General features: G+C 43.6%; 3 protein-coding genes across 6 annotated transcripts in view; 1 reads left to right on the top strand and 2 right to left on the bottom strand.

Moving 5' to 3' along the window:
• Window positions 1-12569, bottom strand: part of WEE2 (WEE2 oocyte meiosis inhibiting kinase) — a 17708-nt gene extending 5139 nt beyond the window's left edge. For 2 of the 3 annotated variants that reach the window (XM_068190835.1, XM_068190837.1), the window contains exons 1-11: window positions 12471-12569; window positions 11677-12046; window positions 8911-9110; window positions 8324-8372; window positions 6581-6753; window positions 5812-5933; window positions 4395-4541; window positions 3533-3634; window positions 3133-3218; window positions 2049-2219; window positions 1821-1963 (exon numbers count right to left, since the gene is read on the bottom strand). In XM_068190835.1, the coding sequence (XP_068046936.1) occupies window positions 1821-1963; window positions 2049-2219; window positions 3133-3218; window positions 3533-3634; window positions 4395-4541; window positions 5812-5933; window positions 6581-6753; window positions 8324-8372; window positions 8911-9110; window positions 11677-12046; window positions 12471-12544 (1637 nt within the window). In that variant the 5' untranslated portion in view covers window positions 12545-12569. Of the gene's footprint in view, window positions 889-1820; window positions 1964-2048; window positions 2220-3132; window positions 3219-3532; window positions 3635-4394; window positions 4542-5811; window positions 5934-6580; window positions 6754-8323; window positions 8373-8910; window positions 9111-11676; window positions 12047-12470 lie in introns of all 3 variants that reach the window. The other variant, XM_068190838.1, reaches the window with a different exon arrangement.
• A 3256-nt stretch (window positions 12570-15825) lies between these two features.
• On the top strand, window positions 15826-27070 carry DENND11 (DENN domain containing 11). 2 transcript variants are annotated; one of them, XR_010999317.1, is made up of 9 exons: window positions 15826-16228; window positions 21507-21606; window positions 22671-22829; window positions 23512-23665; window positions 23906-24044; window positions 24508-24639; window positions 24829-24979; window positions 25178-25242; window positions 26346-26408. XR_010999317.1 is itself a non-coding variant. In XM_068190834.1 (9 exons), exons 1-9 carry the CDS (start codon window positions 15988-15990, stop codon window positions 26539-26541), a joined length of 1341 nt encoding a protein of 446 aa, XP_068046935.1. In that variant the 5' UTR covers window positions 15826-15987; the 3' UTR covers window positions 26542-27070. The 2 variants fall into 2 exon arrangements, 1 of the variants encoding a protein (XP_068046935.1); XM_068190834.1 differs by having other exon boundaries at window positions 25174-25242; window positions 26346-27070.
• Window positions 27071-32658: 5588 nt separating this feature from the next.
• AGK (acylglycerol kinase) lies at window positions 32659-68339 on the bottom strand. Its single transcript, XM_068190829.1, has 15 exons — window positions 68128-68339; window positions 60434-60473; window positions 56511-56590; window positions 55212-55287; window positions 53768-53860; window positions 52818-52850; window positions 50771-50865; window positions 48685-48754; window positions 47831-47910; window positions 45719-45776; window positions 43280-43424; window positions 42099-42196; window positions 39537-39607; window positions 35224-35308; window positions 32659-33333 (listed from the first exon to the last, which is right to left on the bottom strand). The coding sequence occupies exons 1-15, from the start codon at window positions 68226-68228 to the stop codon at window positions 33196-33198; spliced, it is 1263 nt and encodes a 420-aa protein (XP_068046930.1). The 5' UTR covers window positions 68229-68339; the 3' UTR covers window positions 32659-33195.
• Window positions 68340-70530: the final 2191 nt, after the last annotated feature.

The raw sequence follows: 70530 nt of genomic DNA, 5'->3' as shown, positions 1-70530 counted from the left end.
AAATGGGTACAGACAGAGCCAGCACCAACACACTGCAGTTCTCTCCCCCACATCAACAAGGAGTCCTCCCCGACTGACAGAAAACGAGTCGGGCATCAGGGACTAACTAGTCTGTTAGAGCACACCCAGTTACAAAATTTTGTTGCTGAAATGTGAAAGAATGTTTTTCTTCAACTCCCACTCCTTAACTCGAAGTATTTCGTATTACTCTGTGTCCCCCCATCAGTGAAACACCACTCCAGCTGCATCCCGAGCCCCCCAGGACAGCTGTGTAACCAGCCTGGCTCCTGATGCGTAGCTAAAACTGGCTGCCATACCTACTTGCTCCTAGAAGGGGCCAGCTGTAGATGCTGTCTGCCTGTACAGGCATTATCATCCCTCTAAAGATACAGTCAGCCCAAGTGTTAAGACCACAAAATCACCAATAACAAGGCCTAACCCAAGAAAGAGGGAAGTGAGAGAGAAAATGTCATTCTTTTGTCATGGCAGAGTTACACTGAGTCTATAGCAAGGCCAATTACACAAGAAAAACAGGTAAAAGGCTGAGAACAACCTTAAATCCCATTATCCAACACTTGAAAGCCATTCTTTTCTCAGCCAACATCTCATCATAACTAACAGGGGAACAACAAAAAAAAATTACAATGACAGGGAGAGAATAAGGGGCATTGGTCTGTGCAGACCCTCTGCTTTCATAGGGCCATTCAGCAGTCTTTGGACAACACAGAAATTCAGAAACCCAGAGTAAAGCTAAACGAGCGACAGCTCTTCCCTCCCACCAGACGCTTGCTCTTCTGCTTAGAAGAGGTTTCAGACTCTTGTAACTTGGCACTTCCTAAGGCTTGGTCCTTCATGAGGGTCTGGGCAAGGCGAGCTGCTTTAAGTTCCCTGCAGGGGGGAGACGGAAGGAAGAGGAAAGGAAGAAAACCACGTCATGCATGAATCGCCATCAGCTACAGCAGCAAACAATGAACAGTCTTGCACAAGAGGGCTACTGTAATACTCCAGCACTGCTGGAAGGGGGCAACCTCTCAGCCCAGAGGGTAACAAGAAGATTACTGTTGCTGTCTCTAGAGTTTCTGTTTAAAATGGTAGGAGCTCTGAAGATTTACCAGAAGAAAACTATGTATTGGGTCAGCAACACACTGGCACCAGTATGGGGAACACCTGGCCCAGTTTTTCTCCCATTGTTTCAGACAGTTGTGAATGCTGAAACTTAGATCAATGTCATCTCATACATATATAATACCTAAACAAAGGCAGATACTTCTTTTCCATTGCCTTTCTTCCCTTTCTGGTACTTGCTGTTCTTCTAGAGCATTCACTCTTCTGTCTACACAGAAAACCTGCTCCTCAGCTGAATACGGCACTTAGAGAGGCTGTGGGCAGTTCTTAGATCCCAGCAACCCAAGCACTACTGCCAACAGCAGTGAGAGGCAACAAGGGGAAAAAAAGATATCTGCCACCACCTGATAGTTCTCTTCCTTCTATGCTTAGCACCATCTCAGTGCATTATCAATTCCTCATCTGCCCACGGGCTGCAGGTTGTATCAGCATTTTGTATCACCAGTGGCTGCAGGAAGTCCATGAGTTTGCTGTTGTAACTTAGCCAGCTGTTCAGCCAGAGCTGAAGCACAGCTGCTGCCTGGGCACTGCCAGTCCCTGTTTTACATCCCCATCATCCCCCCACCTCCAGGCACAGGAACTGGCTGGGGATTTCTGCACATGCATTCTCCCAGCACTACCACCCTTCATTCAAAACTTGTGACCAGCATGGTCCTGCCCACACCTTCTCCCCTCCATGCCCAAGCCAGCCCTACCTTTCCAGCATGGCAGTCTTGCATTTCTCCATATTTAGCTGCTCCTGGAGCTGCACAGCTTTTCCACACGAAGGACGAAGAACAGGGTGTTTGGTGAGAGCCGTGGCAGAAGGTCTTTGCACTGGGTCAGGATGGATCATGAGCTAGAAGGCAAAGGAGTTCAGAGCTTAGCATTCCTGTCACATGCCAGCTGCAAAAGCCACCATCCTGTCAAGACTCCTTCCTCACCTTAAGGAGCTCAAGGAAACGGTGGGGAAGCTTCTGGGGGATGGGCGGGAGGTTGCCTTTGCGGATGTGGTGCCACAGGGCCCCGTTGTGAGGCAGCGGTGCTGTCCCAGCTGCCAGAGCTACTGTGAGTGCCAGGGCAAAGATATCTGCCTTGGGCAAGTAGCAGTATTGCTGCAGAGAGAAGGGAAAGGTGTTAGAAAGGAACATCTTGCTACACTAAGCAAAGGTGAGTTGGGGTATGAGCTCAAAAAGAAACAGCCAAGCAAGTGTGTGCAAACGGCACTGCCTTCACCACCCCAGTGAGCTGTTTTCTCCTCTTGAGGATGAAAACATTGGCAGCAGGCAGTACCACTAGCCAACAGCACGTTGGCTCTCAGCCAGCCATGAGGAGCTTGCAGGCCACGTTGGGATCACTGCAGTAACTCCAGAGGATGGCCTAACACCTGTGTACCTCCAGCCTCCATTGCAGGGCAGTAAGCTAGCCATGCCCAGCTCAAACTGAAGAGTGCATCTGATACATTGGCCCAACAGTTCCTAAATTCACTTGCAGCACAGATACTGTCCCTTAAATACCTGAATAACACATCCAAGCTGATTCTTCAATTCTGATTCCCTTTCCATTTGTTGGCCAGAGTTACAAAACTGCAGTCAGTTTAAGAGGTGTGTTGTGCCTCCCACCTCTCTCCACTATTTGTTCAGTGTTTGTTTTACAAGGCATCTGTCTGGGTAAATATATTCCTCAATAATCACACCCAGTAGTTTCATCTCAGCTGGATATGCAAATCAAATGTCTTAAAACTGATAAAGGTTTTGTCTCACTGATCCCTCAAGGGGAATAGTTGCAATGATCCCATGATAGCTACTTAGGAAGTAGTTACATATTAAGTAAGCATTTACATGTTAAGACCCACACCACTATTGTTCATGATAAAGTGCTAATTTCACAGATTTCACAGCCAGACCAGACAGAAGAAAGAGGAGATAAGGTGAGGAACAAGTTAGACTAATGACTGCTCTACAGTCGATCTCTCCCCACTTGCTCTCCCACCCTGTTCTCCCCGCTGCCCTGCTCTAGCAGTTTTACCTCTTGCAAAACCTCATTGGCCAAAAAGCGTCTGTCTCCTTCCTCCACCTGAGGGTTTGTTATTGATGTCACATGTCCAAGGTCACCTGAGACACAGAACAAGCAACTGAAATGTAATGAAGTAAACTGAAGTCATTCTCCAATGAAAGCCTGCATTCTATAGGCACCAACAAGGAAATACTGAGCAAGAGAGCAACTAACTCAGGAATCTGCACTTGTAAACAAGCACATGAATTTTCTGTGACTTGTCTTCTTAGAGGAATTAATTCTGGTAATTGGAGCATTCATGACTACCCTATCAGTTTTGTGTGCAAGTCTCTTCATCCATAGAGCACAGCAGCCTCCGGCAGTAATGGACAGCCCTAATCTTAGGCCATCTGTAAAGTAGGCTCAAACCTACCAATCTTATACACCACACCAGGAGAGAATTCATCTTCACTGTCACTCTCCTCCTGCCCAGCAGGGCCTGAAACTGCCAGCTTGTGACAGATGAAGATATTACCTGCAAGACAGAGAAGTTTAGCAAAAGGATGATACCAGTAGTCAGGCTGCAGCAGCCTAACAACTTTGTCAAAATCCCACCTGTCCAAGTAGTTGAGCTTTGCAGCCAGAGAAATGATGCACATGCTTCCCACCCTGTAGTCAGCTTTCTGCCCAGCTCACATTCAGCCACACAGCTGGCATAAGACAGTTGTATCTTGTGCATAAAATATCCTAGTGAAATCAGCTTTCCCCTCCCTCTGCCCTCTAAGGGAGAAGCATAATTTCAGCAGGAAAAAGGAGTGCCCCTCGAAGAATATTAATTATATGACAGAGGGGAAGCATTGCCCTGGAGGTGACAGTCCTGAGCTGCAGAGAGGAAACCTTGTTACTATTTTTGCAGGAACTCAATCCCATCAAGGTGGGTAAACACAAAAAAGCCAAGTGTTGTGCAACAAGACAGCAGTAAATGAGGAAGTCCCCATCTTCCCTGGCAGCCCTACTTGCTCCTTCAGTATCAAGGTGATTCCCATGAGCTAGGATTACAGAGGTCATGAGACAGGAGTAAAATGCTGCCAACTATCAGAGAAGGCTCAATTTTAGAGCAGCAGTAGTGGCAGAAATCAAAATAAAAATAAAAAAACACCATACACAAGACAAGGGCAATGTCCTCTTTTCTTTGAAGCACTACAGTCAGTCCACTCAGAAGGATTTATTACAGGTCCTACCCCTGAGGGTTCACTAGGAAAACCCTCCACAAAGGAGGAGGGCACTATACTTACTAGGTTTGATATCCAGGTGCACAAGGCCAGAGTTGTGGATGTATTTTAGTCCCATGGAGACTTGCAGTAATATTTCCTTCAGCTCTCCTTCTGGGAAATACTGCCCAAGCTTTGCATTTTCCAGCAGCACATCTTGGAGACTCCCACCTAGGGGAACACAGTCAGTCTGAGACCTGAGAGAGGTTTTATGGAACAGCATGTTTGAAACAACTTAGCTGCCCAGAACACTTGGAGGCTTACTAGAGACCAACCCCAACCACAGCAGCTCTGTGTGCTCTAGTGAGCAAACTTGGACATCACCATTTGGCTTCAGCCTTCCCACTGCCCTGGAATGCCCAGCCTGATGCTCAACAAGGAAAACCAACTGCAGTTCTACCTCCAGCCTACAGCTCTATATCCTGCCAAGAGAGCTGACCTGTTAATGATGCTGGTGCTGCTGCTAGTGAACAACAGAAAAATTGGCTTCTGCTGTGCTTAGATGCAGAAAACAGGTATAAGAACGGTGGAACAAGGAAATTGAGTTCCCACTAGCAGATTTTTAACTGAAAAGCATTAACATTCAACACAGTTTTGTGGGTCTGCATCGAGACTTTGGATATTTCAGACCTAGAAGACATCATAGCCTCTGTCTCCATCAGCTTATTTTTCACCACCTCTCTTTTAGCCTCAGATGTTCAGTCACCAGAAAACAAGCAATACATCGATGCTGCAGCAAAGAGCACCACATTTTGTGGTTGCCTCCACCAGGTTTGGAAGCAGTACTCCAAACAGCTGTCACCACTCTTCATTGAGCCCCAAGACTACAGGTGCAGGCAAAAGATGAACATTACATATTTGCCTTCAGCAACTCTAGTAGCTAAAGGTATATTTTCTAATTTCTCTCAAGCCGTGGTATTACCAAGGGCAAACTCCAGTAGGAGTTTACCACCCTGCCTGCAGCACCCCATTTATACTTTGCCTCATCACTTGCTCCATTCCTCTGCAGCTGTAAACCCCTTTCTCCCAGTCAGGATGCAAGATGCCTTCATCCCAACCAGTCACTACCCACCTCCATTAAGAGGAGGTTTTGCCAAGATACATGGCCCTTAAATCAGCAGCTCTTGAGTCACTCCTATCAGGTGCCATCTGGACAGTCCCAGCACAACCCTAAGCACCAGAATTGGAATGCTTTTCCAGGCCAGCCAAAACAGAGAAACAGTTTTCAAATCCCAGAAATACGAGGGTATTCACTGCTTCTAAAACATTAGCACCACTATGAGCTTCATCTAAATATTATGTGCCCTTACTGGATTCTCCACAGAAATGCAGCCCCAGGGCAGTTTGCTTTCTTGTAAGCCAAAACACCCACATTTAAGTACAAAAGAAGGTAATTTTGCCCATGCTGGGATCGCAGCCTTGAACACTGTCCAGCTCTTACCATTGCAGTGTTCATTCTGGATAATCATGTGATCGTCCTCTGCCCAGGCCGAGTAGTAGCGCACGACGTGGGGGTGGTGGCCCAGGACAGCGTGAGCATAAACCTCTCGCAGTGCCAGCTGCCTAGGGAAGCACACATGGAAAAAGCTGAGGTGACAGGCTGCCAGAGGCTGCTTAGCACAGGAAAGGAGCCTTGCTTTGCAGCCTGAAAGTCCCGAGCCCCTCTGTTCCCCCTTTCTCTCAGGTTTTGACAGAAAAACTGGCTCCCACAGATGTTAGGGAAAAACCTGCCCTTGCTCAAATGCTCTGAGCAGCTGTTAAAGAAAATAATTGCTGAGCAAGTTTTTTGTTAAAGAGGCAAAGGCAGCAGCTTCAAAGACTTTGCTTTAGCATACAGGACACCACAAGCTGGTCAATACAGATAGGAGTAGTGCTGGCCATACAGCAAGGCAGGGACAGCAGTATGTCTGTCAAATAAGCTTCCTGACAGTTATTGTAAAGAAACTGTCTGGATGGACTCAAGGTGTTCAGGTATTCCATCCTCTCACTTTCCAGTGCATGTGACTGCTTCTTTCCCTAGACATTTATATCCAGTGTTGTATAGTTACATCTTCCCCCACGCTCCCAGCTGTTACTTGGAAGTGCAGCAGTAGCCAATTTTTGCTCATGCCATCCATCAGATACTTTTAGATCCATGCTCCCTCCTTCCCATCACACCTCTCAAGAACATGCCCATCATTTCAACTGCAGTTTCCAGCAAGCACACTCACTCATCTGAGGATCCTGCCAGAGGCCTTTTGGAGCGTTTGATGGCATAAACACATCCATCAAGGCGTTTGATGCACTTGTAGACAGAGCCAAATTCCCCCACACCAATTTTTTCTAGCTCCAGGAACTCCTTCTTGTAGCGGGAAACCATATTGCTGGCTTTTAGAGTATATCTCTGCAAAGTCACAAAAACAGCAAAGACAAATAGGAGTTGAAAGACTTAATAGCTGTCATTGCTCTAGAGGTGTGTAACACTTGCTGTCACCGAGTACCTACATTGTTCCCTCTCCCATTCTGGGTGTTCATCCAGGTATATGTGCAGGTATGTGGCCAGTTCTTGAAACAGCAATTTCAGTTCTTAAAATTACCTTTCACTTGTGTTTTTTCTGACCACTTTAAGGCCCCCTTCTCTGGTTTGGCTAAGTTGCAAGGCTGTTTGGTTGGTTTTATATAATCAGGACTTGTTAGCCATAGAGGTAGAAATTGTAATTAAGGAGAAATTTAGTCTAGCTGGCTGTATATGCCTAAGCCTCCTTGGGTTACTGCCATCACATCCCTTCTCCTAACAACCCAGACCAGTTCAAAGACCCCCAGCTGACAGAGTCACTCAGGGATGAACAGCAAGCCACAAAGTACTGGCCTAAAGACAGGACTTGAGAAGACCTTAGATGTATTGCCTGTTTGCAGCTCAGGAGAGGAGCTTGGTGTGTTGGCTTCATGTGACCCCAGCTGTGTGTGTTTACCCTGGCAGCTGAGGTTGCCTGCAGCCAAGGCCATTCTGTATCAGCTCTGGCTCTGCACGTTTGAAGCACCAGCTGTTGGCTAATGCACATTAGCTGGTCTCAGTGTATTTGTTTGTATTCCCACTGATATCTCACCCAGAGACACTTTTCCACAAAGGGTTGAAAGCTGGCAGAACTGTTGGAACATAATTATTGTTACAATAATGGCCACTAGGGATCTAGGAACTGCTGGTACTGCTGGGAGAGTGATGCCTACTGGCAGGGAAAATAAGTAAAGATAAGCAGTGGAGCATGAAGGGAACAACAGGAGTGGACTAAGTGATTTTTCTCCATCCCTTACAGGGACAGCAGCTCATGTTGCACAGTGGTTTTCACAAACCACTGCTGTGATTGCTGTAGTTTATGGTACAGAGGAGAAGGTAGGAGTTGGTCCTCACAGCCAGGAAAATGTGGCTCACATGAAACAGCAGCCCTTCCCAATAGGTTGCATTTCATAAGGCAGCTCTATTTTACACTATTTAAAGAAGCTTGGCAGTAAAAATACCTCCTAGTTCACCATTTTACACCTATATTACATACTCAGTCTCACTAGCACTCAAGCAGAATAATAGTTCAGTAATTCACAAGTTACTTGAGGCTTTCTTCTAGGTAAAACAATAATTGTGGCAGCCCTGGATGTTGCCTGGAAGCAGATTTGCTCTGCAGGTGTAGTTTTTCCATGGAGACCATTTGCCTGCAATCCCAGTCTCCTCGGCTAGAGGGTAGCGTTATCCTTCCATAAGCCCGGCTATTGCAGTTACAGAGAACAATTCCACCTTTTCCGAGTTGGTCATATCAAACAAATGTTAACAAAACATTCAGCTTAGACCTTTTCTGTCCTAGGTATTCATCCTCTGGCACGGGGCCATGGTTTATACTCAATAACAGAACACATTCCATCAAACACCAAGCTTTTACAAACATCTTATTGACTCTGTGGGAGGGAAACATACAGACACTCACCTTTGTAGGTTGCTCCTGTTTAATTTGGCTTCCTGGATGAGGATCATTCCTAGAACAGAAGATTAGGAAAATCTGGTGTATCATTTCAGTGCAGCAATCCAACTGGGTTTGAAATGAAAACATCTTTCAAATGAACTGCCAAACCTTCCTTTACAGCCTAATAATGTATTTTATAGAGTTGATAAGAAAGTTTTTAGTTGAGGTCTTAAAGACTGCAGTCCCATGTTAGGAATTCTTTGTTTCCATTTAGGAGGCCTCCACAAAGCAATTTTAGTACTGCCCACAGGACAGGGTGGCATTGTCCAGAGGCATCATTCTCCTGGCCTCCTTGTTACTGGTGAAGCTGCAGCCATAGCACTAAAGAGAGCTGTCGATCCCCCGCTCACCTTTCTGAGCAGAGGCAACGATTGATTTTTATTCCATTTCTGTTACCTTTATATATCTGCTAACATTTACTGTACACCAATGAATACTACAGAAGGAGATGACTCATTGTTAGCAAATAAGTCCAGATACTGAACATCTCCATTCCTTATCTCCTTCCAACAGTCTGATTTCAGTCTGCTGCTTAAGAGTAGCTCACTTACAGCTCTCCTCCAGCCTTCCGTTTGCCATTAGGATGAAAGAGCATTTGTCGATAGGACTCTGGTGTAAAGGGATTGATGTTGACAAGAGAAGCTTGGGAAGAGTCATCAGAGTCAGTACGAGGAGTGAGTCTCAGATGTCGGAGGCCTTTGGCTGGGACCTTTGTTGCAGATGAAGGAATAGCTGTCTTCGATAACAAGCTCTGTATTGAGAGAAGAAAAAATTAGTGGCAAATAAATCACGACTTTTTTGTTGCTATTTCAGAATAAAATTCTTGTTCTCCTGTAAATCAAGGAGAACTCAGCTCCCTTCCTTGGCATAGCTGAATCATTAAATCCCTGTGTCCCTAGTTTAGTCCCCACAGTTTTCATTTTCCACAAAGCATTCCATTCTTTGTTAAGCCCTTTCATAGTCTATTCCCTGCTCACTGGGCTGAGGCCTGCAGTGCCATTTTGGCAATCACAGTCCTCAAGAGGAGCCAGCTGCTCCCCTTTCCCTCCTACAGAGAGGTAGAAATTGCATCATATGTTGCATTAACATGGAAGGCCGAGTTCTGCCAGGCATGGACAATTGCATCAGTTCAGTCAGGACAGGTTTGTCAGAAGATGAGCTAGAACACCAGCCAGATTTCCCAGCACTAAGCAGCATTAGAATAGGGGAAATTGCTAGAAATATTTTTATATGGCTACTAGCAAAGCAAAATGAACTCATTTCTCCTCATGAATAAGAACCAGAGTTTCATAAACTTAAGTTCAGAAAGAACCTCTGGATCTTCTATAGGTCACCTTGCCACAGAAGACAGGACACTGTGTTTCACTCACTAGTCCAGAAACTTGGGCCATGGAAAGCACAGACACCAGTTTTGAGCTGAAGACAAATCTACTCACTCTGATTTGAGTAGTTACTCCCTCAGTAACCATCAGCTTTTAAAAAATACGTTTGGTTTTGACTTTTTTCAGTGGTTTCACTATTATGATCCTGGAGCCACATCTCCACTCACATCTGGTGCTCTGTCTGCAGTTTTAGACAGGGCTCTGCTCTCTCATCCTTTATACCACTTTCAAATGCTCTAAGGTCAGTGCTCCCTAATCTAAAAGTAGATTTAGGCCCTTTGGAGCCCATCTTTTGCAGCATGCTTGAAAAACAAGACATTTATCCCAGGAGAGAAAGGAAAAGAAATTGTTGATTTCATGCAACTGCTGCTTATGGGCTACAACATGACAAACTACAAGCAGCATGTTTTGAATCATCCAGCCAACATGTTATCTACACAATGCACACCCTGAAAGCAGCTTTCACTACCTGCAGCCCATCTGGGCTGGAAAAGATTTTTATACACCTCTCTTGTGGTTTAACCCCAGCCAGCAACTAAGCCCTCTGCTTGTGAACCCTTTGCTCACAACTACAATGCCTTACTCAGTGGGATGGGGAGCAGAAATAGGGAAAAACAGGTAAAGCCTGTAGGTTGAGAAAAGAACAATTTAATAATTAAAATAAAATATAATTATTATTGCTATGAAAAGAGAAATAAAACCCAAGACAGACAAGTGATTCACAATTGCTCACCACCTGCTGACTGATGCCTAGCCCATCCCTGGGCCCTAATCAGCCCCTCCTGGCTAATTTCCTTCTGTTTATATGTTGAGCATGACATCCTATGGAGTGAACTTTCCTCTGGTTTGTTCCTGGCAGCTGTCCTGGCTATGAAGCCACACAGCTGCTGGTGCTTCTGCTCACTGGCAGAACATGGGAAACTGAAAAGTCCTTGACTCTGGGTAAACACTACTCAGCACCAGCCATGTTTTAGCAACACTGTCCTTAAGCCCCAAATCACAGTGCAGTACCAGTTACTAGGACAAAATTAACTTCATCCAAAGCAAGGACAACTTCTCACCTATGGTGAGATTTAGGGAGATTCCTTCTAAAGGGTCACTGCAGGAAATTTTTGGAGTGATGCCCTTTAGACTGCTTTCCCCTAGAGAGTGGCAGGCCATTCCTCAATAAATATTGCCACACAGTCAATCATATAAGGCCAGAGGATCATGCTTCTCACCACATAATCAGGTTTTTGGAGGAGGACAGAAGTCAAATCCTAGTTCAGAAGCATTAAAGCATTGATCTTCTGTGTACCACTTAAGCAAAGGAGCAAACAATCTATCAGTAGAGCAGGAACACTCGGAGAAGACCAACAGCTACGCTCCACTGCAGGTCTGGACTGCTTGGAGCCATGCACACACCAGAAATTATCTAGGAACAGAGAAGCTGGTGCCATGTCTCCACCTGTGCTTACTTGAGACAGAAGGCAGTTGAATTATACTCTCTCCAAGAAGTTACTCATAAAACAGGGGCTGGGATCCTTCTCCCAAGAAACTGGCTCAGTAGCTAAGTTGTATTTTAGGCCAGTGACACAGGAGAAGAGAGGCTAACTTCCCTCCACAAGCATACATTGGTTTACTGCCCCTTCCATAGGGGATTTGCTACCCTGAGAACAAAGCCCTCCTTTCCTCAGATTCACTGAGCAGCTGTTCCACACAAAAAGAAACACTGTGGCACCAGACAACAAGATGGTTGGAGCTGATCAGTCTTGCCAGGCAAGGTACACATCTCAGCCACAACACCAATTGCAATTTTCAAAACAAAACCCATTAGCATCCAAAAGTGTGCTGAACAGAGCAGCAAGTGCAGCTGCCTACCTCCAAGCTCCCCCCAAACAAGCTTGAAGGGAGATGCATTTTTCTCTTACAGAGGTGCTACAGACCTGCCATTACCTTAGGAGTGTGTGGGGTGTCACAAAGCTGCAGCTTTTTCCAGGTGATGTGCAGTGGTGTCTCAGGTTTACTCCAGCTCCTGCTCACAGATGGGGAAGACTTCAGGGTGGGACTCATCCAAGCTTTTGTTCTGCTCAGGAAAATCTCACTAAGCTTTCTCTGAGGGGTTGCTGGCAGAGGACTGCTCTCTTGCCATTTCTGGAACTCTGAGCTTCTTGGGGGGCTTAAGCTCAGGGAATCCTCCTCATTTACACTTCTTTCTTCACTCTCTTCACCACAGCTGGAAAAGTCCAGTCGCTGAATGAATTCGTTGTTGTTGTCCCAGTCATCCATGTTAGCACATGAAACAACAGGTAGAGCTGATACTGGCCTGTTTTGCTTGAGGGACAGAAAGATAGCATTATTTACAGATAAACTATCTTCTTCCTTGCTTCATCAAGGGCATCAGTTCTGCTGACCACACTCTGCAATCCCACATACACAGAAACCTTGGTCGTTCATCAGTGGAATTAGACAACATTGATTAATGAAGAGCACCCCAGAATTACCAGGTACAAAGCCATTCAGCTACTGCTCATGTAAAAACAGATTTTTGATTTTTGTCTTAATGGCATAAGTCACATACAACTCAGAAGCCACTGCCTTTGCCAATAAGCTTCCCAAAGAACTCCTCCATCCCTTACTCTCATCACACAAGGAAAGACATACAAAGAATAACACACAGAGCCTCCACTCACACTCTTCTACATTAAATTTGTCAACCAGAGGGGGGATAAAAATTCCATGCTACATACAGCTGCAAAAGCAGAGGGTGCCCCAAGGAGTCACCAGATACCCCACAGACAGCCTCTCTCCTGCCCTGGACCATTTATAACCACCCCACACCTGAGCCAAAGCTAATGGGAAACATCTGGAGCTTGGCAGCACCTGTCCAGAGTTGCCTGGTGGATGAGGAATTCTCTCTGGATGTGGATTTGCAGTGCCAACAACCAGCTCTGCAGAGAGCCAGGGCTCCCTCTCAGTCTGAGTCATCTCCCTGCTCCTGCACGCTCATCCCTTCTCCAGCTTCCCGGGGCCTGTAAGGGGGTGATTTTTGCTGACAGCCTGTCTGCTCCATAATCCCATCAGAGGTCCAGCCTTTGTGGGCTTTACCTTTTACCTGCATACCCCTGTGATGATGGGGTCCTGCGTTTCCTTCTTTAAGACTGAATTTCACTTCCATTTAGATATGTGTTAGTTTGGGCAATTGTTGCGGCCTGCATGGAGAGGTCATTAGCCTAAATTATAATGTACAGATTTATGAATGTATCATTTATAAGACTTCAGGAGAGAGTCAGGAGCCATACACAGGTCTCGGTACAGCTTCCCATTTGAGGTTTCAAAGGAGAGGAGGGAGGAGCTGTGCTGGGGAAGGCAGCCTCAGAGGTGGGGTCGCTCTGTTGCTCCCTGGGAGCAGGTCAATGGCTCCCCTCACTGCACCTATTTGTAAAAATCAGGACAAGAATCTTCTAAACCTTTGGCAACCTGTGTTTCAAAGTGGGACTAGAGCAAGTTTTAACTAATTGGGAACAAGGCTGCAGCAGCCTTTTCTCTTAGCCTGGAGGAGAGCTGCCAGAAGGACGTGCAGAGATTGGAAGTGGCTGCAGCCCATAGGAGAGGGGTGTTTGGCACAAGCAGCACCTGCTCTCCTTGGCACACATCGAGGGTAATTCCCACCGGAACACAAAGGGCCACACTGGTCTGAGGTCTCTGTCCTCTCCTAACCCATTCCTTAAATGAAAAGTGTGGCTTTATGGGTCTCTGAAATTGCTTGTTAAGACTGTGATGAACAATTCATTTGATACAGAAGTGAATTGTATCCAATTCACCAAAACAGCCCCAGGAGGACATGCCAGGAGCCCAGTACGGGTTGCATTTGGCCCAGAGGTTGCAGTATTTCTTGCAGGCACAAAGCTGTTGCTGCCATGCAGCCTCTCTTAACCTGAAATGCAGCTGCTGCATCTCCCTGTGCAAGGTCCAAAAGCCTGGCAGTGCCAGCACTGGCTGCTTTCTGCCGTGACAAGCTGTGTCTGCAGCATCTGGCCAGCCGAGATCCAGGACCACTTTAGTACTGCTGTGATCTGACTGCATTCATCAGATGTTCAGCACCTGGAGCATTAGATTGAAATATATTAATTCTGAAGAAATAATGCTTTTAGTCCCCATGACTACATGTTTTTAATAACCCAGAAAGGAAATTCCTTCAAACTGGTTTTCAATCCCACCTTAAACAAATTTTAAACTTCTTTCCTCCTCAAGATTTAGAGGCAGTATCCATTTTTTCTAAGGAGGGATGTGATATGTAAAGGAGAAAACTTGGACCTGCTGTGTAAAGAGGGCCCAGCTTGTTCATCTTGCATTTTAAAAATAAAAGTTACCACACTTTCATTTACATTTTTCCTGATTGTTCAAAGACCTGATGACAAATTCCTGAGCCTTCAGCTGGAGGGAAAAGGTGTTCACTTTCTTTTGAAGTAGAGTTTTTATTTCAAAAAGGGTAATATTATCTTCAAGCCGAAATCACTTCAATTTTGGTGAAATAATAAAGCAGTAGAAAATGTGGTCTTTGTTTTTTGCATGTATCCAAAAAAGAGTGTGCCCTCAGCAGGCCCAGGTTGCTGGCCAAAGCCATATCAATTGCTCTGGTACCACCAGGTCCCTTGTCCAACAGGTTTTTTCAGCAAAGCTGGGAGCTCAGAGCATGATGATGTTTCACACATCTCAGAGCCAGCACTGGCAGCCCCTGCTCTCTGTCACTGCTTGCTCTTCCCACTGCATCCCCTCCCTCATGCTGGGGCAACGCTGGTGTGCGTGCACTGCCGAGGGGACTAGGAACAGCTCTGCACCACAAATAGCTCGTGTGGGTCATGGAAGAATTCTTATTTGGGATTTGTTTCCTGCCTAGATTGCTGGGGGACAGACACTTGACATTTGTAGCAGCACTAGTGTGGAGATGAAGATAGAAACTAGCTGTCACTTCAGCGTCACCAATATGCAAAAATATATTCATCCAAATGAAGATTGGCACTGTCTATACAGTTAAAGCAAAGCATGTGGCCAAGTATTTGCAGAATCTGGCTTTTCTTTACACAGTAACAAAATATTGTGCAGGGTTTGTTTCTTTTTTTCTTTACCAGTCACCTTCTATGAAAAACTCCATCTGCTAAAAACCACCTACTCTGGTCTATAGCTCTGCAAAGTAAACTTGTGCATGGGCTTTGCGAAACAAAATGCCCACTCAGTGTTGGAGCTGTCTGAAATGAAGCTCACAGCAAATGGATGCTAATGTTACCAAAATAAAAGAGAAAAACCCCAACCCCCACTGCTGAGGAAACTGGATGATGGGTTTCTTAATGGGGTATTGAACACTCAGAACTGCTCAACAGGAAAAAAGTAAGACAATTAAGGCTTTTATGACAGTATCTTCCTTTTAATTGTGGCCTGCTTAATTGGGTAATGCAATTAATCAGAAAGACCTAGGGAACCAAGTTAATCCTAATGACACTTAATGACATTGGTAGTGGCATAAGGAGGACGGTAATTACAAAAAGTTGGCTGACTGTAGATGCCTTGGTCATGCTTGTGTCCCCATCTTTCAGTCTGCTTGTTCTGCCCAACACTGTTTCACATCCTTCTGTAGCACATATGTACATATATATATACATACACACACACACATATATATATGTACACATACCAGTACCAGTACAGTACCAGTACAGATACCAGATCGGTATCCCTGACTCCTTCAGATTTGTGGTTCGCAGCTTCCACCACAGCCATTTGAGGGGGTGCGAGCCTGCCCCCGTTGCTGTGCCCAATTCCCGTGGCTTTCCCAGCAGGATGGCTTTAAGGGGACTGGGGGAAGCAGCTGCTCGGCATTGCTGTCACAGCCGGGGGGGACGGAAGGCGGGCAGCTGGCTCTGCCCAGCGCCAGGAGGTGAAGCACGGGCAGGCGGACTGTCCCCAGCCCTCCGTGCCCCTCCAGGAGCCGGCACCGGAGAGCTCCGAGCCGGGATCTCCGCCGGCTGCCCCGGGCGGCTCCGGCCCCAGCCCCGCCCCGCCGGTGACACCTCCGTGCTCCCGCCCCTCGCTTCCCGCCCCCCGCCGGTGCGGCGCGGGGGGTGCGGCTCCGCTCGGCTCCGCTCGGCTCGGCTCCGCTCGGCTCATCTCGGCTCGGCTCATCGCTGCCCCGCTCGGCCCGGTTCATCTCTGCTCGGCCCGGCTCGGCTCATCTCTGCTCGGCTCGGCTCCGCTCGGCCCGGCCCGGCCATGGTGGAGCGCTCGGACGAGGCGCCGCTGCTGTTCTGGGCCGAGGGCCCCGCCGTGTCGGCGCCGCCGCCCGCGGCCGAGCCGGGCAGCAGCGGCAGCGGCGGGCGGCGGCTCGGCGGCGGCTGGAGCGCGGCTCCGTGGGACGGCGAGGGGCCGGCGGAGGTGGCGGGGCTGCCGCGGGCCGAGGCGGAGGAGGACCAGATCGTGGCCGTCTTCGTGGTCACCTTCGACCCCCGCACGGGTGAGCGGCGCCGGGAGCGGGCGGGCCGGGGCGCAGGGGCCGGGCCTGGGGCTCCCGGTGCCGCTGGAGTAAGATGGATGCGGCCGGGACTGGGCTTCCCCTGGGGACCGCTCCCCCCGCATCCCGCCTCCCAGGGACCGCTCCTCCCGCCGCGCTGGGGCAGCGCGGCCGGAGCCAGAGCTGAGCGGCCGGCGGGAGCCGGGCTGCCCTCTGCCCCCACGGGGGACCGCGGCTCCACCGCACGGCTGCCGGTGTCGGGACCGGGGGCCGTGGGCATTTGCCGAAAGCGGAGCACAAGGGGGATTGCTTTTGGTCTCCATCCTGCCGAGAAGAAGTTCTGGCGGGAGGAAGGCGCCGCGTCTGGTGCCGCTCCGAGGAGAGGGATGGGTCTATCTCCACGGCACGGGGAGTTTGTGGGCGGCGCTGGGGCATCCCCTGTGCCCCGCACAGATTTAGGCCGAGCCTCTGCCCAGCGCTGCCTGGAGGGCACCAACCTGTTAGCAGCATCTTGAGAGCATCCTTCTGTCTCCGTGGAGTGGCGCAGACCTGCCTGCAGCTATCGGTGATGGATGGCGTTTGTGGCAGGCGTAAATCCGGCAGGCTCGCAGGGCATGATCACCAGCAGCAGCGGCAGCTCAGCTGCGTATTTCTTGGTGACCAGTGTATTTAGAGGCTGGCCTCTGATGGGATCTCTGGGACTCAGTGCTTTGAAGGAGTGCTGCGATCCAGGAGGGCAGAGGAGAGGGGCAAGGGAATATATTTTCCACTTCTCACTGCCATGTCCATCTCTGTCAGTGCTGTTGGACTCTGCTGTTGTATCACTACTGATAGAGGTTATTAATTTCAAACCTGTAAATCAGCATTTCAGAAAATGTCTTAACTTTGTTTTCCTAGTCCCGCTGCTCCGACCGACCGTATCCACCAAACAGGATGTCAGGACACAGATAGGAAGTTAGCACCTGCTTTGCACCTGTGAACACAGGTACTGCTGTGCAGAGGGGTCTGATGTCCTGAGACACGTTGTTGGGTCTTTTGGCTGCTAGGCACCAACCTGGGGTTCAAAGGCAAGAGAGATATTCAGGAGTCCATTTGCATCCAGATGTGAGACTGAGCTCCTCTTTCTTCTCTAGACAGGCACTGCCTTAGCAAATCCATGGCAGAAGTACAAGAGACAGGAAAGAGGTCTGTAAAGCACAGTGAGGTTGGTTCTTCAGTGGGAGGGGAAAGTACCTGACATCCTGCTCACAAGAGGGCCTTGGTAGTGAAGACTGAATGCCAGTCTTGAACTGAAAATCCTAAGGAAGTAGAGAACAGGACATAGCTGCTGGTGTGATGTGGTGTCAGCAATGCCCACTGTCAGACATCATGGCCGCTGTGTCCCAAAACACCCAAGGATTTTGAGAAGTTACCCTTTCATACTGCACCAGAGAGAAGTGTCTTCAGTCTAGAGGTCATTCGTTCATAAAAATCTGAAATAAGATTGGATGTCATCTTTCCAGCAGGAGATGGAAAATGGAGGTGTTTCTCCTAAGTATCCAAAACATGAAAGAGTCTGGGTGACTGCAGCAACAGCAGGTTGTCTTTCGATCTGACAGCATATGCCTTCTATGAAATGGTGAGATTTTCTTGAGAGTTGGCAGAAAGCTGAGCTTTCTCAGGAGTTTTTCTGAACCAGCTGTTGCTTTGAATGAAGTCCAGGGAAAGTTGGGCAACAGCTCTTCTCACATCTGATGTGCAGTTAATGCTGGGTGTCATCAGCCTTGGAGTCGTCTGTCAAGTCCAGGAGGATTCAGCCTCCTGCTGCTACCCAGCATGGATGATAGGACTGTGAGCAATACACAAGCAAATGTCAGCTTTACAGCTGGGAAGCAAAGTGCCCTGTGGAGGGTGTGGACTTGGAAAAACATAATGAAGTTACAGTGGTGTGAATTTGCTAAGGTCAAAGAGAGAGAGTACAGGAATTACTGGTCAACCACATCAGATAGTGTGAAGGACTTCTTTAATGTTTGTAAGGGTATCTGGTCCTTGTGTATGACTTAAAGGAAATCATCCAGTTAGTGTCTGAGCTGCTTGATCCTGCCCAGGAAAAGCATGGCAGACCTCCTTTGGCAGCTTGCTGAGGCATAGGAACAGCTGAATTTCTGGTGGTGGCTGTGCAGGTGGTTATGCCAGGTAGTGTCTGCCCAACTACAGGCAAGTAGGTGGGCAAGAGAGGTTTTGCTGTAGAAGCATGAAGTGACCATGCTAATAAAGAACATAACAATTTCCCTCCAAAATTTAGAAGGGCTTGAAGCAGAAGAGCTTAGTGCACACAGTTGCATGTGATGAGTTTCCAAAGGTAGGTTATGGGGTTGCCAGGTCACTGTTACAGTTCCAGTGTCCCTGTGACTGTCAACACTTGGTGCTGTCCTCACGTGCAGCATGGTGAACCTTGTGGCACTTGAGAAGGAGCTCTCTTCACTGCTGTTGTGGGGCAGCTGATGGCAGTCACCTTTGTGGATGTCCCACACAGTCTGTTAGCTTAAAGGTCTGTGAGTAATGGAGAAAGACAAGGAAGGAAGAGAGGGCAGTAATGTGTTTTGCACCAGGGAACATGCAAATATTCTGTTTTTCTGTCCCACGATTATTCTGTGCAGGAAACGGAGCAAGTGTGACGTTTAGGTTACACTTTATGCTTCTCCTGTCCTGGCACAACATGGTAGCATTCATTGCACAGTAGGGGACCCTAAAGGCCTCAGGAAACATCTAATAGTGAGGAGTGACAGGTGATGACCCCCAAATGCTGGTGCCAGTATCTTCTTTGTGAAGATGTGAAAATCCAGTGGAAAGAAATACAAGGGGAAAAGGAATAACTTTGCAATCTAGAAAATGAGTGCTGGCTCAGACCTGACCTGAAGGTGGGAGATAGTTTCCAGGAGATCAGATCTGCACTAGAAAATCACTAGTCTGCTCTCTAATGCTGGGTGACTCTCACTTGGAAAGTTTCCTGTGTGCATGGGAGCTGCTTTCTCCATGGGGAAGGGCAGTGCTTCCTGTTTTTCTACAACATTGTTCCCTCCTCCCTCTTCTGGTTTCTCGGGCAGACTGGCAGTCATATTACATCTGGGTGAAGTCTCTCCTTTGTTTGCTGTCCTGTTTCGCCAGACTGACTTTCCTACTTTTTAATCTCCGCGTTTGTTCTCCGACTGCCACGTCACCCGTGTGTTCATAGGGCAAGGTGGCATGAGGAACAGCCAGGAGCACAGGTGCAGGTTGCTCCTGAGAGATCCCAGAAGAAAAAAATAGCTATGTGATAAGTGAGCTGGTTTTGAGGTCACAAGCAGGGTAAAGATCTGTTTTGAGGCATCCTTTCCTTATTGCTGCTACGGAACAGGCACTGTTTGAGCAATGTCCACTTTAACACCTCTGCAGTGGATGTGACACCTGACAGTGTTTGTGACTAAACTGAGCAAAGCCCATCTTCCTTTGCCCTTGATGGCACTCTCACCTATCGGTCTGTGAATCTACAGGTTATGACCAATAAGGGATGCTCTGTGGGGCAAGGCTTAAAAGCACATCTGGCTTTAACCACAATTTCCTGGTTATGAGGTGACAGTCTCAAGAGCTGACTTCCTCACGCTTTCAAGGAAGGTTCTTGCGCCTTTAAAAAGCAAACCAAACAGGCTCACGCAAGCCCCAAACAACAAAAGCCACCATCTATATATAATCTGCGAGCCCTCCAGGGGAGCGCGCGGGCTGCTGTGGTCTCACTGGCTCTCTCTGCCAGCCTTTCCCACGCCTCAGAGGCCGAGGCGCTGCACAGCAGAGCTCTGTGCTTCCGCGTGGGACTGCCCAGGGCTGTGCTCGGGGTCACGAGGCTGCTGGGCTCCCCGGCCAGCCCGGCTCTGCGGGAGAGGTCTGCCTGGGCATTGCAAGCGGGCAGTTGGATGTACAGCTTCTCCTGTTGCCATGCCTCACGCTGTTGGGTTTTTTGAAGTCCTTGCCAGGTGGGGCTGGGGGAGGTCTACTGAATACAGCATCTATGTGAGAAGAAAAATAGCCTATTTAAATGTCACTAGCTAAGCCCTATTCCTGTGCAGGCATGTACTTGTGCAGTATGAGTAATGAGACAAAAGACAGGCTTCAGAAATGAGGCCTCAGATTAAAATATCTCCAAGAGTCGAGGCTGAGTGTAAGGCTCCTCCAAATGTACACCGTCCATGCAAGCACAGCTGGAATGCCCACCCCAAAGGCAGGGAAAGGAGTGAATCAGTAGGAAGCACCTTTGTGCTGTACCTGCCATTACATCATCATGAAGAATTTTGGTTTGTTTGCCTTGTTTTTAAAAACTAAGCTACATGATGTCAAATGCTGTGGGCAGACTGACAGAGAACAGAAACTCAGTGGGTGAATTTGGAGCACATCTCAGTGCCGTGGGAATGTCCAGGTGAGCAGGTTGGGCTCTGAAGTGCTGGCATGGGAAAGTGTGAGAAGTGACCCCTTTTTTGGTCCATGTTAACTTGTTGGACTTCATTTGCTTTAGGGACATCTTGTGACTTCTCTGATATCATCTGTTCCAGGATCAGGCTCCTCAGGTGGCCTTTTCCCCTGAACAACTGCGTGCTTTCTGGCTGGGTTGGCAGGTGACAGATGTTTGCTGATCTTGATCTAGCTTGTAATTTATGTACTTTTTTGTTGGTTATTCTAGCATGCACAAACACATTGCAGTACTTGGATCACCTCAGCCTCCATATAAAGCTTCAGCTAACTCCTCCTATCCTAAAGAAAATAGGGGAGATTTCAGGGAAGAAGTGATGACTTGGATGATGGTTCAGGGGTTTCTGTTTGACCAGGCCTGCCAAGCACAGGCAAAGAACAATATTGGTGGTGGCGTGAGCTATCCCAGAAACTCATCTTAAAGAGCAACAGCCTGTCCTTTGGTTCTTTCTTATGGGATGGATGCTTGTGTAGACCAAAGCTTATCCACCATCAGGTAAAATTGTAGCTGCTCGGTAATCAAGCTTATCAAGGATAAATTAACAAAATAGCACTAGCTTCAGAAGTGGCCCCAAATGTCCTGCAGTGTCTGTGTGTTGTACTACAACAAGTAACACTTGCAAGAAACGTGTAGTTATATGCCATGTACTGTCTGTGACAATTTAGGAGTTCAGGAGCTGTTTTAGGGCACTGTTACAGCTGTCCCAGGGTTAGAAAAGCAACAGCTTGCTGTTGATGATGTATGCATTTTAGAAACGGGTACTGTATTCAAGCTTACCCAATTGAATTTGCTTCTCTGCAGGCAACATGGTGGAATGGTGTTTACCCCAGGATATAGATTTGGAAGGTGTGGAATTCAAATCCATGGCAAGCGGGTCCCACAAAATCCAGTCAGATTTCATGTGAGTACATCTGAGCTATATTACTTCTTCCTTTTTTAGTTGTGCATCTATACCACCAGCTCTTAATTCAGGACATGCAAGAAAAATACCTTCTAGGAAGCTATGGTCCCGCAGAAGCCTGCTTGCTAAACTGTTTCTACGTGTGCCAAAGATACTTTTCAGACACTTTCAGTATGGTATTAAGTACCAGCTAGCTGCAGGGATCCACTGTGTGACTGCTTTGTCTGTGGAGGCCAACTGGGGCAGGCCAGCTTCTCGCTGGTGTGCAAATTTCACAGTGTGTACTGGGCAAATGATCTGCACTGCCACCATTGAGACTGCGAGCAGAGGTCTAGGGTGAAGGACAAGGATTGGCAGAACTGAAATGGGAAGGATTTTGCAGGAACAGGACTTAGAAAAATGTTCGTAACTCTGCCAGGGCTTTTGGTTCCTTTAAATGTTGTTATAAACAGGTCTTGCTCATTTTCTTTTTTGCTAGCTCCTTCAGTGGAAACACATAAGAGAGGAATTTTCTGCATTCTGCTAACCCGATGTTGCAATGCAGCAATGTTTTGCAATGAACTGCAGTGTCACAATTCCTTTTGGTCAGGAGTAACAGTTACTTTCTTAAAGGCATGTGAACTGAACTCTTGCAGTCTGATGATCAGAGTGTGCTTCAATGTGCTGGCACCCAAAATATGACCAGGTAGCTGTACTGTACTCAGAACTGCATTCACTGCAGGCTTCTTCCTTGAAGGAAGGACTCTGCTCTGACTGAATCATCCATTCTGTTGGTCTTCCTTCTAAGTTATTTATTTGCATTCCTTACTGGCCTGTGATGTGGCTGGTAGGGGCTGTAGTGGGAACTCCTGGGAACTCTTGCCTTAAATATTTTGTCTTGCTACTGAGAAGTCTGGGGCACCCAAGGCCTGTCCTCAGCCCTTCAGTTAGCAGGGTGGGATTTCAGGGAGTTCCTTACAGAAGAAAATATGTTCCCAAATCAGTAGTTTTAGCCCTCAGTTACCTTTCTTTCTTCTTCTTTCCTCTTTTTAAAGTTAACCCTTCTGTCAAACCTTTGTCTCCAGTTATTTCCGGAAAGGGCTCTGTTTTGGCCTGGCCTGCTTTGCCAACATGCCTGTGGAGAGTGAGTTAGAGCGTGGTGCCCGCATGAAGTCCGTGGGCATCCTCTCCCCTTCCTACACGCTGCTGTATAGGTACATGCACTTCCTGGAGAACCAGGTCAGGTAAGTTCCCTTGGGAATGAGCCTGGCCATTCCCCACCTGGGAAAGGTAATGTTCTTTCTATGGAGAGCAGTTTCAGGCAAGTGAGAATTCAGTAACAATGCTCTGCTGGGATTTCCTTGACTGGCTATTTCTCCAGAAAGTATAACAGGTTCACAGTGTAAAGGAGACAAGGAACTGAATAGCAGCAGTCTGTTCCTTCCTAAGAGGCCAGTCAAATGCTACCCAAACCCTGGTTATTGTAGGCAGACATAAGTGTCACAGCGAGAGTTGAGAGAACAAGAAGTTCCCCTTTTTGCCTTCTGAAAACCATTTTATTAGGGCCTTACAGAAGGCTTCTAATTGTGTAATGGTGATCCTGGCTAGCTGTGTGCTTCAGTTGTGTTGAGTGGATCTAGCAGCAAAAATGCTGATGGCAGAAAACTGCTCCTACCTGAGTGTATTTAAAACAGGACCAATGCTCTGTACACCCCAGCTCGCCACCTGTGTCAATCCTGTGTGTGTTCTCTGGCTGCACTGAGAGCTGGTAGTCCTGATGTTTCTTTTGCCCTCCTGGATGAGTCTATGCAACTGAGGCACCCAGGATCCCTTTTAGCTGGGAGAGCAGATGTTTGCTGGGGGCAAGGCACTAAACGAATATTCTGGAGATACTACAGATCTCCTCTTTCTTCCTTTCTTTTCCAGACACCAGCTGGAAATGCCAGGGCACTACTCCCATCTAGAGGCATTCTATGACGACAAGAAAGGAGTTCTCCCTGATAGCAAGGGCGCCGCCAGCTCTCAGCAACCTGTCCACTGGCTGCCTTCCATCCACAGATACATGTACCCAGAGATGAAGGTGAGGCAGGTGCCTGAGGCCTGCAGGAATGGGCAGAGGTCTGCTGCTCCTTGCTGGTGCCTCCTACTCTTTTATGTAAGCAGTCACTCCCACGCTTTGTAGGCTGCTTTAGATAAGATTTTGTTACTTGGACTGTTGCAAGCTGTGTGCTGGTCTTGCTCCCACATTTAGACTTAGCATCTGTGCATGTGTCCCTGTTTCACCTCTGAGCTGTTTTCTTCCCTTTCGCTCCACCTGCAGATCACACACCCTGCTGGCTGTATGTCTCAGTTCATCAAATTCTTCGGTGAGCAGATCCTCGTCCTCTGGAAGTTTGCCCTGCTGCGCAAGCGCATACTGATATTTTCACCACCCCCAGTTGGAGTTGTCTGCTATAGAGGTATGTTTCCAGGGACACTGCAGAGCTCTGATCTAGCAGGCTGAAGCATTGCAGAAATGCCTGCGAATACTGAGGCGACAGACGTCATGCACATCTTCAAAATCCATTGTGACCATGCCTCGTGAAGATACCGCTCAGTCTGCATTTACACGTTTCCTACCAAATGCTTTTCTTCAGGCCTTGTAAGGACACATCTGGCACTGTCAAACTAATTTCTTGTCAGCACAGGGCAATAAGAGCATTGACTGATTTGTGGATTCTAGAATGTGGTATTCCTATGGGAGAAGTGATTATTTCCTGTGCAAAACAGGATGTCATCACTTGAGAAGTTCTGGTGTTCAAGGGCATTTCATAGCTCTGACCATTGTTTTCATAGAGGCCTGTGGGAGAACTGGCAATTGGGGTTCAGAGTGCCCTTGAGGGAAACCAAAAACATCTCAGGATGTACTTCTCTTGTCCACAGTATATTGCTGCTGTTGCCTTGCAAATGTTTCTCTGCCTGGTCTTGGAGGAACTGTCCCAGAGTCCAAACCATTCTTCTATGTGAATGTGGCAGACATAGAAATGCTGGAGACAGAAGTATCATACGTGGCCTGTAAGTATGATGGATTAGGCGTGATGTTTTTAGCTTCAGGCTGCAAAATGTCTTGAGACACCAGACTGAGGAATAGAACTGATGAGAAATAGGTTGTGCATGGAATGACTAACTATGCAAGCAGGAGAGAAGAGTTGGGCTGCTGGGAAAGCAACACGCTGCTCTGAAAATCTGCTCTGGTTTTGGCAGGTACAACAGAAAAGATCTTTGAGCAGAAACGGGATCTCTATGATGTCTATGTGGACAACCAGAATGTGAAGACGCATCACGAACATCTGCAACCACTCCTGAAAATTAACAATGCTGACAAGGAGAAGTATCGACGGCTCAATGACCAAAGGTAATCACAGACATCTGGGTGCTCCTGATAGGAGATGTGGAATAAAGAGGACACTGCTCCTTTCTACTTTTCCTCCTTGTAGTATTTTCAAAATATCCCACTGGTTCAGCTCATCTCTTGAAGATTCTAGTCGTCCTGTAAAGATTTGAGGTTCACAGTAGATATGTGCAATTAACCTGTCTCCCTTCTCTCAGGCAGATGTTAATGTATTCTCAAGAAGTGGGTGAGGATTGCAGCTCCTGTGAAGAGGACCTTTTCATCTTGTGAGTGGCTACCTCTAATACTTAGTTGGACACGGCTAGTTTTAGGGAGCCTCTTGCACCGATTTTGTGTTGCATTGTTTGGCACATTATGAAACAGCATGTTTGACATAATTCCATAGTTAGCTTTCTTCCTCTAGGGTTCCAAAAACAGACTGGCTCTTCCTCTTCAGATCATCTTCCTTTCATTTTGAGAAGCCAAAATATAGTATCCACTAGGGTCGCTAATGTGTCAGGAGGGAGACGTGAATTTTAAAAACACAATCAGAGATGTAAGAATGCCCTCGCAAATATAAGCACTATAGGATTTTTCTTGCCAGAAAGTCTTCTTCTTTGGCTCTGAAAAGGACAATGTTCATGGGAAGCAGGCACAGCATCCATGATGGGGGTTGGTACAGTGTGGAGATCTGACCTGTATGTGAAGGATTGGCTCACTGATATGGCTGACTTCATACCTGGCAAACAGAGGAACCAGAACTGGGTGTAGAGTGGGAGGTACAGAATTAGATAAAAACCACATGTCTACTACCTCTGCAGCCCTTCACTGCCTGTTGCTATTCACACTGCAGCAGGTGAGAAGTAATAGGATGAAACTGTGTGAAGGGCTGTCGGGGCAGAGCTCTGATTGTTGAGCTTCACAGGTGTAGCCAGAGCTCTTTCTGAATAGCTTTGCGTGTTTCTAGGAAAGCAGCAGGTAAGAAGGAGCTCTCACTGGTGTGTTCTACACCAGTAATGGAGAATTTATTTACCCACTGGCTTATCAGATGGGTGACAACACTGTTTCCTCCTTTACATTACGGGAGCTGTAGGTGTGATGTACCTGCTTGGTGACCACAGAACACACTTTAGCTGATAACATGGCTTCTTCTGAGGGAAACACCACCCACAGACGGGAGCACCACTGTCAATTAAAAGTTATTGCTTTATCTTGGTGTATTCTGGGTCACCCCTAGAGAGAATGGAAAAGTACTACAGTGCCACCTAACAAGGTGGGATCTCTGGCTAAAGGGGGTTAAATGCAGTTCTGGGGCTCTGCTGCCTGTTTGCTAAATACACTGTCTTTCTGGAGGTCCAATGCAATTGCTTTTGCTGACTTTACCCTGTAGGTTTTTCATGGAGCAGAACAACCGCATATTCCAGACGCTGATGGAGGTGTCAGCCAGCCAGGACAAGACACTGACAGCTGACCATGCACGAGGCATGGGCCTGGATCCCCAAGGGGATCGAAGTTTCCTTATGGACCTCCTGGAAGTGTATGGCATTGATGTTATGCTAGTCATTGACAACCCCTGCTGCACTTAAACCAAGGGCAAGAGAGATGGGGAGCAAAGATCACTTTTTAAAGACTACCGGACATTGCTTAGGAGGATCACTGGAACTCACCACAGCCACAGTTATTTAATAACTTTATATGGAGAGTATTTATAATTTTAAAACAAAATGTGATTTTATTTTCTCACACTCAACTTCCCAGTGAGTACCTGCCTCTAAGGTTCCTTTTGGGTTTGTCTCCCTTTCCCTTCCATTTGTGGTTTTTTTTGTTTTGTCTAGCTAGGACCAGTGCACCTTTGCACCAAACCTCACTGTTGCCAGTGATAGCTAGGTTTTGGCCTAGCCTGGATACCTGAGCCCTGAAGACTTCAGGAAAGCACTTTGTTTGATGACAACCAATGTGAAATGCTATAGCTGAGCTTTCAGACTTGGCTGGAAAATCCTCCTATCTACTACCCCTTCCACTTGGGGACTGAAGAGGGCTTCAGCACAAGTTGTTAATGGCCCAATCTCGTAAATAGCTCCCACCAAATTTATTGGTGGGGACAGTTAAACCAATGGTAAGAACCAGGACTCCTTTAAACACTCCTCACCCAACTTTAAGGGGAATTGGAGTCAAGCCACCCTTCCTTGTAAACGGCAGAAGCAAGTTTGGGATTGGGGATGCTACAGGATCCTTTGCTTACAGGACTTTGCTTACTGGAGCAGCACGGTTTCAATTCCAGCATCTGAGGTGGTCTAAAATAGTAAAGACTGCACATACCTATCTCATAGCTGGAGAAGAGCACCCTCTCTCCTCAATCCATCCCACCACCACCTTTGGCTTTTAGTTGCATCACACCTGCTGCTTTGGTTTAAAATCTTCAAACCAGCAAGATGGTCTCCCATTTAACAGGGACCAACACCACTGAGCCACTTTGCAGTCACTTTGTTGTCCAGCCTCAGCTTGGACCATGCTGGGCTGGATGGGGTAGAATAAGTATGCTTTAACTAATGTCACTAACCCTTCCTTTGTAGCTGATGGGACTTGTTGCTCCTTTGCTTTAACACTGTCTGCTAATCCTCCTTTTGTTGAGCCTTCAGCACTGCCTGCTGCTATCCCTGGCTTTCCGTGTGAGACAAGAGAACAGACCCTTCAGGTGGAACAACTGAAGTTTGCAGGAGATTCCCTTGGAGTTTGGTATTCTTAACTGGCACAGTTGCTAGAAGCAGTGTTTAAAAGCAAATTTGTCTTTTTTCCTGGGTAGAGCTGTAGAACCAGATGAAACAGATGTTTTCTTATGCTGTGGAAAGAATAGGATTCAGTTCCCTGAAGGACTAGTCATTACCTCCAGGAAGGCTATCCCAGTAAAGAGTAATCCCTTTGCCATATAAAAGCCAAGAATCATACTGTGGGTTCTATGTGTGACATAAAGCTTTGCCCCAAATCCTTCAACCAGCAGCAGTATCAGCTTTAAGCTGACTGTTCTTCCTGAACTGTGGCTATAGCTGATTAGTTGCTGCTTCTATCATTACAGATTTCAACACCCTTGGAGGCTTTTTGTGCATTGCAGGAATGCAAACTGTAGCTGATGTATCCATTTGTCCTAGCATTTTATAGGATGAGACAGAACCTGAACCACTGAGCTCTCACCCACTCTAAAGCAGGCAAGCACCTTTTTGAAACAGGTGAAGCAAATGTTCTCCAAGCATATCCTCTGTGGATTGTCTCCCTCTGGAAAGGAGGAGGTAATTGTTCCTACAATTTGCCTGTCTCTGAGCAGTCACTCCCCTGACTGCTTTTTCAAGGCTTTGGGATGTTTTTGTACAGAAGAAAATATGCTGTTGTTCATACTGTCAATTGCTCACAACAACTGTAACATCATCATCCTCAGAAGGCTGGGGAAAAATGTAGAAAGAGGTAAAAACAGCTGAGTATCATTGAATGGAAAGACCAATCTCTTTTCCTTAAGAAATGGCTTTGCTTTAAAATTCAAATCTTCAGTAGAAAAATGGCCCACAACCTCCACACTTTTTTTCTCTAACATCCACTTCAGTTTTAACATGCTGCCTATAGTGATATCCCTGAGGAATCAGGGCAGCTGAGCTGCCCTTGTATTGCTGTCACTTCTTCAGACATCACAAGAAAAAAAAAAAACAAACCTAGAACTGAAGCTAGTCTCTAGCAATTTCTCCTCTCACTTTATTGAAGGTTTGCTACATAGTTTAGTGGTGGTCAGTTGGCAAGGACTTTCTGTTTTCTATTTTCTTTAGTACTTTTGCTAAACTAAACAGAAACAAACCTTTGGTTTAATGTTGAAATTTTACAGTCAGTGCAGTCAGAGGCTTTCTAACACCCTGCATTAGAGCACTGTTGTTTAAAGCTGTTAGAACATGAGGTCTAGTAGACAGCACTGACATAGCCCCCTAAGCAGAAGCTTCTGAAATTCCTATTTGACATTTATTAAACCTCTGCTTTCCAGAAATCAGGTCCTCAGTTGTTAGCAGTAGTATGGGTGCAGAAGCATCAAAGCAAGCAGATTACTGTAGTAGCATCCACGTGCTACATCCAGTTGGATGGTTGCAGCCTATCTTGTTCTTCCTTGTAATTTTGCTTCCCTATCAAGGCTCTCGTGGCAGGCAACTGCTACAAAAGTCAGGAAGTTGTCCAACAGAAAACAGAACAAGAAGACTTTTCTCTCCTAACCCTTCCTTATTTGATTAGCTGCAGAAGTGCTTCCACCTGCACTACTTTTCTAAAAGGCAGTGCTTTTATTTTTGTCACATGTGGAAAGTTCTTGAGAAATGAGTAATGGGTACATAACAGAAACAAATTGTTATAGCTAGGGGCACGAAGGATTGTTCTGTGGAACCAGCTTAACTGAGTCTTATCTTTCCAGAAGACACCATAATTCAAGGTAAAACAGTTATGTACAGATATTCAAAATCCCCTCCTGAGCGCTCAACTGGTGCTTTTGTTGCACACTAGCAGCTGGGAGACATGTACTGGGTATGTTCTGAATCAAAAGAGGGAGGAAAACGTGGCATAAGATAGGATATTGCTGATTTGTCTTCTCCCTTTGCCTTTACAGTGGTGCCTTCAGTTTCTTGGGTGTAATGCTTCTGGTCAGTTGCTGTGATCAGAGCCCAGGTTTGAATGGTGGTTACAGTAACCAGTCTATGCTGTGCCCTTGTGTATTGTCCAAAACTCAAATGATTGGCTAGCCAGTGCAGGTTCTCAGCTTGTACTTGCTTGACTTTAACCAGGAGAACAAGAGCTTCCTAACTACATCTTAACTCGAGCTGCACTAGAAATGTATAATCAAGCAATGAATTATTACTACTTGTACTATCTGCATTGAAGGGTAAAGCTTATGAGAGACATAAAAGTTCAGTTTTCAATATGAACAAGCAACACCATGCCAAACATCTAAATCATCCAAAAGTCTTCTCACTGCAAGGTTAGGCCAAGCTGCATTGAGCCAATAAAGAACTATAATGGATACTAGGAGAAAGGCACTTGATGCAATCAGAATTCAGATTTGTCTTACAAACATGCTACTACCTTCTTGTCTAGGATACATGAGGTACTAACTGCAGTGTATCTTACATCCAGTGGTTGTGACTGTCACAGGAGCTGAGCCTGCCTGTCCACCATCCTTCTGGGCAGAAGTTCCAACACCTTTTCCAGAGGAAGTAGCTCCCTGTACAGGTTATTCAGTAAAGCAGGGTTATGGTGATAGCCCATTTTAACAGCTGTCAAAGTTAATGACCAAAGGCTGGCAGTAGCTGTGGCCCTCCTGGCCACAGACTGTGCAAGGGACAGGCACACTTTGCTCAGGGAGGTGGAAATGCAGTGGCTCCTGGAATAGCAGGGCAAGATCACTCTACCCTAAAGCAAAAATCTAGGTACAAAGCATGCACGCTAACCATAACTCTCATCCTAACCATTACTTCTAAGTTAGTTGCTGTCTTCTTCCCACCTTCCCAAAACCAGTGGTGTTTATTATTATAAGAAAAGACAGCATAAATGTCTTTAACAAGGGACTGGAATGTACTAATTTAACAGTGTGATCTGTCTAAACCTGAGGGTACTAAATGCCTGTGAACCAGGATTTTAGATCTTGGTTAATGAAACATGTCATTCAAATGGGAATGTTTAAATGTGGTCAAAATAAACAGGTGCCTTGAGCTAGTCCATCATTAGATTGTTATCCTTCCTTTTTATTTATGTTACAGTATTTTAAGCCCTTCTAGAGTTGAAGTCAGGTTAAGTGTTTTCATGAGTGGGACCTAGGATTTTACTCCTCCTTCCTGTCTTGGTATTTGTACAAAGGAAGATTTTTATGTTGCTGTCAGACAGAAACATGAGAACCAAGTCCTTTCCTCAACACTTTAGATAGCAGGTTCAGCCCCTGCCTATTTTATGTAGTGTCTATCTCACACCTCCCTTCTGAATGTTGCAATTCAGAGGTCTAGAATTACCCTGTAGTGGAAGGACTCTGAACTGCAGAGGAAGGAGAAAAACTACTTGAATGGTATTTGTATAAGCTACTCATGCTGATATGAATATTTAAATACCAGCCTGTGTCTCAGATGATCCTTGGTACTTCAACATCAGAACAGCATCAGCAGTACCAATTCTGAAGGGATCTCTTGGTTCCCCTCAAGCAAGGAATCACATTGCAATGGGAACAATGTAAGAGAACTAGTGATTTTCCCTGTAAAACGGTACAGATGAACAAGGAGCCAGTTCTCACCATCTCATCCCTTGCAGCAGGCTGGGTGTAATTCTAACAGCTCTGATGTTGTTTGCATCTTGCAGATGTGTGGTTGCTCCCATAGGCCTGTGGCTCTGTAGAGAAACTGCTTACTAAAAACATGGGTATTTTTTAATACAATTAAAGCTTACCTTTTTGATATGGCTGTTGCCTTGTCTTTCCTGCCACTGGAGAAAAAACACATTGCTGATTTTATTACAGAAACGTCAACTTGAGGAAAAATGCCAGTGGTGAGGAATGCCCTTGACACTGAATGAGCCAGGAGCTGCAGAGCAATGTCTCAGGGGTCTCTGTGGCAAGCAAAAAGAGCAAAGCACAACCACCATGTTCCTTGGAGAGTGACCCAGGGCTCCACTGGGCACTATTCATTACTGCAAACCAAAAGACAGCAGAAACCAGGTCCTATCACCAGCATAACTATAAAAAGAAACTCACAGGCTTCTATCCCCTTCGGTCTCAGTCAAGAGTTACAGAACAGCTAGGGCTGGAAGGGACTTTAAAGATCACCCAGTTCAGATAATTTGTCTCTCCACAGTGTAGTCCAGGGAAGAACATTAAGCTTGGTTTCAACATCATGCAGAAACCCAACCCTGCTTCCCCTTTCGAGGCATTTTTCCTTTAAGATGTCTCCAGCAGAGGATGCTGTTGGAACACAGGCTGCCAGGATTCAGTCCTTGACAGAGCTGCTGGAAGCCAACTCACTTAGGTTTGTATTTTGATAACAGCAGAGATTCAACAAATGAACTTAGACTAGACCACAGCATAACACATTGACTACAGACAATCACATCAGAAAAATAAGGATAATTTTCTTTCTTCTAGTAAGCAAGGCAGAGTCATGTGAATTTCTAAGTAAGAATAAGGGCAACAGATAAGCTTGCCTAAGTCAGTAATACTTCCTTTCAGCAATTAAAGCAAAGCTATAAACAAAAACTTATAAAAGCAACAAAACTAATTATAGTACTGAGGCTCAAGGGGGTGGAGGTTGCATATGGAGTGGTGAGCACTTTACATTAGACAAGACCAATCAGACACAATAATTATAAACTTTATTTGGATATCCTTACTGGAATTATACTACTGCAGGAATAAAAGGAATACTTACCAAAAAAAAAAAAAAAAAAAAAAAAAAAAAAAAAAAAAAAAAAAAGACTCACTCAGCTTGTTAAAGAGTCTTTCTAAATAGCTTTCCAAAGCTTTTCATACAGCTTTGGGTCAATGATGTTTTCCAATTTGCTACTATGCAATATACCTAAATTGATCAAAGGAATACATTTCTACTATATAATTAATGGAACTCTGTGCTGTTGAATCTGGCAAGATGAAAAAAATAACATAAATATCTTATCCAGATATATATGGGGAATTTTTAAACTTGCTCCGGAGCTTTGTATCACCAACCTCCAGTTTATTTTGTGACTGAGTAGATAATCAACCATCTGTTTTAATGTGGTAATTCCAATGTTTCATAGAATTCCTTAGCATTACTCCCCACCAAATATATTTTTTTCCAGGATCCCAGGTTTTGCAAGATTTTTACATGGGTAAAGTAAACCTAAACTCTTAGAACACAAAGACAAGAGTACTTAAATTTTACTTTAATATACAATTGCATTACAGCAGTAGCATCTGGCACAAAGCACTCAGCCTGCAGTGCTGTAAATGGAACAATGATGACTTCTTAGGGGAGGTGGAAAAAAAGATGCCATTAAGTTAACATGCATTTTTCAGAATTGTCATTTGCATTTTTAACCCCTCTGAGACCAGTCACATCATACACTTCCAATGGAAGTACCTCACACATAAAAATAGCTAAAAGGCTTTTTAGTCAAGTCAAGTGGGGTTAATCAAGTTAGTTAGGTCACATGAGCCTTGAAGAGACCCTGGTAAGACTGGTGAGCACTAGTCCCTGTACCATGAATTCTCATTGTACCGCTGCCTGCAGCAGCTGCTCTCTCATTCTGGGATCGCAGAAGAACCGGAGTTTGCGGGGTAAGAGCTTCACCTCCACAGGCATAGCTTCATACTCCTCATTATCAATGCCAAAGGATCCCTCGGTGCCCTGTGTGCAGTGACAGTTAAACATCAAACATTATTTCAGCAGGGTTGTAATGCTGATTTTACTAATAAAACATAGTTGCATACTCAGCTCAGTCTCAACCAAGATGACCCCCTGCCTCTGCCTTCCAGGCCATTTTCTCTCCACAACACAGGGAGACTTATCCTTCACTGCACAGAATGTATTAAGAGTCTGGCGCATGAGATGTTACCTCACTTAGTTACTAATTACTGATAATTAAATGCTAGGAAGCTCTAATGACCCATATTGTTTATACTGAAGGATTCTTTTCTACTGCAACTACAATTACATGCGCTTAGATCTTGGGTCTGCCAGTGGTGACATAAACTAATCTGCAGAAATGCCTGTTAAGTAACTTCTATTAAATCCATGTTAAAAACCCCTTTCAGCATTGTTTTACTATATTGATCTGAAACATGAGATGCAAAGTAATTTACTGGCCAGGAATTACTCAGCAGTAAAATTTTCCCAAGTGTTTAATGCTGATAAAGTCACCATGTGATTCAAACCATTCATCAAAATGGCAGGCTGACTTTACCTAAAAACAACTTCAGTGACTGCTTTGTGTGCCCTTGACTCACGGGAGGGCTGTGCTACCTGGGTACTCAAAGCAACTCCGAGGGAACTGGGACACCAGAGCAGCACAGACTAGAGGAACTGGTACAAGTTCTGGCAGTCAGAGGTACAGCAAAGCAGTCCACCTCCATCAGCATAAGCTGGTGAGACTCATCTGGGCTGCCTCCAGTTCCTTCACTGGAGCTGGGCCATGGAGTCGAACAGCACTGCTCTGTACCATGCACCCATGTTCTGAAGATCTTAGCAGCAGCTGCAGCATGAACAGCTCATTTTATACCACAACCCTTACCTATGGCCCAGCTGTACTTAGCCCAGCACTGCAGAGTATTCTTTCAGAATCACAAATCTGCCATGATCCAAATTCAGTGGAAGTAGTCAGATGCTGGTTAATAATGACATCATAATTCATGATTTTTACTTGGTATCAACAGACTTTTTTTGCCTTTCAACACATTCTTTATCCCTTAATATAGAATTATTTTGCCAAATGATACATCCCTTGAAAACAGAAATTATCTATGAGATGGATTTCATGTCCTTGTAAAAACAAGAAACTGTCCTCCCAGGGCTGCAATAACAGCTCAGAGGCAGGAGAAGAAGAATCTAAATTACATGGGCAGGCACAGCTTTGTCTTCTTTGTCAGCTTCATCATTTCAAAGTTTTGAGGCACTTCCTTATACTGATCTCAGCTCCCCTGCCCTGTCTTACCCTCCTTTGTCTCTAAAATTTATCTTCTCTACAGAACAATGCCTTCTAGGGCATAGGAGAAGAAGATCCACATATCACAGCACTACAGAATGTTTGAATGAACAGTGGATCATCTGGTCCAACCTCCCTGTTCAAGCATGGTCATCCCAGAGCACATTGCACAGGATTGTGTCCAGATGATTCTTAAGTATCTCCAGTCAGGGAGACTCCACAACCTCTCTGTTCCAATGTCTGTTCCATTGCCTGGTTATCTGCACAGTAAAAGTTTTTCCTCATGTTCAGGTGGAACTTCCCATCTGTATGCAATACACTCAAGTAAGAGACCCTTTAACCACCATGACTGTCTTCATGAAAGATCTGCCACTATTTCCTGGCAGAACAAAGCTCCCCCTTCAGGTTTACAGACAATTTGGGGAACTTCAGTATGTCTCTCCTGGCAAGGGACTCATTGGCTGTACTGTGGAACAGAGTGTCTCACTTGCAGTGTAAGCAATCTCCCTGATTTAGAATAGGAATTTCTCAAAGTGCAGCATCAACAGGTACAAGAAACAAAGTGAAAGAGTTTTTCAGCTCTCTCAGCCTCTCACCTCTGGAAGTTGCAAGATGCATCTGCTGGCTTGGATGCGCTGACTCCCTTCAGGACACATGTGTGGATCACGCACCTTTTGACTTCTGTTCACACCAAAAGAGAGGTAAGGTAAGGACATGCTTTTCTCAGAAACAGCCTTCTTCAGGGATGACATTTTGTTGTGGTAAATCACTATGCATTTGGTAAACTTAGAGGTTATATACACAAACATTTGTGTGTTTAACTGTGAAAAAAGTAGAAGAGTTCTTCCCTCTTCTGCTGCAGTCAATGCATATCAAAATGGACTGACAGCCTCCAACCAACTTCTGCTCTGAGGCTCACTAATTATGTTTGAACACTGAGCACAGTTTTGTGCTCTTCACTTTCAAGCTGAACTGTGCACTTCCTGAAGTGATTACCATCTCCTCATATCTCATGCACCTAAACTTACCAGCAACCTAAGCCAAAAAAAGATAGAATTATAGTTACGTTGAACCATTAAATTACTATCTAAAACCAAACAAACCCCCCACATTTTTCATATCAAAACCAATCAGCATGACATTTCTTATCAGCTGCTCCTGTTATCACTCATGAAGAAATCCCCATAATTTTATCCATTCCAATTAACATATCCAGTTTGACAGTTTCTGTCTTCTGGTACCTGTGAGATTCTTATTTATGTACTGTACTTATTTAAGTGCTGCTTCCTTTCCTACTTCTGCTGATGTCAAAAGGGAGCACACAGAATGCAGTTTCCTGTCTTGGAAGGCTGGAGTTGCAAGTGCCACGTGGTCTTTTTCAAGGCTTAGGCTGCTGTCCTGTCACTGGCTCAGCTGTTAGAGAACAGTGAGTTGTGATTCCTTTTCCCCACAAGTGCTGCTGCAGAGTGAGCATAAGCTCTGGGCTGTGCTGACCTTCCTCTGCCTCCTGACTGACCACACACATAAGCTTTTGACTGACCCCTGGCAAAGGGTACGCTGCATCCCAGGCAGCAGCTTCTCAGTCTGGACCCCTCTCCAGAAGACAGCAACACACAAACAGCAAAGAGAACAGCACAAAATTGCAGTGTTAATACAGCACAACTCTCAAGCATGGCAGAATTATCACAGATATTTCTCTGACAGGCAATGCCTGCTGTCCCCAAATTTCCATCTCTAGACTGACATGAAAGAAAAGGAAAAGAACTCAGAAAAGCATGTCAAAATCTCCCTGTACATCAAGTCTTCTATGCCCCGAGGAAGGCATCGCTTCTTAAGTCACAGAAAATCCCAGAGAAGGAACATGAGAAGAGAGGGTTGAAACAGGAGATGAAAATCAAAGACAAAGGAAGAAAAGCAAAGGAAAGGGCAGGGAAGGACAGAAGCAATATTAACTGTGGAAAGTTTGGTTTTAATCAAATATGTATACACTAAAAGATTGATGAGTGACTGTGAGGGAATTAAACATCCTCCAGCAATATAAATTATAAATCATTGATGGCATGCAATACTGTCAGTTTATACAGTGCTGTTCAAATAAGCAGCAAGATTCCTCACTTAAAGTTTAACCTGCTTGGAGTTTATCATACAAGGTCCTAGATACATACAAGGCATACTCTGGTGAGTGAGCAGATTTTTTTGGCCAATGAAGGCACATGAAGCTCTACAGAGATGTAATTGTGGGGTCAAGGTAAACTCAAAAGAGCCAAGACATAGAATTAAAGATGAATCAAAGGAGAACACTGGTAGAAGCAAATAAGACACAGCTCCACCTGCAGTGATTGCCCTTTTAGTGGTCCAGCATAAAAAAAATCATAATTCATTTCCCTTTGACTCTGCTCTTCATTCAAGACCAGACAGCAATGTGAAACAGGAACAAGACCAGAAGTCTAACAGCAAGTTTCCACTGATTGTTGCATCCCAATCTATGCTGAACCACAAAAATACAGGCAGAGAGAGAACAACAATACCTACTGCACATAACACACAACTGGAACCTCATTTTCATATCCAGAAGTTAAGTGATTCAGAGTAAGACCTCTAACAAAAAACCTAGTTTTCTGCACTGCAGATGATAACTGTAATTGTGCCCTGGAGTGACAGCTCTCCATACTTTCACATAAAGAATCTAAACTGGATACCAGGATGTGGATTACTGCTGCCACACTTTCCATGCCTGCCTTCCTTCCCTGCAGCACTTCTTAGTAAGCACTCCATTGCACACAACTCTTCTTCCCCCACCTCATCTAAACATCAGCTCTATGACTGCTGTGGATGCTCTTGTTCACACAGATCTGATCCACAGCCAGAGAGCACTTTTATACATCTGGGATGACCTCCTCTTTTCTTGGAAATCCAACAGCAGCTGCCCTCCAGCACACTGATGCACCTCCACACCTTCCCAGACACATACACACTGCCTGAGCCTCCATGGCAGTTTCCTGCTGGATGTGTGGTTTTCTCTGTGTGACCCATCATTTCTCATTAGCTCATGTCAGTGCCCTCTCCAGTTTAAAAACCCCTTGATATCTCCACTGATAGGTTATTTCCCCTAAAAACCTTTTTCAACCCCCCAAATTCTGGTATTTAAACTATGCACTAAAAAAGAAAAAAGAAAGAGCTGTTTCACACATGTCCAAAGACAAACCCTGTTGGTGCTAGGCAATGGGGGGCCTCTGACAATGGGCTTAACTCAAATCCAGCTGGCAAAGGCACAGTGGGACCTCTGGACACCCTGATTCTGCCTTGAAAAAACAGGGCACCTTTTCTCTGCTCTGACTCCTCTCTGTATAACTAAGCATCCCCTCCCACTGCTCCCCCACCCCCCACACCTCTCTTTGTCTTTCTTTGTTACCTACAGGCTTTTTGGCACTATTTAATCAAAAGAGCTTGTTTCTCTGAACTTTGCTTGAACACCTCAAAGCTTTCAGTACTGCCTCTAATTAGCTCTCAACAGCAGGGCAATGGTAATGCTACCCAGAGGCTTTTTCTGCACAACACTGTAACTGCAGTCACAAAATGTGTCACACTACTGCAAGAAGCATGTCCAGTCAATACGGGAGGTATTATTTACACTGGGAATACACTTGAATATGCCTCCCTCGAGTCACACAAGCTCATCTACATTCTTCTGCTAGCAAAGTGTTTGAGAATCCAGAATAGCATCTCCTTTATCTCTCTCCTTTACGAGACCAGGCTCCTCTTGCTTCTAACAGGAACACTGCCTCCTCCTTTCCCTCTGTAGCCTTCAAAGCAACAAATCAGTGTCAAGCAACCACAGTCCACATGCTCATGCAATTTGAAAGCAGCTGCAGGTGGTAACTTCACTTAAGAGTGTACACATAGGTCAGAAGACTTTATTCCCACTGAGGCTCCTGGGAGGCTCAAATAAGGGGCCTGAGTTGCCATTAGTATCATAAGCAAGTATCTTGCAGGAATTACTAGGGTGATGGCAAGCAGGTAAAACTGCACTGAAATCCTCCCACTGATTTCACTAGAGGGAGCTCAAAGACTGAGAAAACAGCAAATTAAAAGGTAATATGGACAGGAGCTCCCCTGGATTTAGCAGGAAAATCTGTTGCTGGTAAAACCTGCACTGAAGACGCAATGTATTTGTGAGTGGGATGTAAAGAAGGAGCTGAAAAACGCAGCTCTGATTTGCTTCTTGTGAGAGCAGGAGGAACAAGCACACTACAAGACAACATCACAAGCACAAAGGAAGCAGTAACATTCACTTTCTCCACACTCTGCTTCTTCATACCTGTAGCCTTTCTTATTCCACATACAAGCAGGACCAATGCATTTGCTTGAAGTCCCTGTTTAAATTCACATCTTCCAAAGTTCTTCCAGCTCAGACCTCATTTCTCACAAGAGCTATTGAGGCAAGGAAGCTCATTTCTTAGAAGAGGGCCTGTCTAAACACAGTTCAAGAATTCCCAGGTACCACCAGTACAAACAAACAAGCTCTGTGACCCACCTCTCAATCCACTGAGCAGCTAGGGCTAAAAGATTCTGGGCTAAGTCTGCATAGCTGCCTATAAAACTCAGTAAGGACAGTAATATCCAAGCAGTACTGACTTACAGCAACAGGGGAAAAGATGAAAGGTATAGCAAACTCAGAAGCCAGGAAGAACTCTAGGTTCTGAATACTCCAGGTTCTGGAGATCTGCCTTGTTTACAGAAACAGAAGACGTGTAAGAATTTTAAAGAACAAAAGTACTAGTCCCTGTGAACCAGTACTGACTGGTGTGCTTTGCAGTTCTCTGCTTCTGAATTTGGCAGCACATTATGAGAGAAAACCAGCATATTTTTCAGAGATCCTCTCCCCTTTTTGCAGCCTTCCCATACTCACCCTCTGTGAACAAACTCCCCTTTGCTGATACCCTCTGCTTCAATGCAAATGTCCATGAAGTCCTCAGTGCGCTGTGCAAAAAAGGATTCAGAGATCAAACAGTTAACATTTGAAAATGCCACACCCATGATACTGCAATATGTTCACACAATGGCCAGTCCTTTGTCCCACAAAAGGAGGCAGAAGATGCAATTCTCCATTTCATGCCTTATTCAAATCTCAATTTGAGATTTGAATTAGAAATTACAGACAGTATTTTCCCATTAATGAATATTCAATAAATGCTATTCACTATTCAATATTCACTATTCAAGCAAAATAGTCACATTTGGCTTCTTGTCACATTTAAAGACAATAGCAGACCTCTTAGGCTTACTTACTTAATTTCTATTCAATGGGTCTTTCAAGAATTTAAGCAATAGTACAATGATACAACATTTGGCCACCAAACACCATAGTAAGAGAATTTTAAATAATACAAATTGGAAATCGAAGTGTCTTTGGTAACAATCCTTTAAACTCCTTACTTAGCTTCTTTCCTGTTTACAGCCTGCCCTTAAACTGAGTATACAGTACAGCTTTTTCCAGGAAAGCAATTTTGATTAAGATGCAACTAATTTTTTTTAATGTATCTTAATATTTTTGTCCTGGCAAAAGTCATAGTGTGCAGATGCAATCAAAATGACAGAAGTAAAAATAAATGCATCTATTAGTGTAACTTGGTTTATTCCTTTGCTGTTCTGCAGAGACACTGCCTGAGCTGCACCTGTATGGCTTTATCAGCTTCCCTTCAATGGGGTAGCCTCTGCCTGAATCTGAGGAGACACAGAGACAGGAGTGGCTGGCAGCAGTCAGCAGGTATGGCCTGGTATTGATTCCAGAGAGCTGCTGCTCAGCTCTGAGGGCTACAGGGACAAGGGTTTCAAGAGAGGGACTTCAATGCAATAATAAGGATCCACACTTGCAGAAAAAGAGATGCAGTATCAAGATACTTCTAGGCTATGCAAGAGACCTTAGAAGCCTACATCCCTTCCTTCTTCTCAAAACCAATATTGAAGTGCATCTTGAAGGCCTAAGGAAGGCAAAACAAACAAAACAACAGAAAGAGCATAAGGGCTAGTTTGTGACTATCATATACTTTTTCTGTTCTTGGTAGGTCTGTTTTTATTTGACATCATTGGCTCCAATCCAGTTCAACAACCAAAACTCTTGTGTTCAAGTGCTACCTAGAAACCGCTAAAAAAATACCCAAATACTAGTCTCTGTCTAGCTTCTACCATTACTACGACACTGACAGTCCAAATCATAAACCATGACAAAGAAGAAACTAAAGTTCATATGGTGTATTCTAAGGAGAAACCAGGAAAACATTAAAAAAACTATATTGGCGTGTTTGGGCTCTTGGTCTGACCCTAGAAGATAACCTATCAATATAATTTACATTTTCATGTTCTTAAAGACCCTGACTTCTAAGGAAGAAATATGTTGCAGTAAGTTAACCTCATGTTAACCTGGGTATAGTGGCAAGGGTTTCCAGCACCCTTGAGGAGGAAATGCAGGGAAGCTCATGAGTATAGGATCACTGTGTAAGCATTTTCCTGTAAAATTAAAGACTGACATCTATCCAAGTAGCTTTCACAGCAGTAAAATTGCACCAAAACACAAGCATAAACCAAAGAGTGGTTCTAAAACACTGAATGAATAGCATGAACATGCTGAGGAGGTTATGACAGGAACAGTTCCTTTGATGCCTTGCTTCTATTCTTTCAATCACCTGCACTTCCTTTCCTTCAAATCAGTGTCCTTTCCCTAGCACCAATTATTTTTAACTCCACTCTGGAAGTCTAAAAAGGAGAGAGAAATCAAAAATTCCAGCCAGACACTCAGGCTCAGCTTCCTTCTAGCAGCAGTTGATAAAAGAGAATCATTCTCATATAGGTGAAGAAGGAAAGGAATGCTTCTTGGTGCTTTTTTTACTAATGGGAAATCCTAAAACTTCTATTTGGGTACTGAAACCTTGTACAAATTCTTTCTGATCCCACTGCATCCCAGTTTTACACTGGTCTCTTTTGCTTTCACACTGGATCTGAAACTTGCCAATTCCCGGATTCAATCATGGACCTCTTCTTGCATGAAGTAGTAAATGCTATTTATATAGACCCAAGAATAGGAGCAAGACAGGAAAATGTCACACTACGACACGAAATAACTCACACAAGCACGTTTGATGTAAAAGAGAGGAAGAAAAGAACCAAAAGAGAGATATTATTTTCTGACTCCGCAATATATAGGATCCCAAAAGTGACGGTGGATTGGAGGGTGAAATTGCCACCTCTCCAACCACACTGGTCAATCAACAGGCCATCAATTCTTTCCTCCCACAAAGAAGAATGCAAAACAATCATTGTTTACATGAACAGTGTGTGAGAACTACAGTAGAAATATGTAAACATCAGAAGACATAGAAAACTTTTAGAAGAACTTTAAAACACTCAAAAGAACAGGAAGACAGGAAAACTGTGGGCAGGCAGCATTTGGAATCCAATTATGTTATGGTCTTACTGTTAGATCAAGCTGCCTGTTCCGAGTTGCAATGGAAAGCTCAATGGTGGACAGCTTCAATTCTTCCCAGTTCTCTGGGGCTACCTCCTGGGGGAATTCTGTGTATCAGGAAGAGAAGGTATCAGTCATTAAGTGGAATTTAATTACACAGATCACTATGAAGCAGATGGCAGACACAAAAATCAGTCTGAGCCATTTTGGCCAGTTTTGATTCTCTAAAATGTCAAAATCTTAAAAAATTAAAAGGGAGCTTAGGAGTACTGCAGAAAAGAAAAAATACCATCAGCATTTACACAATATCAGAAAAGACTGTCAAGCACAGTACATCACAGCCCTGTGAATCCTTATGTCCAGGGATTAACAGATCTGGGCTGGTGACAGGAACATTTAGAAAACCCATGAAATGCCAGTACCAAAAAACCAGTAATCCAGTGTTCAGGGGGCTGTGGTAACACATTTTCTACAGGAGGCAGCTCCACAGCTCATTTCTCATATCCAGGTCACCTGGTTCATGCTCCCACATGAATCACCTCTGCTAGCCAAGGAGGAACAAGGTCTTTGCACTAGACTGTGCAAAATACCCACTCTCCTTCCTCCTGTGGCCTGCCATGTGCACTGCCCAGACAACAGCCCAACCCAAGAGAGGCTCAGACAACACAAAGTTTATGGTACAGAAAAAATTTAACATACTAAGATAAATTTAGGCCTTCTGCATGGCCCAAATTTTACTGTTCTCTTTAAAGTAACATTTGTTGCTCTGTGTCAGCAACTCTCCCCACCCTGGAAAAAGAAGGGATGCTCCTCTCTGCCCAGCTCACTAAGAAGCCCTTCTGCTGGAAGAAGATTTCAAGAAGCTCACCCAGAAGTGCCCAGCATCCTATGGATGCCTCCACTGCAATGGCAATTCTGAGCCCAGGGAATGCCCTGGGTTCTTTACAAGTGAATAATTGCTTATGAGACCACAAACACTGGCAGGACTACTCTCTTCCATTTCTGACAGATGCCACTATAATTGTCTTGACAAAAAACACAGTTTTAAAAAATAAAAAAAGGAAACAAATAAATAACAGTAACTAAAAAGAGAGCAGTAAAGTAGACATGCCCTCCACACAACACAGCCCTGGATTTGTCAGAGGAGTAGAGCCTGCATGTGAGTTTATGCCAGAACACACCCAGCCCACCTTTTGGAGATGACCAGTAGGATCGAAGTCGTCTGTAAAGCCTCACATACAAAGGAGGTCTGGATGATTTCTCCTCTGGCTCTTCTGGAGGTCTCTCAGTTGGACCCAGGTACATGAGAGCAGCTTGATGTTTCTGAGGCCACTCCTTGGATTTACATGGGAAGAAAAGACAGAAGATAAAGGGCATTTTATTTAGGGCACTACCTGTTTATTCTGTAACCTATTTATTGTGTACTCACACGTAGTGCTGCAGAGCTACTCAGAACCCCCCCATTGCCTCAGCCTACTTTATGGCTCTCCAGTCTCCAGGTTCATTGGTGAGATGACATTTCTGAAGTTTCAAAAAGTTCCCAAATCCACTTATCTAACTGATCCCTGCACAGAAGTGAGGGCATTTTCCCCTCTATGAACAGAGTGAAGGGATGTTTCCTTTGCTGCTGATGTGGCAGGGTGACACAGCTGCTTCTGGCTGGAGGGAACCCAAAGCAGCTAGGTCAACAGTAATGTCTGAAAGCTCAGTTGGTTTCTGCATGGCAAAAAGGCAACCTCAGAGAGCAGCTGCTCAGCAGGATCCAGTGCAAACAGACAAAGCCTACAGTGCTGTGTGCAGCCAAGGGGCACTAAAACCTGACAGGCCTTTGTTCTGCAGCAACTCAAACAATCCAGACCTGACCTGATAGTCAGGTGCTTCTAAACAGCAACAGAACAGCTCTTATGGCAAGTCATGTGAGCTTCATAAAGCATCTTAAAAAAAATAAAAAAAGAAAGAAAAGTACTAACACATTATTCTTGGTGATATTTCAGATTCCAGTACCAAGGTTACAGAAGAACCTCAGCTTTTGAAATATCTCCAGACACTGACAAAGTTTATTTCCGGTCATTGTTTTGAAAATAATTTCTGAAATGCTCCAAACATAGGACTTAGGGAGGGAATAATTTAATTGGTTTTTAAATCTATATACTAAAACAACACAGCCAAGAGCTCACATGAACTCAGTACAATTATTTTTCTAGGTACAAAACTTCAGAAGTAGTTTTGGATCATATAGCACAGGTTGTTAAACTAATTCACCTCACACCTCTGAGAGCAAGGAAGGACTCCACTCTCATGCTTACATAATAAGCAGGACAAACAGAGGTTGTATCAGTAGGGCAGTACACAAACAATAAATATTAATGATTAAATGGAAAAGCAGCAATGCTGTGATAATTTAAGCCTGTGTATTTTAGAAGAGATGATAACACTCATAACAATGCCCCTACCAATATCAGAGGCGATATTTCCAATTACACTTTTTTTCCAGCTATAGGGTCATCCTGTTTCAAGAGACACCCCCAGTAAAACCAAAAAATATGAAGTGTGGAGCAGCAAACACAAGCCAGGAAGAGATTGAACTCAACAGGCTGGAGACAATTCTTGTAGAAATTAACAAAATGATAACATAAGAGGCACATAAAGCAATGTGAATATCACAATTAGGTGAGATCAGGTAGAAAGTTTTCTACCTAAATGGCTGAAGAAGTGGGCACTTCTCTTTAACCTTTAGCAGGTTAAACAGATCTTTTTAATGTACAATTAATAGCTCACCAGAGAAACCCACTATCACCACCCCCAGCTAAGCCTAAGGACTCAAAGGAAATGAGAAAGGAGGTGGACAGAAAATAAGAATAGGTTTCTACCTAGAATGGCAGAACACAGACGCATAACCTTATATTTTCTGTGGATGAGAGGAGGGGGAAAACCCACCCCAACTTTTCTGGATACATTACTATTAAGTCTCCCTTTACAGGAGCTGCCTATAAAGGAAGCATTGTCACAGACAGCATGGCTAGACTGCACTATTTGATTTACTGTACCAGCTCCTGGCTATTTTCACTGCCTTTGAGGAGGTTCCTTATATGTTCAGAGAATAGGAAAATCATGTGAATGAAAATGCCTTACCTTTAATGCAGGTCAAATTTTAATCTTTCCAGGATCAATTTTAAGCAACAGAAAAGTTTAAGGTGAGATAAAAGCTATTCATCTTCATGTTCATTTTACTACACAAGGAAGCCTGATTATCAGTATGCATGAGCAGTCTAATTATAGACCCTTCTGCCAGATGAATAAATCAGACTGAAATGTTATTACAAAGACTGTTGAGAAAATGTGGCTGAGCACTTCAGCACTTCACCACTGCTGCTCACCAGTTTCACAGGGGGTTATTGGCTTCCCCTGGTCATCTTGCAGCAAAAATTTTAAAATATTTTAGAAGTATTTCTCTTCCCCTTCCTCTCTTCAGAAATAAGTCTATCAGTTGGTAGGCTTTTTAGCAAGTTGAGTTTTAGCCCCATTTTATATTGTTACCAAAATCCTCCACGAAAGCTTGCAGATAGATTATACAAAGTCAGCCTGTTCATTTCCCAAACAAAAACACTTTCCTCACAATTAATGTTTACCTTAAATGTACTGAAAAAATGAGCTGCTTTGGTTTTCAGAGGCCCAAGGTACCAGTACCTGAAAAAAGAACAGAAATAGAACTTCTAAGATATCCAGGGGTCAATACTGGGAAAGGGAGAGACTTTGCATCAAATCAGAGCATAGACTTGTTTGCCACTGAGTTAGTGCTCCCTAACAACCTTAAGCTTTTTGATACTCTAAGATAGTTTCTACACATCAGCAGCAGCCTAGCAGTGACATCCCAATCCTGAGTTACAAATCACCAAAATGCAGTGTATCATCTTCACTATGGGCAGCAGGACATCTCACTATCAGAATTTTATTTTGTTATGTGAGACAACTGGGGATGATTTGAATGTCTGTGGTCTAACAGCTGGTGGTGTGCATCTCCACAATATGCAATGCAGTATATTTCCAAAGGCCAGAGAAAACAAACAAAAAGCCCAAAAGCTTCAGTGACAAAAGAACCAGCAAACATTCATTAGTCCCAAAGGATTCTCCCATGGAAATTAGGGTTTTACAAAATAAAACTCCTGCCAGCCACACAGCACTGTATAGAATCTAAAGATGTGACTGTATTTAGGCAGGCTTGGCACACATTTTGATCGCTGTCTTTCACCAAAGAGGGTCAACAAAGCACACTGAACACCACCAGCTCAAGAGTACTGCAGATCTAAGGATCTCATTAACCATTAAGGCATGCAACTGTGCCACCACTCCCCTCAAACCTTGAAATTGTCTGTAAAATAGTAACATAAAACAGCACCAGGTCTCCAGCAGCACAGTCCTTAGCAGAGGGATAGTCAGACACACTTCTAGAAAGGTGTCTTATGGCTTAACTCCCTTTGAGTTCTTTTCAGTTTAAGATCAGCTGCCCTGGAACACACACAGTGTTTTTAGTCCAATAACCCATCTCTCACAGGGAGCAAAGGCGGATGAAGTGGGAAAGTATAAAAACAGGACAAGCACACGAGGATTTTGTTCCAAGCAGACTCTGAGCACCTGTTCATTTGCTGCTGAAGTGCTTTCCAAGCTGGACATGTTTCTCTGCATTCAAAAACATTTATGGAAGGAAGCAAGGCTTGAGGATGTTCATGTGCCTCATGTACCCAAGGTGCTGTCATGCCTCCAGCACTGAGCGCAAAGGACTCTTACAAAAGGGAAGTGCTGCAGGGAAAGATGTGAAGGCTGACACCAGGAGAAAATCAGGGCATGGGCAGGAAGCCCAGCAGAAGTGCAGAGCAGAGAGAAGTGCAGTTCCTTGAACTGGGGGCTGTAATTAGCAGGAGAGCCTGCAGCACAGCCAAGTCAGCACCTACACAGCACACTAAGAATGTCCCTGGCTTCCCAGGGACAAACAACCTGACCATTTACTGCATCTCCCCCATTCCCTCTTAAACCTACTCAAACATTTGCCAGAGAAACTCCAGAGGTCTGCTACCTTTTCCTTCCTGGCAAAGACAGCTCATTCACAAAGCACATGATATTTCCTTACAGCTGCATTTCCTCCACAGGAGTTGGGGAGTGAGCTGCTTTGGCTGTGCTGCTTCTTCAGCAGATAATGCCTGTCATTTGATACACAGACAGTGACATGTTAAATGTCCATTTGGAGAAAGCCCAATAATTATGAGTTTAGCATTCAGAGAACAGTCATCAGATAGCACAGCCCATGCCATTTCTGGCAGGAACCTGAAGGCATTTCTACTGCATCTGATGTCCCTTGCTGGAATTCAGTTTCAGAGTACGAACACAGCTTTTCATTGGCAGATGATGAAAAACAATGGCCAATTACTTTACTTAGACTTTACTCAAGGGAGAGATTTTCCCCCTCTTACAGTCTGAATAAAGTTCCAGAAGCAGATACCACAAGGCAAGAAGAAAGTAAATACTTAAAAGAACAGGTCAGCACCAACTAAGTGTTTATTTCAAATTACAAGAATTCTGATACATCTTATACTCCCATGTGTGCAATGCAAGACCTAGAAAGAGTGGGTGCCTCTGCCTGCCAGATGCCTACATTCAGAAGAAGACTTACTTGAGAGAGGAGAGTGTGTCTTTTCAGGCAACAGGTACTAAAAAGGGTACAGTTTCAAAAAATAGAAATTTCTTACTTGCTAACTTTAACTCCTGCATCTCTGTAAGATCCCCATCTTAAACCAGAGACTGCAAACACAGGCTGCTCCTTTTCTCCCTATGAAGAAAAATAAACATTGCAAAATTGCTTTCTCTTACCTTTTTTCCAACTTTATTTTCTGAAGTTGGAAAAACAGCACTGCTACATAAAAAACTTAAGTTAAATTTCTACATAGAAATTTAACAAAGAGGTATGACAAAGAGCTAACAGCAATGAAGCTTAACAGAATTTAAGCACTGTAAATTCCATCTGCTCCAGGAAGGAATAAAAGAGGTGAAGTTTTGAACAGGTAGCCTGAGTTTGACTGCACACCCAGCAAGGGCCATTTCATGTTGTGGGTTTGACTGTTAGCCAAAAGCAAGGAGCTCTGCACAGCGACACAATGCTCTTGCTGCAGAAATGTCCATTCTACAACTGAACAGAAAAATCATATTCAGAAACCACATAAGGCATAGTCAAAGGTTTTGCATTTTTCCATTTGTCAAAGAAAGCTATTAACTTCACAATCCACATGAATGCATCAAATCAGCAGACAGCTACTGCTATCTCTCATCATTGCTACTGAAGGACCACTGTAGTAAGTTCTGTATTCATCAATACTCTCTGAGTCTCAAACAAAGGCAACGTTGAGGCATTCTAGTGTTTTCTTCTGTTTAGATTGTTTGATGCCACAGCACAAGGTGGAGAAATGACTGCCAGCAGAACTGCTGATATCATAAACTAAAATTCGTAACAGCAATACACAGAGGAAAACCTGTCCATGTAAACATAAAAACATCAGAATAGGAAAGTTTTAGGAATGTTTTTTTCCAAATAAGTAGATGCTTTCACCTTGATCTGCAAGACATCAAGTGGAACTGTTTCTCCTTTCAAAATGGCCAACGTAGCATTAGTAATATGTCTGCAAAAAAAACAGGAAAAAAACAAAGGAAAACAAACAGGAAAAAAGGAAATTAGTAAGCTTTAAAATTACTTTTTTTTTCCCAGCAAATTCCACTATGAGTCCAGGTAGGGCTTTTTTCCAGAAAAAGTAAAAACCCCAGGGAAACGTGCCACACTTAACTGAAATCAGAAAGCAAAATGAGTGGTTGCAACACATGACAAAACCTAACAAACAGCAAAATACACAAAACAGCAAAAGGAAATTATCAGCCTAAGCTTTTGAGATATTCTTCCTTTTTGAGATAACCTGGCAGGTCAGAGGCCAACTGTCTTACCTCCTGTTTCAGATAGTTAACACCCTAAGGACCCAAATCATTGTTTTATTTTAGTGGTAACAAGTATTGCAGCCTAGGAGAGAATGGGACAGCATGACTGGTCTCAACTCATGTGTCTGAGATTGATCTGCACTAGTATGTGCTAATTTATTTTAAAGTTTTTAATCAACCTAAATCTACCTATCAGCAGCGCTCATATTGTTTAGATATCCATTAAGTTGTGGACAGCAGCTACGGCACTTTGTCATTTCAAGTTGTAAAGATGTTGTAACCAAAGTCCACTAAATAGTCTGTGTTCAAACCCTGAAGCATGCACTTGATTGAAACCCCTTCCTTGTTTTCAAAGTTGGGTAATATTTAGTTTCCACACTGCATACATTTCCAGTGTCTCAGCTGGACAAGGAAAAAAATGCAGTTTTCAGATCCAGCCCAATATTCATGTGAATCAGTGGGAGAAACTGCCCTTGGTTTTATCAGGATTACAATACTGAGACAGATAAGGAAGCTGTTCTTCCCACAGACCATCTTCTCTCCCAGCTCTTATCTTTCTCTAAGACCTTTACAGTTCCTACACTCCAAAGTAAGAGAGTGCTGAAGGAACCAAAGCCCAAATATTTCTTCAAAAAATATCACTTCTGCACTTCTTAACTCAGGCTCTGTTACCAGTGCAGGTTGTTAAGCAGCCCATTGACCAAATTACCTTCAACTTCACCAGTATGCTGCAGTCCCACCTGCACAGTTCATTACCTTGGCACAAGAAGATCATCCATTTCAAACAGCTTCTTTAGAAGCCAAACATAAATTATTATTTTAATCTTAGCTGCTGATTACAGCCTTGTCCACCTTTCTGAGCTTCAAAGCACTCTGGTAGTTTTAATGAAGGATGTTATGCCAGTCGACTCGTGGGTTTTACGTATGATGGATACCGGTAAGGGTTCCACAAAGAACAATGTTAATGAGTTACTGGGAGAGTGAGAGTGAAAAGATTTCAGGATCAAGAAGAAATATATTTATTATTATGAGAGGAAAAGAAGGGGAAAATTGAAAAGAAATGAAGTGTGGGGAAAAGAAAGACTGACTCCCTTTTCTAAGTGGACAAAACAATCCTACAACAAACTGAACTATCAACAGATACCACCAGACTGGATGATACAGAGGATGCTGAAGATAAGGACTGGCTTGTTGGATTACTGCCAGCATCAGTCCCACCACAGGGAAAAGTCAGTCCTGCCCTGCAAAAGTCAATAATGGGATCCAGCCTTTCCCATATTGTTGTATGCCTTACTTTGCAGGTCCTAACCAGGCTATATGTGGACCTGTTTCTAGAATTCTTAGACTGGAGAAGGGTCAGAAAGAGGACTTATTTTTGGCTTATTTTGTCATATCCTTGTCATACCCTTTCTGCTATACCTAAGAGGCTGATCCTTTCAATTCCCTTTTCTTTTTAAACTCTGAGCATCACATGATCATAGAGAAATTAGCCACAGTAAATTATTTCTAATAATACATACATTTCCTTCTTTTAATTTTTAGTCAGTTTTTGGAAGTCATTAACTCAGGTAAGTCCAGAGAATCATCAGGCTCTGCCCAGAGACTGCCAACTTCTATGTAACACAGAAGAAAAAGAAAAGCATCAAGCTAACAAGAAGCACTGCTTCTTGAAAACAAACAACCATGTTTCAGAAACATGTCATACTTACTGGACTTGATTTGTGCTCTCAGGGTACAGTGTGTGGCTCAAAGTGCAAGTTTTTCCAAGGGGTATGAATCCTATAGGAATCTTACTGAAGGCAGCCTGGACACATAAGGAGAGTAAATTAACATTTTCATGAAGCTTCCTGTGTGGAGATCACAGCTGTGTCTGGCATCACCCCTTTGGCACTGAGCACCAGGCACTTCCTTACACAATGACTCAGAACATGGCACCCAAATCTGTGAAGCCACCACTGCCAACTGGGTACAAAGGAGCTCTCTGTAATCATTAAGAGCATTGTTACATGCATTTTGGCAGCCACATCCCCACTAATGCATGGATTCTGTCAGCAATCTGCCATCTTTCTTAATACTGATGGTGGCATCACAGGCTCCGAATCTCATTTACCACTGCAGAAATCCCCCTCTGACAGAGTAACCTTGCACAGCAAAGAGATTTTCTCTACTTAAGGAACAGAAATTAATTGATTCCTCTGCCATCCAAATCATGAAGCAGCAGAAGGTCTAATTTTTGGAAGTCACTGACCATATTATTTTTCTGTACAGCTGTTCAGCAAAAGGGCTTGTTGAAGGAGCAAGTTATTACCCTGTAACTCATCTCAAACCTTGATTTTTGAAGCATGTCAGCAACCAGTGCAAACTACCTCATACCCCAATGCAGCACGCCCCCCCTGGGGGATGCTGCCAGCAGCACTGGGACACAGCCAATCCGCAGCCACTCGGGAATTTCCCTCTCACTGCACACCCAACCCTCTCCCCTGCTGTGTCCATGTCACCTGCGAGTGCTAACACTCTCAAACACCCTGCTCTCATTTTCTTCAGCACTACTCTGCTGTGTGCAGATGAGAGGCTGTTTGCAGCTCCTGCAGTCAAGCTCTGCTCCCCTGGCTGCTAGGAACAGGGCTTCTGCAATACCATGCACAGGCTCTTATGCAGGCAACAGTGGTGGGACACCCCTGAGGGGAAAAGGAAGCAGGGCACAAAAAGAGGGAGCTCGAGTGCAGATCTCTACTCCTAGGACAGAGTGACATGAAGGACAAGAATTCCTTGGCCAAAGACATGAAGTGACACAGTGACAAATACTACAATGCAGTATTCCACCCATAACTGTGCTGGATGCAGAATTTCCTACACTACTGCAAAACAATCCAAGCTGTATCAGGATAAGAAGCCAAAAGAATAAAGAAAAACTAGCCAGTAAAGCCTCTAAACTTTGCTTCCACTATCATCAGATTAAAAAAGTCTCAGGATCCAACTATAATAATATTAGATTTAAAACAATGATGTATCAGAATTGATACAACTAGCCTTCCTTTAAAAATATGGATTTGGTTGCAGAGTCCCCCTTGTCACATTCAGACAAAGCAAATGCCTAAACAGATACAATTCTAGCTGCCAAGGGTATCATCATAATCTTGTCTAGATCATTTAATTGAGTTTTTGCCAGCTCCTGCCAGAAGGTTTTGGGAACAATGATTCCCTCCTTTCTTCAGTAACACTGTCCTCCCACTTTAAAAAGAATAATCTCTCTTGTTTCCATTCAAAGTGATCCACCTTGAGAGGTTAAAATTTGCTCAGTACAGCCATCTGCATAGGTAGGTATGCACTGCTTGAAGAAACAGCAAAGCAGTCCCAAAGCAGGAGTGTGACCATAACTGAATTCGGTTTTAAGCCTGTACAAATACAAGAAAAACTGTACTTTTGCCCAATGCTTCTGCCAAACAAAGTGGCATGCACAGCTGGTCCATGGGTCTTCGAAAATTGAGCATTTGGCTTCTCCACAATCCCTGCTCTGATGCTGGAAACTTCCCAAAGCCATGGCTTGGGAAGCCATGGCTTGCACTCCCTCAGAAAGGGAACAAAGAACAGTAGGCAGCATTGCAGGACAGCAGCCCAGCTGGATTGTAGCACAGCAAGCTGGCTCCAGAGCAGTAAGCAAAGTATTTGCTGGAGGCAGCTGAGGCCAAGAGATCACAGTGGATGCACAAGACACTCCAAGAAATAAACACAATTTTTAAAATGACACCTTCTCACCTCATCTGCTCTACGGAGAAGTCCAGTTATGACCTGAAAAACATGGGAAATGCTCTAAGAATTTTATTTTTCAGTTATAGTAAGAAGCTATGAAATTCTTGACCATGTTTACTCTTCGAGAAGATTTAAGGAGCAGTTACTCTTTTATGGAAGGTGCTACAGTTGTTTACATGGGAAAGGAGGAATGTTCAGCCTGCAAACATGCTGGAAACAGCAGGTTTGTAAGTATGCCTGAGTACATGCTGGTACCATAACCAATGGCAGTGTAAATGTTTTAACACTGAATGACTCTGCATCATGCAAAACCAGCACTGGTCAGTACAATTAACAAAAGGCCAGAACGAACCTACAGATGTATTCTGATCTCTTTCTCTAAAGTCATTGCATTCACTTAGCCATTGTCTTATGAAATCAGTAGTTAGAAACCAGGAATTGCTTGAATAAAATACAGTCTTGAAAAAGAGAGTATCCCCCAGTTCTGCTCCTGCCATTAATCATCTTGACAATAGGCATTTATTAAATACGTTCCACGCTTTGTTATCATTCCCACATAATTTTCAAATTATCTGATTCCCACTTAGTAAAATATGCATTCCTCTTGGGGAGTTTATATAAAGGAAGGAACTTTGAAAATCAAACCCCTACAACTACATCACACAGAAAGAAAAATTTAGAATCACGTCCCTTCCAAGAGTTTGCTCATTCTAGAATAAAGTTCTGGAAGACAGTTATGTCACACACATTTTTGCCCCCACTCCCATCAACCCTTAAGACTAACACCAACAAGTAGGGTGTTCTGTCCCCAGAATATTAGAACATTTACTAAAAACACCGATTCTGAACTGGAAAGACCTCTAGGAACAGTTGTTATAATGCTGCTACATTGCACAGACTCAATCTTCTTGCCCTCAGCCCAACTATGATTCTCAAAAATCAGGCTCCTGCAGTACCTCTTGGACTGTGCCATCTCCTCCTGCTATAATGATCAGATCTGTGTTTTCCATTAATTCCAGAAGCTTTTTTGCTTGTCCCTCATAATCAGTCTGAAGAAACAGAGATGCAAACATGAGGACTCAAATGACTATTTTAGGTATATCACTTATAGAAAAAAGAATCATCTATCCATCTGGTTAAATAGTTATTTTTATATAGGCACACAGTACTGTATATTACTTACATTCAGAGGTTTTTTTCCAACTTATAAAACCAGTCTGAGGCATAATATAATATGTGCAAGTAAACAAACACACAGACACACACACACAGAGGTTAAATGAAATATCAGAGAAAATCCTACGCAATAGATCTAGAATATCACAGAAACCATCTTATTTCCAGGTAATATTACTTAGAAACAAATCCAGAAGCCAATCACTTGCAGAAAAACTCCCACTATCTTTAACAGCCAAAGTGCTCAAGCGCATCTCCTGAAACACAGCATCAACAAAATAAAAGGCCACTGCCTGACTGACAATGGATTTAGCAGTAAAGAGTACTGACTTTTTAAACCATCAAAACTGTTTTCTACATAATTAATGTCTTTTACAGAGCCATCTCAGCCTCACATCCTTGTCCACCCCTGTTTTGCCAACTTGTGTGTCAGGTCTAACACTACCAAGCATCAGTTTTAAGTCTTGCAAAATGATTTCTTCTCTTAGGGTGGGACTAGGTATATTTAATGATTAGGGAAAGGGATTAATAAAAACAGCATTTTAATACTAAACTTTGTAAGATTCCAAGACAGAAAGATGCATATCAGAGTACTTTGCTGTTAGGACACACTGATTATTAAGCAATCCACATATCACAGCCTCAAAAAAGCTGCAGAAAGGTCAGAATCCCTCCAATGTTTTCTTGTTCTTCTCTTTCCAACCTGTTTGTTAATTCACACCATTTAGAGCTCAGTGTTCTGCTTTCGTGGTGGCAATGTTGAATTATTTGGAGAGACACAGAAATAATTTCAGTGTAAAGATAAAAGGTTATTTTTAATTAATCTGAACGGTTCAACTGCACGTCAAAATTCCTCACTTTTCCATTCTTCAAGTTCAGACAGAAATGACAAATTCAACAGCAATGGGTACGCACCACTAGCCAGCACTCAAATATTTAAGGAGTTTTTTCTCAAACATGAATTATAGAAGGGCTGCTTTAGACAGACAAACAAGCATATGTACTGCTTTAGCTGAAAATTAAAATCTCACTACACAGTTTGAAAACTAACTGTTAATTAAAAAGATTAGGTATCGGCCTAATATCTCAGTATTTATTTCTTCCTATAAGATGGCTACAGGACAACTGAGAATTTCAAATGCATACAGATTTGAATTTTAATTCTTCAAGAGGAGAAAGAAGAGAGTCACTATTTTTACAGTAGCAGGACCTATCAATTCTTACCTTAACCACAGTTACATCCAAGCCAGATAAGTGCAAGATTGGTGCAGCATTCTTTTCAAAAAGGTTCCCAGCTTTGCTAGAATTAACAGAGTAAAAACTGTTTAATGATGCCTGTGGCTGAAAAAAAAATTAAAAAGGAAAGAAACAAATGAATAGCAAGAAAAAATCTACTTAAAACCAAGCATTCAACCTGCACAATCAGTCACTCAACCTGACAATCAGGAAAGATGAGATTTCATATGGTTCAAATGTATTACATTTCTAGTCTCATATCTCAGATGTCAGGGTTTTGTTGCAGTTTTAATAAGTGCACAAGATGCTATCTACCTTTTGCCAAAAATAATTTTAAAAACCCATTAAAACAAATGAAGATCTCCAGAAAGAAATCTATTAGAAAATGAATGACTTAGAGAGCACCAGCCTTTAGGACCACAAAAAGGCCCATGTAGGCTTTAGGAAGTATTTTTAAAATCCCAATTACTTATTACTACATATTATTAAATAAGGTTAGAAGCAAAACTCTGACCTTTTTTGTTATAGGACTGATCATTTTATGCCTGTCATTGCATAATAAAATAATTATATCACTAACTATAAATTGTTTACAAGTAGAAACATGAGACATGGTTAATACTATGCATTTTCCAGACTCACAAAAGCATGTGAGTCCAAGCACTTCCATGTCAGCTATAATATTCCCCTCATACTGGTAGTAACAACTCTCTGTCCCTCCACAAAATGCAACTATTCCAAAGCTTAGCTGATCAGCAAAAACAGACACACATCACATCCAAGATTATGGTTTTTCTGCCAATGAGCACGTAAAAATAGCAGCCAACCTCTTCCAGGAGTCTTGCTCCAAGCCCATATTTAGCCTCTCAGTTTGTGGGCACATCCCTTTCAAGGGCAGGTTCCCACAGAAGTAAGATCACTTCTTGCCAACTTCAAGTCTTGAAGCAATCAAGGTCATCTCTTATTTCTATAGTTTTTGAGGATGGAAATATATCACATGCAAAAGTTTGGAAGGAATACTGCATACGGAGGAATGACAAAGGCCAAAACACAGGATTAAAGAAAAAAATGAAAAAAAAAGTTTAGAAATAATTCTTCCACCTCAAGCAATTAATTCTATTTCTCATCCCAATATTTTTGGTGAAATAAAGTTTGGCATAGTTACACAGCGCCAGCTTGGCATCAGAGGGAGGCAAAAATGAGCTCAAAAATCTGGCTGGCTTTTATAGCAGAGCAAAAATGCAGAAAGAGTGCTCAAATGGGAGTGCTGGGAAGGGGGAATTTTACCCTTTGCAAGCTGCTGGGTTGAGGAATACTGTTGCTTTCTTCAATGGCATAGTGGCAGGCATCAGCTGGTTGCCAAAAGCCTAAGTAAGACAAAAAGAGCAGGGCTCAGTTTATCTTTTAAGCACACTGCTAAAACAGTTCAAAATAATATATCTCTACAAATGTCAATGGGCTTTCAAGCCTCATGACGTTCAAATGAGTTCCATCTTCAGCCACTGTTCAGGTCTCTCATTCAAAGACCTGCACTCTTAGCAGCAGCTCACACCACTGGCATAAGTACTCCTTAGCTCATTTTTACAACTCCACCACCGTTTTGGTTTTGTTAACCTCTGGTTTTCTGCAATGGGCAGAAATCCAGGGAGCTCTCCTTGACTCCAAGGTTACTGGATTTTCTTTCTTTATGTAATTCTCATAAACCTACCTGCCTGCCACCTTCTTTCTGCATTCTTTCCAACTTCTGACTTTAATTCCTCTATCTCTTCCACTCATGTTAGTATTTTTTTATGCTTCAGTTTTTGAAGACAGGAAAGATAATTACAAGAGAATCTGCGTTGACCTATAAGCAACTCCACTGTTTCTTACACTTTTTTTTAAACTAATCTCTCTCTATAAAAAAATTCAATTCCTCTTCAGCTTTTAATCCAATTCTGAAGAGGTGTCTCAATTTTAAATTCTTTGAGAGTTTGTCCATAAAGCCTCTTGCACTTTGTACCTATTTCCAAAGCTGTTCAGCACAGGCAAGGAAATGCAAAACTTCCACACATATTACATCCTGCTCTATAAGCTTCTAGAAGGTCACTTAAAAGCATCCTCACTAACACACCAAATCGAACTGGATTTGAACACAAGGAATACAAGGTATTCAGTAATAACATCCAGAAGCCCCAGAAAGAGCAGGAACCAAAGACTACTGTGCTGAACGTGGCCCAGTCAACTGTCCCTGTCTTTTTCCCCTTTTACCTTGAAAGTTAATCCTCTAGCAGAAATTTTTATATTGAAGGAGGTGATACTGTACACAAAGAACAGTACATTTCAGTGGTTGTTAGCTGTTCAAACTTATTATTAATTCCACTCGCAAACTTTGCTCAGGAAACCTCAATTTAAAGAAAGGTAAAGCTGGCTGTGCTGCTTAAAACATCCAAATTTCTTCTTTAGGAAAGAAAAAGGATGAGAGAAATTGCTGAGAGTAAAGAAATCTTCAAAGAAAGTGAAACAAATCAATAAGTCTTACACTTTACTCAAAGATCAGCTGGAAAACAGACCAACTTATTATACTGCCATTGTTGGGTGGGAACTGGGGAATAGGGGCCCTCCAGCATGTTACAGCTGTTAGAAACATCTAATTATTTGCTTAGGGGGCACGATATGATGTATTTGCATGCTCCAAACAATCTAGAAAGGCTCTAAACAACCCAACAAGGCTCATAAAGATTTTATTAGTAATGACATAATTGCTTCTTTCTGCAATATACTTAGACATTTATGTTACATACAGGGGCATTTCTAAAGCAAATGCTGATTTGTAAGACAGGAAATAAAAAAATAATAATAACGCAATATTTTAGAAGTCTTGCAGAGCAGAACGTAAGTAAAGACAACTTATAGTCATACCATAAAAATGGTTATTAAATATATACATATATATATATATATACACACATATATGAAGCTATAATTTAGTTAGGTCAATGCCTTTTTCACTTTCTTGTCACAAGCACACTTCCAGGTATTATATTTCTGGACTTCTAAAATGACAACCACTATTCTACAACTTTGAAAATTCCTTTATAAAAAGCTTTTGTAGTGCTTTATGAATACCAGCAAAGGAACTACATTCTTTTACAGAAAACTATACTTGAGTGAATTGTTTGCCAGCTAAACAGCACCTCTTTACACATGCCCAGAGTTCAGCAACAAGGTCAATCAGCAAGATTGATCTGCCAAGGAAGACTCAGTCGGCTGACACTGACTTATCCCAGAGACAGAGATGTAAAATGTTAAAAATATGATAAATGGGTTCCTTATTATAGAATCTTTCCATAATCATTTGGCACACCCAAAGCTGTCATCATAAACTGGTATTTAAATTCAGACACACATGGCAGAACCTTTGCATGAAATACTGCTGTCATGGATTCTCTCTCAGGAAGGCAGCTCCCTCATCAATTTGATAATGTAACAGGCTTAAAAACTAAAAATCCAATGTAAAAATGCTAAGAACTTCACACACACTTCATTCAAATGAAACTTTTTCTTTGGTGAGTTTGCCTCTATTTTGTTTCCAATACTTATATACAGCACTATAAAAGCAAGTAGCATTTTTCAAACTATTTTAGATTGTTATTATTCTGAAGAACATACCAGACACTTAATGCCTTAAAGCAGTACTGTTGTGTGTTTTCAAGCACTATTTGGCAATGACACGTCAGTGAGAGTGGAAATTACAGCAAGAATTGATTACTAGGCTTTCTGGTTCATTCCTTTCTAATGCAGGAGTCCTCTACAGGACATTTTCTCAGGCTTTAACCACTAAAATTAAAGGAAGCTCTACTGACAGTGCTTTTGTATTTTCATTTGTAAGAATAAGCCATAAAGGAATAGAACCTGTCACTTAGTAACTGGATTTAAGAAATGGGAAATTTAGGATTTCCACAATTGAACTATCTGCTGGTACCAGTCTTTTCCTTAGCACTTGCACATTTTTGACTATACAAACAAACCACTCCATCAGCTCCTTTTAAAAAAGTTGGTTTAATTTGGTCAGCATGCTTCAAATACTGAGGTATTAAGGGCTATTTTTTGTGATAAAAAAAAAACTTCTATCCATTTGTTATTATGTAGTAAAAATGAATATTGAAAACAAAGACTCTGAAATTACAAGTATGGTTTATGAAAGCAGTATTTTCAGGGAAAGATTTTCCTTGTTTTTTCATGAGCAGTGAGTTCCCTTACATTTATTCTGGCACGAGGATCCATTGCACAAGTTGTTGTAAAAATCTTTCAACAGCAGACAGGCTAAAATTGGGATAATTCAGGTACACAACACTTCTCTACTAAGAAAAATAATTTTTGCCATTCTACTCAGGCCCCAGTATGTAGCAATGATGGGAGCAGCGTTACACCCTGCAAAATGTCAAAAATCTGTCACGAAGAAGCAGGTTTAGAATAAACTTTATTTGTGGGTGGTAAAAACTTAAAATCCTACAGAAGTGATGTCACCCATGGGCAGCAGCACTTACACCTCCAAGAGACTGCTTATTAAGGACAAGATTTCTTTGTGGGAATATTGCAGTATGGGAGCTTGTTGACTGCCATTTGCCCATGCAGGCCACAAACTAAGAAATGCAACAGTCAGTACCCTGAGAGAGTAACATACCCCCCAGAACAGTGGCCTTCTTGTCACTGATCAGCAACCAGGCTGTCCCCATAAAGTTCCCAGGATATGGGTCCCAAAAGAGCTGGGTCAGTGAGTCATCACAGCTGGCATCCCTGATAAAGTCACTCAGGGTCAAACAGACCTGCAGGGTCTCTGCAGCTGAGCACTGACACAAAGCTGTTTGTGCTGCGTCTGCCCAGACTACACCACTCCTGGTGGGGCTGGGACTTCATTTTTATCAACAAATCATCTCCCTGCCAGAAGTTCACAGGCACAGAGCAATTGCACATGCAGCAATGGAGGTCTGGGTAGCTCCTGCAGTGACTAAGATCACCCCAAGGATAAGGCTGCACACCTCTGCAGCAGCAGCCAGGACACACAAGGGGCAGTACCCCTGTCCACCCCTGGGCATCAAGGGAAAGAACACAGATGATGTGTTAGAAGGCTTGTCATGTAGGAAAGGCCCTCTGGGAAAATGTCAGGAGCCCTGCACAACCAAGATAAGAGGCAGATTTTAATCTAATGTCATTACTTTAAACAGTATTACCTGGGCTTCTTGGCATGCAGCTCTTCGTAGCAGGTTATCACTATCATGTAAGACAGAAAAGAGAGGGGACATTACATTGTGTAAGTTTAAAACACTTTGCTCATTTTTAAAATGTAGGTACATACCCTTTTTACACACAGTTTGACAACACTGAAACAGAAAAAACCCAAAACATTTTAAGGATAAAACACCCCCATTTATGCACACATGCTTATTTTCTTTTCCTGCATGTGCACACAAGCATTCTTTCTGCAGAAAAGAAAAGCAGAAAACAAAGACCAGGATGCCCAGTGTGCCGAGATTATGTAAGCTCTGGCACACTGTGTAACTGTGATTTATTTGTTAAATTGCTACATAACTGTACTCCAGAGCTCACGTGTAGGTTTTTCTAATGTTCTTGCTGCCTGGTGTTTACACTAAAGGTACTTACCATTCTGGCAGTGTAGAAGGGCTCCAGAGAGGACTTAAGTCTTTGTGCATTACAACTGTGAACTCTCCTTTCCATCAGTTTGCAAGCCAAACACACATTAATGTAGCACCTCCCACTCACCTAGGTCTGAGCACTGCCCAAAGCAGTAATTCAGAGAGGTGAAAAACACTCATCTCATTAAGTGAGGTGTAAAAACAAAAGAAAGATGCTCAGGGTTAGATAGGTCACAGATGGTCTGTTCAGAAATACATTCCTGACTTGTCACTGGCAAGGGTATATAGACAGCAAGTACTGGAGACACAGCTTCTGAGTGAGGAATGAAAGTCTATTCCTTCCCCAGCCCCAAAAATGCCCTATTTCCCCTTGCAGACAAAATGGCAAGTACTGTTCTGCTGTGTCCAGAGCCTTGCCTGTCCTCTAGGTACCAACACTCTCCATCCTCCAGCTTGTCCTTGCTTAAAACCTGGCAAGACCATATATTTTTGTCTCAAAATATCACATACCAAAAACCCGACTTACAGTCAGCATACCAAAACAAACACTATCAACCAAAAGGATTAAAGGCCAACCAGACAAAAACAAGTAACTGGAAGAACAGCACACTTTTGCTCCAAAGTCTGGCTCATCAGGCCAACCTCTGGCATGGAAAAGGCAGAAGAGAAGGCAAGGCAAGGCCAAGCCCATGTGCCATCTATTTGATTCCATTGGTTTACAGTATTCATCTGTCACTGGAACTGTATAAGCTGCTCTTTTTGGCATCACCAAGAGATGCTGCAATGCCATGAAATGAGAAGTAGGGTGGCTTCAGATGAGATATAAAAACTGGGTTCTGAGAAAATAACTGCACTATAAAAACCACAGATTTAGTCCTGGTAATAATGAAAAGACAAAGGAAGAGCTCAAGCGTGGAAAAAGAAAATATGTAAATAATAGCTCATCAGGATAACAAGTAACTGGAATGTCTGCAAAAGAATTCCTCAGAGGCACGCTGTCATATTTGCTCCTTTAAAACCAAAGGACTAGATAATTTGTATTAAGCACCTGCAATATCACTTGGAGGAGCAACAGCCCTGGTTTTGATTGCAGTACCATGATGGAAATGCACCAGTTAGAACAACTCTGCAAAGGCTGGTGTTCCAGGCTGTGCAACAGCAGTGTCACAGCTAATTCCAGCTCAATCAAGACAGTGTGACAGGCTGAGTACACACTGTGCCACTGAGGGCATGAGCCCTCACACAGGGACACGTTCGCCTCCCTCTGTGACTACGCGTGGCCAAAGCAAATAGAAAATAATTGTGATTTCAATACATAAAATCGAAATATTATGGGCTATCAAGGAGCCCCCACTATCAAATGATGGCTGCACAGTTGATGTCTTTGAGAATTGCTGTCCTAACCTTCTGAACAAACCCCAGCCAAACCCACGTTATCTGTTTACTTCACACTGATGCTATTTGGTTCAGAAGTCAAGCTCTATCACACTGCTGGCCAAGCTGTTTTCCTGGTGCCCCCAGCTTTATGCTGCAGTGTTAATTGTCTTTAAAATGAAGTCCAGCAACACTTCCCAAATACAAGCAGAAAATACTGTGCTTTCCTTCTCAACCTCAAAGATCCTCAAAACAACTGTCAAGGATACACCTCAGTGAGTTTTACACATAAAAATTAAGCTTGACAGTTTAGATGTCAACATTTATGCTGATTTTCTCCTGCATTGAAGCACTTAAAGAGACAGAAGAAGCCTACTTCGACACTTATCATTTTGGTGTGAAAGGAAGAGTTTAGATTCTGAGACTAGAAGTATCATTTACCATCCAGCAATTTCCAGATGATTTGTCTCACCTCTCCAGCAGCACAGCACCCAGAATCCCATACCATCCCAACCATACTCATAGGTTTCCACTTAATTCAACTGGGACATTTCAAAGTCATCTGAGGTTGTCAAGGATGCCCCAAGTTTGGTTTCAAGATGCCAGGTAACAGGAATTTTTTCATTTCCTTAAAATATTATGTCAAGACTTAACTAGATACAAACTCCAGAAAACAGATAAGAGGTACAAGTGCAGTCACAGGGATGCATCTGTAAGAACAGCAGTCCTCCTCCTGCATCACAGCTTTTGCATTTATTCACCTCACATGGCTCACCTAAAGTACCCCAAGTGGGCCTGCAAGTCCTCTGCAGGTCATAACAATCACTAAATAGAGCTAGAAAAATGTGAAAACCACCTACAAGGTAACTTCTTAAAGCCTTCTGCCTCAATGCGTATTAATTCTCAAAATATGACTGCTCACCAGCTCCCAGAAATGATGAGACTTTAATAATAAACGTAAGATTTTGTTGATTTTTTTGTACTTTATTGTCTACTATTAGGTAGTAACAAAGCTTTTTCAACAATGCTCAAACATGAGCAGGTGGAGGCAGAGGGAAATTGCTCCACTGCCTTAAAGAATATACAGAGATTTCTTCTGACTTGCACCATATCCACAGCAAACTAAAAATCAATTTTTACTTCACGTTTCCCCTAAGGCCTTATCTACACAATTCAGCCTTAAAGCCAAACAGACAAGCAGTGTTGCATCTGCTGGCAAACTCAGGGCTGTCTTCCTGCTGTGAGAATTAAGCATCACACAGCTTACAGCTGGGCCAACTTGCTTAAGCAGTAAAAAATTGGGAAACAGAGAGGAACAAACAGTGGCAGCAGGGTATGGAAGAAAGAGGCTGTCCTAGGCTGAACCCACAGTCAGAACATTCCCAGCACAGCCTCAAGGCCAGCAGCCACAGCAGCACAGACTCTGTGGAGAACAGAGCAGGCTCACACCAAAGGATGGAACCAACACAGAAAGGACACAAGAGTGAATGTGCAGAGCTCCCCACGCCCCAGCCGTGCAGCACACAACCCATATGACTCGCCTGGACAGGGCTGCTCCGATTTCTCTGTTCTGATTTTCTGATTTCTCTGCTCTGATTTCTCTCCCCTAGGGCAGGACAGCTGGCCACTGCTCCTGTCCTGAACATTTCCAGCTGGAATAGGGCATTAATACTCTTACACATAAGCACAAGAGCCACACAATTTAGTATGGATGCTCCTCAAGATGAGACTGAGTTCTGTGCCCAAGTGCCAGCAGAAGCCAGAGTGGAAGGACAGTTCCCATGATGAAAGGTCACCCAGGGCAGCAATGAATGCAACAAGCAGAAGAACTGAAGTTGTTTGAGGCTCTCAGCTGCAGCAAGGGTCTGTCTTAGATCCAACCAAAGCAACTCCCCTAAAAGTGATCACACTACGAATGTAAAAAGAAGCTCAGGATCTCATTCCAAAATCTGTTATCAGCATTAAATCTAAGACTATTAAATATATTCAAATATGAAGAAGTCTAAAAACTTTAGAATCCAGTGTCTACAACAAACAGTTTTGTGAGGAGAAACTTGACCAAAGCTGTGCACACCTGATCAGTCCTCAGGAGCTATATCAGAGCTCCTGAAAAAGATTTTATCTTACCAAAGAGATTTTTTTCGCTGCTTCTAATACAGCAAGAGCACAGAATCCTCTTTGCTAGGTATTAGAATTTACTTCCATCTTGGCCTTAGAAGGGCATGAAAGACAAATCTTAGGTTTCATCAGCTTTACCTAAGACTTAGAATTTATACTCTGTTTTTTTTGACAAAGTTTGGATGAAATAAAGTCAGCTACTCAGGAAGTATATGCAGAAAGGTGACAAAGTGAGTTATCAGCTGGCAAACACACAGAGACTAACATTCAAATTGTAGATAACAGCACCGCTCAGGATTACTGGCAGGCAATCAAAGGCTCAGGTGCTTTGCCAGCATTTTCTACTGAGAATGTCAATACTTTAACATATACAGAGTAAAACTAAGTATGTGATGAGTCCACTGCCTCAGCAGAATATCCAGGGTCTCCATCCTGACATGGAGATGATAATTTATGCAGTGATATCATGGTAACAGACTGGTCAAATCTGACAATCAGTTCAGCTGATGTAACTCACTGCCCCCACCCAGGGGATAAAACAAACAGCTGCAGCTCAGTTCAGGAAAGGTGACCAAGGACATAAAGTTGAGAAGGGATTCCAAACTTGGTGAAAAGTTTAGAACAATCTTTATTTGTAAGCAACCTCACCTGTCTATTTTAAGCAGAAGTATGTTACTGTGTATGAGCACACAGCAGACAAGCTGCATACTGCAAGCTTTGATCTAGGATATTAAATTAGGAGTCCCTTGTACCTGCAACATGATATGCTATAGATTAAAATGAGCCTAATTTATAAATTCATGCAATCCAGACAACCTTACATGTAGCAACACTGAGTTATCCTCCTACTTCTCAGACAGCACAAGACTATTTGCTATCCTAAATGCAAGACAATGGATTTTTAAAGCATATTATTTTATGAGAGCAAAAGGAATTTTAAGATGCATTGTGGTTTTGCAAGAATGGCAATGGGGTTCTCATTAACAGTAGCTCAACCAGACATAACTCCTATCATTTGACACATGAAACACCTTTGCCACCTCCTGACTGACACCCCTGTGAAGAGGTAACTTCTGCACTATCACATGCTCAGAAGGGCTGAATAACTCATGGCAGAGGGGGAAAAAGCAGAAGGTTTCCTCCTTTAATTCTTCCTGCTCATCCAAAACTCCTTACTTTTAAATTAGTATTTGAACAAACACCCCCCAAACTGAAAGGCCAATACACTGATCCAGAAATGAAATGCTGCAGGAGGGAAGTACCAGGACCAAGCAGCTCCTCAACCTTTACAGTTATTGCCATCCACAACCTTCAGACCAAGTCAGTGATGATCCATCACATTCCAGTGCCCCTCTTCCCTTTACACCCTAGGGAGCACAGGGGCATCCACACCAGAGCTGTGAAAGGGGGACTCCACATCCATTTCCAGGCAGGAAAGAGGCCCTGGGAACACACCTGGAAAAGGTAACATTCTTCTTGTCCATACAGCATCCTCCAAAGTCTTAAGGAAGTATTTCAGAGCTCTTCTGTCCCTGTGAGCTTGGAGAGACTGACTACAGAAGAGCTGCCATTTACCTGCAGGACAGAGTGTTATTTACAATAGCTCCACTTAATGCAGGCATCATGGCCGCTGCATGCAAAAGAAGAAGGATCCTTGAGAAGTCAAAAAAGCAAATCACCTTTTCCTTGCAAGAGAAGTATTTTAGAAAACCCACAAGGATGGAAAGAGGGATGCAGGACAAATTTTCTTCAGCTGCAAATAAATGACCAACATCTCAGCTCCTTCCAAGAAGTCAGAGGCTAATCTGAGCCAATGCTGTGCTAAAGCAAGGCCCTTCATCAGGAATTTGCGATGCCAGAAACCAAAGCACAAGACCTCACTACACTTTAAATGTGTTCTTGAAGGGCAAATATCAGTCTGGTCAGGTATGGCCATGCATAGCAATTGAGCCTCTGATGTGGATAACAATAAGCCTCAGGGTCAATACAGATTCTTCATTAACCCCTCCCAGCACTGCCTGTGGCCATCTGTGCACGGGGCACAGGCACCTCTCTGCTCCCCAGCACAGCTGGGACACAGGAACTGGGAACAGGGAATGTACAAAAACACCCACACCAAAAGCCATCCCCACAAGCTGCAGAGAGGCATCCTGGCCTACTCCCTGCTGTCCACCTGCCACAAGGTAAGGTCCTCACCGTTCACAGAGTATCACAAAGGGCTGTTGAGACCACCTTTGAACTCTTCTTTACACTCCTGCCACCAGGCTCTTGTCGTTCCTTGTTCTTCTCTAACCTGGATTAAACTCAGCAGGGAATGGCCCAGAAATTGCTAAACAGTTGTCAGTGTTTCCAAACAGTGTTTAACTCTGTAGCTATGGCCTACACCAAAGTCTCACTGAGCTGTCTGTCATCACAGGATTTCTTGCCTTGCATTTCCAGTGCCTCCTAAGGAAATGCTGTATTTTCCTTTACAGATAATAGGGAGATTGGAGAATGGGACATGTAAAATTTTTCTGCCCCCAGTACATCATGTGGGTTAAAGCACCATGACTACTCTCAGGGCAAACAACCCCCATGCAGCGACATTTAGATACCAAAGATTCCCTTTTTGGCTGTTTGCCTTTCATATTTTCCTTCTTATTCCCCACCACATCATCTGTGGCATGCTCCATGTTCTCTGTGATCCAAACACAATTTCACTGCCACCACACAAGAAATCAGTGTACATCTGAAACTAACAGCACACAAGCACAAGAACTCCCAGATACAACAGATACAAAGGGGACACTGAGCCTCAGTGCTTCAGGTAAAAAGCAAGAAACTAAAGCAGATGTGCCATGCAAAACAAAGCTTGATTTAATGCCAAAGTCCCTAGGTAAAAGGATGTGAAGAGAGTATATAAACAACATAAACAGATTTAGTTTCCTGACTTTTCCACTGAGGCTTTGGCAGCATTGCAATGTAAGCAGAAAAGAGCACTGTTAAAAACCTGACTAAACAATTAAAATCATTAAGACAGTGACAATAACAAGCAGAACCAAAAGTAACAGTTTTTAAAAGTAATTTGGCTACACCTGCTTTTAAGTCAAATGCATGTCCTTGAAGGACAAGGATTAAAAGAAACTCAGCTTTTATAAAACACTAATTAGGATTTTACTTACTGTAAGGCACATTTACTCCACAGGCAAGCAGTGGGAATGATACCACCAGGTATAGCTTACGGGAGGAGCAGCTCCAAGGCTTCTTCCAAGTTGGGTGAGCCACAACAGCAAAGAGCACAGCGGGGGGACAGCACAAGGCTGCCGGTGCCAGGCCTCAAGAACGAGACAGGGACTTCTGCTACAGCAAACAGGGGGTGGGAAAACCCACAGGCACAGGACCAGCACGCTGGGATGGGCCACGCCGAGCACACCTGCAGGCCTGGTTCCAGTCATCCCTATAGACAGGCTCAAGGCAAGCAAGCTGAAGGCACACGTGTGGCTCATGACATTCTTGTTCAGGTTAGAAGACAAAAAAATCTTCTCTCCAAGAGGCCCCAACACTGCTCATGCCAGCCACACTCCTCTCTGTTTAAACCTCCCGCCTGAACCCGCCCCAGTCTTACAACACGGCCGGTGTGGGAAGGCAGAAAGAGGCACTGAGCTTCCCACGGCCCCAGCTGCCGAAGCAGGAGGGAGATCCATCCCCTCTGGCTGCCGGCCGCTCCGAGAGGCGACCCCCATTTTAGGCGCTCCCCCTTCCTCCATCTCTCCCTCCCGGCCCGGCCCAGCCCGCATTACCAGTGCTTCCCATAGAGCCAGTGTCCGCCCCAGCCCAGCAGGCACGCTCCGAAGGTGGATTTCTTCCAGTGGTGCCTGAGGGCCGCCAGCACTTTCGCCATCGTGCCCCGCCGCGCCGGGGGCCGCTGCCGTGCCCGGCCCGGCTCGGCTGGAAACGGCTCCCGCGGCCCCGGCGTTCCGCGCACGCAGCCGGCCGCACGGCACGGAAACAAACCGACAAGCAAACAAACAAAAAACCAACCGAACAAAAAAAAAACCGCGAATGCCAAGGAAAAGAGTTTTCACTCTTCCCAGAGTCCCGGCGCTCGCTGCCTTGCCCCGAGAGGACCCGTTACCATGGGCTGCCGGCGCTGACGCTGCCGGGAGCACGGGCAGATGGGGATGGAGCGTAGCAGAGGAGGGACGAGAACAGCTCCTTCTTCCACGTCAATGAAAATACCCACGGTGTTGCCCCAGCCCGCACATAAAAACCCCATAAAAACCCCGAGAAAACCCCGAACCTGCCAAAACCACCAAACCCAAACAAAACACAACAACCCCAAAGAAAATCAAATCATAACTCACAAGTAAAACAAATCACAAACAAACAAACAAACAACAAACCGAAAATATTCCAGAATATGCAGTTAGAAGATGCGAAAAATGCGTATTTTATTATTGGCTTTTCGCAAATATTAAAATGAATATTATATGTGTAATGTTAGAAAGTTATGCTGTGTTAATTCTCTTAAGTGGTGTGTTAAAGATAGTTTTAGGTTATGGGAAAAATGCATATTTTATGATTGGCTTTTCGCAAATATTAAATTGAATACTATATGTATTATGTTATATTGATTAGAAGTGCTGTATTAACATTTTAATAGTATGGTAAATGTAGTTTTGTAGTTAAAATAGAACCTATGTATGTGGGGTTTTTTTTTACTAGCTCAAGCAAGAGATGAGATAGTGAAGAAACTCTTCACACAGAGATGACAATGATGGGGGCCCATAAAGAATTACTGCCTCCTTATCGGAAAAGACAAACATTCTTCCACCTTCTCTCCGTCTTTATGGAACCACCAGGATTAAGGGGAAGAAGTTGACAAAAACCAGAAAAGTTCTTAATTTGCAAGGAATTTATGCATCATGTATGAGATGTATGAATATGCAACAGGCTATTGCTTTTAAAGATTATTCCTTTGTTCACAAGGCATGCTTATTGGGCTTAAGTGCCCGAGAATGTCCGTAATTCTTTGCTTTTTATTGTCTTGTAATTGTCCTAACTCTAAATTTTCATTACTCTAATTGTATTACTATTTTTATAACCATTTTATTATTATTAAACTTTTAAAATTTAAAAAACCAAGTGATTGGCATTTATAACAGGTTATAACATAATGTTAAAATAGAAACTATGTATGTGGGGATTTTTTAAAGGAATTAGATACTCGCTTCGAGATAACAGTCACAGAACACCTAAATCTTCCAAAGAGGAATTTATGGTTTTCTTATCAGAAGAAGCTAATTTCTTCAGGCCTTGCTCAGACTCCAAGATGCCGTGGGGATTAGAAGAAGCAGCTGACATATTCCAGAGAGAGTTTCTTGTTTTAAATAGAATGTATGCAGAACCATGAAGTATGTATGAATATGCAACAGTGTATTGTTTTAAGGGTTATTCCTTTGTTCGCAAGGCATGCTTCTCATGGCTTAAGTGCCCGAGAGCATCCGGACGTCCGTCATTCTTTGCTTTTTATTGTCTTGTAATTGTCCTAACTCTACATTTTTATTACTCTAATTGTATTACTATTTTTATAACCATTTTATTATTATTAAACTTTTAAAATTTTAAAAACCAAGTGATTGGCGTTTTTCACAGAAAAAATGTTGTCCAGGAGGTAGGAGGGTTTTGCTGTTTAAGCCTAAGCATCAGGATGGCCATAAGAACCTGAAGAAATGTCTCCAATCACACATGGAAAACAGCAATATCACAAGGATGCCATGAACAGCATGAACATCCTGCCAGGGGAAGGTGGAAACATAAACAAGGGGTAAGATCTGACCTCATCATGGAAAAAGCTTTGGGACAAACTAGTGGTGGCAGCCTCTCCTAGCATTAGGTTGTAACTGTTATTCTCTAGAACTATTTTCTACAAGGTAACCCACCCAGTTAATCAAGGGAAGCCAGTACAAGTAATCTTTTTGGATTTCAGTAAAACTTTTGTCAGGAAAAGCCACAAACGCCAGAAATTTACGTCTAAAAGAAGACAGAGGAGTCCTGCAACTTTATTCAAATAAAGGGAGAGAGTCCACCGGGGCGCACCCGTGGGGCTTTCTCTCTCGAGGTTTTGGAGAGTGCAGCCTCCTTTTATCCTGAACTCCCGGCCGCCTGTTGCCCTCTGCCTTTCCCCTCTGGCTGAGGTACAG

This window comes from Anomalospiza imberbis, chromosome 5 (genome assembly GCF_031753505.1).
Source record: "Anomalospiza imberbis isolate Cuckoo-Finch-1a 21T00152 chromosome 5, ASM3175350v1, whole genome shotgun sequence".
Classification (NCBI taxonomy): domain Eukaryota; kingdom Metazoa; phylum Chordata; class Aves; order Passeriformes; family Viduidae; genus Anomalospiza; species Anomalospiza imberbis.
Note: the sequence above shows the minus strand (reverse complement) of the source record. Positions and strands in the feature narration are given on the sequence as shown.

Bases quoted from the DNA above. Each gene is read 5' to 3' on its own strand.
- AGK (XM_068190829.1), bottom strand. From the start codon at position 68,228: ATGGCGAAAGTGCTGGCGGCCCTCAGGCACCACTGGAAGAAATCCACC. The intron at 39,608-42,098 runs GTAAGACCATAA...TTTTTTGCACAG, and splicing joins ACAGGCAGCTTGATCTAACA to CGCACTGAGGACTTCATGGA. The intron at 35,309-39,536 runs GTGAGTATGGGA...TGGTGTGAACAG, and splicing joins GGGGAGTTTGTTCACAGAGG to AAGTCAAAAGGTGCGTGATC.
- DENND11 (XM_068190834.1), top strand. From the start codon at position 15,988: ATGGTGGAGCGCTCGGACGAGGCGCCGCTGCTGTTCTGGGCCGAGGGC. The intron at 16,229-21,506 runs GTGAGCGGCGCC...GCTTCTCTGCAG, and splicing joins CACCTTCGACCCCCGCACGG to GCAACATGGTGGAATGGTGT. The intron at 23,666-23,905 runs GTGAGGCAGGTG...CTCCACCTGCAG, and splicing joins ACATGTACCCAGAGATGAAG to ATCACACACCCTGCTGGCTG.